Below are 72,089 nucleotides of genomic sequence, written 5' to 3' on the forward strand. Positions count from 1 at the left end.
CCCGGGGTCCAGCGATGTCGGCAGCAGATGATGAGCAATCGCTCGTCTCTTGGCCGCCCCCGCCGCCATCCTCTGTCAGGGAATCGGGAAGTGAAGCGTTGCATGTTCACTGCCTGGTTCTCTACTGCGCATGCACGAGTCGCGATGTGCATCTTTACTGGTCCCCGTTGTGTCCTGGGAACTGTGTGTTTCCCAGGACACAACGGGGAACGGGGAACTGTGTGTTTCCCAGAACACAATGGGGGGCAGGGCATCTGCTCAATCATGTCCTCAAGTACCCCCAACAGGCCATGTTTGCAGGTTTTCCTTTATTTTGCACAGGTGCTTTAAATCAGAGTCAATGGCTTGGTATTTTGGACAGCTATTTTGTCTTAGAGAAATTCCAAAAACCTGGCCTGTTGAGGGTACTTGAGGACAGGGTTGAGAACCCTGGGTTACAGAATGCCCCCTGAAAATGTAATTTCTAGGGATGAGCCGAAACACCCCCCGGTTCATTTCACACCAGAACCTTTGAATGGACCGAAAATTTGTACGAACTTTAGAACCCTATTAAAGTCTATGGGACTCGAACGTTCGAAATCAAACATGCTAATTTTAAAGGATAATATGCAAGACATGCAACAGACAACACCAGCAATAAGGGGTATCTTCAGGTGTATACTGTGCTAGAGGCACACAACACCCACTAACTCCTGCAGATGCCTGTATTAGAGAACACCAGCAATAAAGGGTAGATACAGGTGTGTACTGTGCTGTGCTGGAGGCACACAATACCCACTAACTCCTGCAGATGCCTGTATTAGAGAACACCAGCAAAAACGGGTAGATACAGGTGTATACTGTGCTGGAGGCACACAACACCCACTAACTCCTGCAGATGCCTGTATTAGAGAACACCAGCAAAAAAGGGTATATACAGGTGTATACTGTGCTGGAGGCACACAACACCCACTAACTCCTGCAGATACCTGTATTAGAGAACACCATCAAAAAAGGGTAGCTACAGGTGTATACTGTGCTGGAGGCACACAACACCCACTTTAACTCCTGCAGCACACTGTCCCTGCCTATCTTGCTCTTTCCCTGCACGCCGGAACACACTACACAAGGCCGCTGCTCTGGTGGCCTTATATAGTGTGGGGCGTGTACTAAACCCTCTGAGCTATAATTGGCCACAGGCATCCTGCCTGAACTTCTTCTCTTGAGATATATCTTTTGGAAGAGTCTGTGTGGCCGTTCAAAAAAAGCAAAGGAAGAGGCACCTCTGGGTTTAGAGATAACATACACATTAATTATAAAAATGTATTTAATACAGGCAACTCACATTTTGGATGTGATGTATGAGCATTCAGTCACTTTAAAAGCTGAGCATGGATGTGGTCATCTGATAGTCCGCCAAGCTGAGGTGCTGTGACGACCTCATCTCTATCTCCGCCTGTGCTCCAGACTTCGTTCTGCTTTGAACTGCACTCCATGGCCGCCGTCTGGTCCACTTCCTGGCCGCTATCAGCTACAGCGTCTCAGGTTAGCTGGCTATAAGATGACCACATCCATGCTCAGATTTTAAAGTGACTGAATGCTCATACATCCCATCCAAAATGTGAGTTGCCTGTATTAAATACGTTTTTATAATTAAAGTGTATGTTATCTCTACACCCAGAGGCGCCTCTTCCTTTGCTTTTTTTCACAGACTTTGGAACATGGTTTCTATCCTTCACTGATGGCAGCCCTGGATATAGAGCTCCTGGTTTTAAATGTTTTCTTTTGTTTTACTGGACGGCAGCTTTTATATTTATAATCATACGGATCTTAACATAGTATGGACTCTCATTCATATAATTGGATTCTTTTTTTTTTTTAATTGTAATTTTTATTGAAAAGAGAACATTGTTACATAAACAAAAATATGCATATAAACATTTAAGGTTTTGTATACAATACATAATGTATTTGGGGAAAGAGTATAAGAAAAATGAAAAATTGTTCAAAACAGTCACAGCGCTACCAAAACAGCAGAAACCTGAACCATTAGCTATATTTCACGACGAAAACATAGGCAAAAGTAGGGGAGTATTTAAAAAGAGGTCAATGAATCAAAGCAATAATAACAAGTAAAGGGTCATCAGGCACATAAATAAATAGCTTCAGGTATGTGATATTTCAGTGGATGGATGGAACTGATACCAGGATTAAGGTCTGAATGATCCCATAAATCCCAGATTTTAGAATATTGTGGTAAGATGTTCCATTCAACATATTTGTTCCAGCGCTTGTAGGACTTGAGACTTGAGAAAGAGAAGCTGGGGCAGGAGAGAGCCACCGTAAGGGAATAGCCATTTTTGCAGCAAATAGAATAAAGGTAGCCAATTTTTGGGTGTGCTTGGAGTCCAGGGATATAATTGGATTCTTGGTTTCAATTGGTGAGAGACTGGTGGACATTGGTAAAAATCTTTGACCCTGTTTTTGTGCATTTACTTGTGTATTGTGTGGCCGTTCATGCTAGGAGGAAGTCTAGCCGAACCTGCCATTTGATGAATCAGATCCTCTGTTTACCTGGGGCTTTTGGCAACGTGTTTTGACCACCTATAATGGGGGTCAATTTCACCTGGTAAGAGGCTGTGTGTGTCAGTGCAGGAGGTGGTGGATCTCTCTCTGGGTCACATTTTGATGTGACCCTCAGTACCCTATCAGTAGTTTGGGTGGTGTATGTGAACATTTAAAACTTAGACAGCATTCATGACTTTTACCTATATCCAAATCAATGAAGCAAATAAGTCTGTGCACATCTCATAGTTTTCTCGCCCGCTAATCTTTTTTTTTGTTTTTTCTTTTTTTTCTACTTTTAACATCACCAACCCTTTTCCCTATTAACAGTTTCATTTATAACCCCACTGACATAAGCTGAAAGGTCTGATACTCTTGAGAAATAATTTATGATGATGTTGAAATTGCTCTAACTTTAGGTCAAGCTCAAGAACAAACTGTTGATTGCCCCTGAATCACTTTATGGGTATTGTGACATATACAATAGTCACCAAACAGGTACAAATCACCTTAGTGTCATCTCATAATTGGTAGGTTTATTATCTAAGGAGTCTACCCTCAGACAAGATTTAAGGTGAATAGACATATAAATGTTTAGCTTTTTTTTGTTTTTTTCAATTCTTTATTTTTTTTTCACAAAGCAACAGAACAGAAAATGCAAGAATGTGCAAGAAAATGCAATAATATAACACTGCTCACAATTTTATAAATATGTAATTATATATTTTCATGTGACAACATTGAAGAAATGACACTTTGCTACAATGTAAAGTAGTGAGTGTACAGCTTGTATAACAGTGTAAATTTGCTGTCCCCTCAAAATAACTCAACACACAGCCATTAATGTCTAAACCGCTGGAAAGAAAAATGGATACACCCCTAACTGAAAATGCCTGAAGTGTCAATATTTTATGTGGCCACCATTATTTTCCAGCACTGTCTTAACCCTCTTGGGCATGAAGTTCACCAGAGCTTCACTGGTTGAGGCCTGGAGTCCTCTTCCACGCCTCCATGACGACATAATGGAGCTGGTGGATGTTAGCGACTTTGCGCTCCTCCAACTTCCATCTAAGGATACCTCACAGATGCTCATTGGAATGTGAGGGGTGTACTCACTCTGTATATATATATATATATATATATATATATATATATATATATATATATATATATATACTCCCTTACCTTATGCCTTATGTAGCTCCTACTTGGGGGGTGAACTATCAAGATGTGGTGTTACCTTGCCCTGTATTACTATTCCCCCCTCAGTTCACCATGAATGCTGCTGCCAGGCTCATCCCCTTTACCAACCACTTAATGTCTGCTACTCCTCTCTGCCAATCACTCGACTGGCTTACGCCCACCCAACAAATTAAATTCAAAATACTAACAGCAACTTACAAAGCCATCCACAACTCTGCCTCCAGGCACATCACTAACCTAATCTCAAAATACTAACCTACTGGTTCACTTCATTCCTCTCAAGACAATTTGCTTTCTAGTTCCCTCGTTACCTCCTCCCATACTCACCTCCAGCACTTTTCCCAAGCCTCTCCCATTCTGTGGAACTCCCTACCCAAATCTGTCCAATTATCTCCTACTCTGTTAGCTTTTAGACAATCCCTGAAAACCCCCCTCTTCAGAGAAGCCTATTCTACCCCCACCTAACCATTGTACATTTATTTTCTCCATCAGATCATTCCCCACAGCGATTACCTTTAGTATTACTTGACCCTCCCAATTAGATCGTAAGCTCTAATGAGCAGGACCCTCTGATTCCTCCTGTACCAATTTTTATTGTAATTAAACTGTTTGCCCTCATGTTGCAAAAGTGCTGTGCTAACTGCTGGTGGTGGTGTAATCAGCGTCTGTAATGCCAATTATTTTACAGATTTGCTATTCATTTTCTTTTATCATTGTAAGTGCCCATTTGGCCGTTCGTTTAATAAAATTTGTAGTGTGTTTTAAACATATCATGCTATGGGAATTTATCCTTTATTCCCCACATATGCCTGGTGTATATGAATATCGGAATCTCACTGACCCATTGAAAGCACACATTAGAGGCACAAGACTAAGAGGAATATCCCTAATGAACAGGGACCCTGGAAAACTCCACAACCATACTAAGTTTATTAAGCCGGTTATCATCTGAATAGAAGTAAGAGCATAGAGAGCATTAAGTGACACACACAAAGATTTCACACTGGAAAACACTATTGAAGACTCTGGGTGAAGCACAGCTGCACTTTTTACCCCATTCCAGTTTTATCAGCTACATTGTATGGACTATTGAGTCAATATAAGCAGTTCATCATTATTGTGTGGTGTGAATAGCGCATCATTAGAATTTATATAATCAATTATATTGGCCATCAAGTGACATATATATTTATATTGTTATATGAAATACCATTTGCTTTTTGCACACGATTATAGACATTTTGCACAGTGGTGCTCTCTAGCACAGGATTTCAGCATTGCTTTTTTGCACAGGACTATTGCAATCAGTTTTTTCAGTGGATTATAGAATCCAGCACAGAACTGCTATTTTTCACATTTGATTTGCTTTTTGCACAGGATTGATTGCACGGAATTGGATTTTTGTAGGCATTTTCTTTTTGTACAGGATTTATTTTTATTTTTGTTTGCTGAGTATTGTTATTGTATGTATATATATTTTACATATTAACATAAGTAGCTCCATTTTACTCATTGCACAAGTCGTTGTGACACCATCATAGTTCATAGAGGAACTTATACATATACTCCCTTTTTCACACTGTAGTCTATTTTAGTGGCATTCACTCACCTATTTTAAAATTAGCCCATCATAGCTGATCACTTTATATTTGTTATCACTTCAGTGCGTTGTATACATTATAGATTGAGCGGCAATTACCTATCCATATTCTATTTATACACGTAGATAGCGCTGTCCTATATAATAATAATCATAAAAAATAATAATTATATAAGTTGATGATAGTCTTAGATATGTATTTTTATCATAACAAAAAAAAAAAAAAAATATATATATATATGTATCTATCTTTCTATCTATCTATCTATCTATCTATATATATATATATTATTATTTTTTTTTATATTATTGAACAGCCCTGGCTTGTGAAAATCGATGTGACAGAATTTAAAAAAGTTATAGCGAATGTATAATTGTGAGAATGTTAATTTTCTGATCCCTGAAACCAATACAAAATCACTTTTAACTGTAAAAGATTTTCAGAACCACCTGATTTACTGATGTTATTGCCAAGGGATTTTTTGTAAGCTCTAAGACCAGTTACTCAATACGGACTTTGCTCCTTCCTACTGCATCTTACGTCTGTAGACTGCTATTGGAAAAACGTATCTGCTTGTTGCCGTTCATCATCATCTCAGGGCTGTATACGTCAGCTCATCCCTCATGAATTGCTCAGAGCAGATATATAACGCAGTACCAGCTTGCAGTCATTCAGTGGTACCCTGAGGTTCCATACAATACACAAAATACTCCTAGGAAGGGGAGAGCAAGACCACAGCACTCAAAAAACCTCAAACATGGGCACCCTATGGATATACAAAGCCCTGCTGTTATCTGCCTGTTGGGCAATGGGTGAGTGTTTTCTTATTAGATATTAGTGCTTTGGTATATTATTGTAATTAAGTTGATTTTTTATGCTATTATTATTATAACTATTACTAATAGTAACAATATAATGGTCATTTTATAAAGCGGTAAATGTGACACTCACCAAACATTCACTTCAGGTGGATCAATCTCTGTAATGTAATGCACAGGCACCAGGAAGATACACTGGCAGGGAATGTTTGGTGAATGTCATACAGTATTTACAGCTTTATAAATATACCCCTTAGTGTAGTAGCAGTAGCAAAGAAATCAAGGTGTTTCTAGTAGTAATATTGCTGGTGGTAGTAGCACTCATTTTAGTCATGGTCAGGGATTGACATTGACAAAACAGATTGTTTAGCAAAATTGACAATTTGCTAATTGTCAACATTTTGCCAAAGCAGAACATCTTAATTTGCTCATTGAACTGCTTAGGAGAAATTTACTTGGAAATATATATATATATATATATATATATATATATATATATATATATATATATATATATATATATATATATATATATATATATATATATATATATATTTTTTTGTTTTTTGTTTTTTGTTTTTTGTTTTTTTATGTATTTAGAAGATATGTTTTGGACGTATTTAGAGTAGCTGAGTTTATTTCATTTAGCGTTCTTTGTTACTTTTTTTCACAGATTGTCATCTGTATACTCTCTTTTTCATGTTTTTATTTTTAAATTTTTTCTATATTCTTTCTTTCTGTGAAAAAGTAAAATAATGTTGCTAATGACGGGCTTTATTTAGGCATTAGAACAGGTCCAGTATACTTGAAATGAGCTTATGTAAGACCATTGTTCCCTTAAAATCCATCCTAATTCCATCCTTGACTCCAATTAATTTTGGCAAAATGGCAAAATTTTGCAACAATCTCACAATTTTCTACAGAATTTCTGAGAAATGAAAACTTGAAATGTTGCTGATCCCCAGACATGTTAGAAACAGAACCAAAAATATTATCAAAAGTGCTTAACTTTTGTATCGGCTTTTATGGTGTAATGTTTTGGGCTTAATAAAATGTGTTATGCAAGTTGATTCACTGAAATGTGCAACACAGAACTGGAAGATTTGCCAACCTCAGAACCCAAGAATGATTGGGTGAGTCATTATTGAGTTGTAAAATGGTGCACTAAATATGCCTAACATTGACCAAAATGTTCACTATTCACTAAATAGTGACTGCTATCCTAAATAAGAACTTGCTTATATAAGTCCCATTATATTATATACAGTATATATATATATATATATATATATATATATATATATATATATAGATAGATAGATAGATAGATATTATAATTTGACTTATTTCTGTCCAAATAAACCACAAAATACATTTATGTCCTGTATTCCAAACTTTTTGTAATTTACTTTATGCAGTACTTGTGACTACTACTACTACTGTGTTACTGTCACGTGTCTGTAGTTAAAGGTTATCAATTATGCTATTGTTTGGAGTGTCAAATTTTGTTATTAGTTCATCATCCTCAGATATAATCAGAAATGTATATGTCTTTTATATATCTTTGTGGGTTGCATAATTTGCACGTGGCTTGGATGGTTCCTTGCTTTATTCCATGGTACTGTTTTGAGTATCCCTTAAAAAATGTTGAATTTGGAGCTGCTTTGAATGATTTTGTGTGTTAGATAATCTTACATGTATGGTTATCTTAAGTATTAGACAGCTATATATTTAGAGGTAATAAGCTGAAATATAGAAATATAGCATTAAAATTTAATAAATAAAGTACAGGTCCACTGATATAACTGATATCTCAGCTTTTTGACATGTGCCGATTTCTTGTATCTCTCAAGAATCTAGTTTGGAGATTTGTTTGCTTGTGTTTCCAGTTGCTGCACACATAAAACACATAGCAAAAATTTGATGGATGTATTAGTGTACAGAATGTCCAAGTATATATACACACACACACACACACACACACACACACACACACACACACACACACACACGCACACGCACACACACACACACACAATATCTCACAAAACTGAGTACACTGAGTATTTTATTATATATTTTCATGTGACAACACTGAAGAAATGACACTTTGCTACAATGTAAAGTAGTGAGTGTACAGCTTGTATAACAGTGTCAATTTTCTGTCCACTCTAAATAACTCAACACACAGCCATTAATGTCTAAACCGCTGGCAACAAAAGTGAGTACACCCCAAGTGAAAATGTCCAAATTGGGCCCAAAGTGTCAATATTTTGTGTGGCCACCATTATTTTCCAGCACTGCCTTAACCCTCTTGGGCATGGAGTTCACCAGATCTTCACAGGTTGCCACTGGGGTCCTCTTCCACTCCTCCATGACGACATCACAGAGCTGGTGGATGTTAGAGACCTTGTGATCCTCCACTTTCAGATTCTCTGCAGATGTTCAGTAGGGTTTAGGTCTGGAGACATGATTGGCGGTCCATCACCTTTACCCTCAGCTTCTTTAGCAAGGCAGTGGTCCTCTTGGAGGTATGTTTGGGGTCGTTATCATGTTGGAATACTGCCCTGTGGCCCAGTCTCTGAAGGGAGGGGATCATGCTCTGCTTCAGTATGTCACAGTACATGTTGGAATTCATGGTTCCCTCAATGATCTGTAGCTCCCCAGGGCCGGCAACACTCATGCAGCCCCAGACCATGACACTCCCACCACCATGCTTGAGTGTAGGCAAGACACACTTGTCTTTGTACTCCTCACCTGGTTGCTGCCACACATGCTTGACACCAACTGAACCAAATAAGTTTATCTTGGTCTCATGAGACCACAGGGCATGGTTCCAGTAATCCATGTCCTTACTATGCTTGTCTTCAGCAAAGGGTTTGAGGGCTTTCTTGTGCATCATCTTTAGAAGAGGCTTCCTTCTGGGACGACAACCATGCAGACCAATTTAATGCAGCGTGTGGCGTATGGTCTGAGCACTGATAGGCTGAACCCTCCACCCCTTTAACCTCTGGAGCAATGCTGGCAGTACTCATATGTCTATTTCCCAAAGACAACCTCTGGATATGACGCTGAGCACGTGTACTCAACTCCTTTGGTCTACTATGACGTGGCCTGTTCTGAGTGGAACCTGTCCTGTTAAACTGCTGTATGGTCTTGGCCACCGTGCTACAGCTCAGTTTCAGGATCTTGGCAATCTTATTATAGCCTAGGCCATCTTTATGTAGAGCAACAATTTTTTTTTTTTCAGATCCTTAGAAAGTTATTTACCATGAGATGCCATGCTGAACTTCCAGTGACCAGTATGAGAGAGTGAGAGCTATAACACCAAATTGAACACACCTGCTCCCCATTCACACCTGAGACCTTGTAAAATTAACAAGTCACATGACACTGGGGAGGGAAAATGGCTAATTGGGCCCAATTTGGACATTTTCACTTAGGGGTGTACCCACTTTTGTTGCCAGGGGTTTAGACATTAATGGCTGTGTGCTGAGTTATTTTGAGGGGGCAGCAAATGTACACTGTTATACAAGATGTACACTCAATACTTTACATTGTAGCAAAGTGTCATTTCTTCAGTGTTGTCACATCAAAGGATAGAATAAAATATTTACAAAAATGTGAGGGGTGTACTCATTTATGTGAGATACTGTGTATATATATATATATATATATATATATATATATATATATATAATATTTAAAATATTTAAGAAAAAAGGGCACCAGTGGGATTGCTAAACATGTCTTACTAAACTACTACATGATTTTAAGGGTAGTGATGGCTGCTTGCAACTGATTTCACTATCCTTGTTGTAGGTAAGCTAAAGGAACACAACAGAACCCCTTTAAGAGTAGTATGCAGGATTCTGTCTTTAAACTAATGTGTTGTCTTTTACAGTTATAGCTTTCACATCTACAACTAATTCAGAGAATTACACAGGACCAAGTGTATATAGTATTAGTACAACATCTGAAGTATATGAAAGTGACACACCAGAAGCAACAACTAATGATCCTGAAAGTGAAATCACATCAGAAGCACCAACTAATGATGATTATTCAAGTATGAGCTCATCACAGACAGTCACTGAAGTTTCCGCAAGTCTGAGCCCATCACATACAGCCACTGAAGTTTCTGAAAGTACGAGCCCTTCACAGACAGACACTGAAGTTTCCACAAGTCCGAGCCAATCACAGACAGTCACTAAAGTTTCTGAAAGTACAAGCCCATCACAGACAGACACTGAAGTTTCTGCAAGTCCGAGCCCATCACAGACAGTCACTGAGGTTTCTGAAAGTACGAGCCAGTCACAGACAGCCACCGAATCTTCTGAAAGTACGAGCCCATCACAAACAGACACTGAAGTTTCTGAAAGTACAAGCTCATCACAGACAGCCACTGAAGCTTCTGAAAGTACAAGCCCATCACAGACAGTCACTAAAGTTTCTGAAAGTACGAGCCCATCACATACAGCCACCGAAGCTTCTGAAAGTATGAGCCCATCACAGACAGACACTGAAGATTCTGCAAGTACGAGCCCATCACAGACAGTCACTAAAGCTTCTGAAAGTACAAGCCCATCACAGACATACACTGAAGATTCTGCAAGTACGAGCCCAACACAGACAGACACTGAAGCTTCTGAAAGTACAAGCCAGTCACAGACAGTCACTAAAGTTTCTGAAAGTATGAGCCCATCCCAGACATACACTGAAGATTCTGCAAGTACGAGCCCATTACAGACAGCCACTGAAGTTTCTGAAAGTACGAGCCCATCACAGACATACACTGAAGATTCTGCAAGTACGAGCCCATCACAGACATACACTGAAGATTCTGCAAGTACGAGCCCAACACAGACAGACACTGAAGCTTCTGAAAGTACAAGCCAGTCACAGACAGTCACTAAAGTTTCTGAAAGTATGAGCCCATCCCAGACATACACTGAAGATTCTGCAAGTACGAGCCCATCACAGACAGCCACTGAAGTTTCTGAAAGTACGAGCCCATCACAGACATACACTGAAGATTCTGCAAGTACGAGCCAATCACAGACAGTCACTGAAGTTTCTGAAAGAACGAGCCCATTACAGACAGTCACTAAAGTTTCTGAAAGTACGAGCCCATCCCAGACATACACTGAAGATTCTGCAAATACGAGCCCATTACAGACAGGCCCCGAAGTTTCTGAAAGTACGAGCCCATTACAGACAGGCACCGAAGTTTCTGAAAGTACGAGCCCATTACAGACAGGCACCGAAGTTTCTGAAAGTACGAGCCCATTACAGACAGGCACCGAAGTTTCTGAAAGTACGAGCCCATTACAGACAGGCACCGAAGTTTCTGAAAGTACGAGCCCATTACAGACAGACACTGACGTTTCTGCTAGTCCGAGCCAGTCACAGACAGTCACTGAAGTTTCTGCAAGTACAAGTCAATCACAAACAGGAACAGTAAGTACAGTTCAACCCAATACAGAAGACTTATATGGATCAACCCAATTGAATACTGATTGGTCAGCTACGCTATCTGTATCAGTCACTGAAGAATCATCAATTTCTACTGTATCAGCTATAGTTACTACAAGATCTTCTGGAACACATGAACCTACTTCTGCTCTGTCATCCAAACCAACCAATTCCCATACTGCAAAAACATCTGAAAAAACAGAGTCAGTTACTGTTGGGTCATCTATGCCAACATCAGTGGCCACAGAATCATCAAGTTCAAGTGACCTAATTACTGCTGTAACATCTAGTCCAACTGATCCAGCAAGCGCAGTGTCTTCCACTGATTCAACTAGCCCAGCAAATGGACTCACTGTTGTAACGACTAGGCCAACTGCACCAATAAGTGGTGATAGCTTGCTATCATCTACGCCTTTCACTGCAGAATCACCAGGACCAAGTAATACAGAATCATTCATTACTACAACACCACTTACCGCTGAATCACCAAGTTCCACAAAAACGAATACTGTTGACTTGCTAAGCTCAAATAGTCTGAGTACTGCTTTATCATCCAAAACAACTGGAATGGTTACAGATGAGTCATTTAGTTCTCCAAAACCAGTTACTACTGATTCCCAAACTGGGCATGTTACAGCTGAATCATTCACATCATATGAGACAATTCCAGCTGGATCTTCTAGACCTACCAATACAATTGCCCCTAGTGTAGGAGGTTTGACTGTAGGGGTTACTAATAGGTCATCCAAACCAACCAATTTCCTTACTGCAGATACATCTGAAAAAACAGAGTCAGTTACTGTTGGGTCATCTATGCCAACATCAATGACCACAGAATCATCAAGTTCAAGTTACCCTATTACTGCTTTAATATCTAGTTCAACTGATCCAGCAAGCGCAGTGTCTTCCACTAATTCAACTAGCCCAGCAAATGGACTCACTGTTGTAACGACTAGGCCAACTGCACCAATAAGTGGTGATAGCTTGCTATCATCTACGCCTTTCACTGCAGAATCACCAGGACCAAGTAATACAGAATCATTCATTACTACAACACCACTTACCGCTGAATCACCAAGTTCCACAAAAACGAATACTGTTGACTTGCTAAGCTCAAATAGTCTGAGTACTGCTTTATCATCCAAAACAACTGGAATGGTTACAGATGAGTCATTTAGTTCTCCAAAACCAGTTACTACTGATTCCCAAACTGGGCATGTTACAGCTGAATCATTCACATCATATGAGACAATTCCAGCTGGATCTTCTAGACCTACCAATACAATTGCCCCTAGTGTAGGAGGTTTGACTGTAGGGGTTACTAATAGGTCATCCAAACCAACCAATTTCCTTACTGCAGATACATCTGAAAAAACAGAGTCAGTTACTGTTGGGTCATCTATGCCAACATCAATGACCACAGAATCATCAAGTTCAAGTTACCCTATTACTGCTTTAATATCTAGTTCAACTGATCCAGCAAGCGCAGTGTCTTCCACTAATTCAACTAGCCCAGCAAATGGACTCACTGTTGTAACGACTAGGCCAACTGCACCAATAAGTGGTGATAGCTTGCTATCGTCTACGCCTTTCTCTGCAGAATCACCAGGACCAAGTAATACAGAATCATTCATTACTACAACATCACTTACCGCTGAATCACCAAGTTCCACGAAAGCGAATACAGTTGATTTGCCAAGCTTAGATAGTCAGAGTACTGCTTTATCAGCCATAACAACTGGAATGGTTACAGTTCAGTCATTTAGTTCTCCAAAACCAGTTACTATTGATTCCCAAACTTTAACTGGGCATATTACAGTTGAATCATCCACATCATATGAGACTTTCCCAGCTAGATCTTCAAGACCCACCAACACACTTGCCACTAGTGTAGGAGTTTCGACTGTAGGGGTTACTAATGGGTCATCCAAACCAACCAATTTCCTTACTACAGATACATCTGAAAAAACAGAGTCAGTTACTGTTGGGTCATCTATGCCAACAACAATGACCACAGAATCATTCATTACTATAACACCACATACCCCTGAATCACCAAGTTCCACGAAAGCGAATACAGTTGACTCGCCAAGCTCAAATAGTAAGAGTACTGCTTTATCAGCCAAAACAACTGGAATGGTTACAGATGAGTCATTCAGTTCTCCAAAACCAGTTACTACTGATTCCCAAACGATAACTGGGCACATTACAGCTGAATCATCCACATCATATGAGACTATCACAGCTGGATCTTCTAGACCCACCAACACACTTGCCACCATTGTAGGGGTTTCAACTGTAGGGGTTACTAACGGGTCTTTCAAACCAACTGATTCTGTTTCCTCAGACATACCTGCAACACCAAAACCATTTACCTTTACACAGTCAACATCTACATCAATTACTATGGCATCATTAAATCCAACAGCTGTCACTTCTACTCCATCTGAAGCATTATCTTCCGAAACTTCCAAAACATTTGCGTCTACCACGGCAGGATCCTCAGCAGCAACAGATCAAGTTACTGCTCAGTCTTACAGCCCAACAACCAAAGTTACAAATGTATCAGTAACATCAACAGAGCTAGTTACACTTGAATCGTCCAGGCCAACAGAGCTAAGTACTGCTGACTCTGCTAGCAATGTGCCTGTGCAGACAACTTTGAATGTGACACCAGAAAACTCCCAAGCAACAAGAGAAACTACCACTGGGTTATCAAGCGATACAAATTCTCCAACTACTGCAGTGATTCCAACAACTGATACCATTCTGGCAACAACGACACGCTCAAGTAAGTAGACCAAATTAAAGCAGTATTAAAAAAGTATGTTTTTTTTTTTTTTAATCATACTTACCTAGGGGGATGCAGCATTGATGTGATGCTGCATCTGTCCCCCGCTGTCTCTAAGGCTGAAAACTGAGTGATCTATCCCAGCTGATCTCTCAGTTCTCCCCTCCACTTTGAGCATTGATTTGAGACTGTCAGTCTTTGGTTCTCTGCTTTAAGGGAGAAGTACAGCCAAATGAGATTCGGCTGTACTTCTCCCTTAAACCCAAAAGCAAACATTTATTATATTGCAGCTTACCAACTCCGGCTTACCAACTCAACTTAGATATGACGAGTGCATTTGTTTTCTTTTTTTAGGCTTTCTTTTTTCTATTTTCATCCAGTGATCCAGCCAGTAAGTCTGTTATTTTTAAAAAGAATAAGCTCTCCTTCGGATGTAGCAGTTCACATTTAACACTGGCAGGGGTGCTTGCAAAAGCCAGTTGTTGTTTTTTTTAATTAACGTAAAACGTTTATCCCAAAAGGAAAAAAAAAATGATTGCTATAACTGATTATAAAGTGTGAGCTGGAATTTGGCTTCAGTTTATTAGTGTGTTTAAATCTGCTAGCACATCTAATGATAATGATTGGTAAGCTGAATTATATAAAATTTTTGTTTTTACGTTTAAAGTGGTTCTAAAGGTAGAAGGTTTTTTTTTTATCCTAATTCATTCTATGCATTAAGATATAAAAAAAAAACCTTTGGCGTGCAGCAGCCCCCCTAATACTTAACTGAGCCCCATCTCGATCCATCCCATTGCACAAGAGACTCAGCTGTCCGGGACTCTCCCTCCTGATTGGCTGAGACACAGCAGTGTGCGCCACTGGCTCCCACTGCTGTCAATCAAAGTCAGTGAGCCAATGAGGAGAGAAAGGGGGCAGGTCCGATCCATGGCTTCGTGTCTGAATGGACACACAGAGCAGCAGCTTGGCTCAGGTGTCCCCATAGCAAGCTGTTTGCTGTGGGGGCACTTGGCAGGAGAGAGGGGTCAGGAGCGCTGGCAAGGGACCCGAGAAGAGGAGAATTGGGGCTGTTCTGTGTAAAACCACTACACAGAGCAGGTAAGTATAACATGTTTGTTATTTTTAGAGAAAAAAAATGACTTTAGTATCACTTTAATACTGCTTTAAAGTGATTGTAAACCCTGGTTAAAAAAAAAAAAACAACAAAAAAAAGCCCTGCAAGACAAAGGCATAATGAGCTAGTATGCATAGTATCCTAGATCATTATGAATTACTTACCCGAGAACGAAGCCCTTGCAGCCATCCTCGTCTCCCCCTTCGGCCGACGACACCTCTCCCGGGGGTTACTTCTGGTTATTGCGGCTCTGTCACTGTGATTGGCTCGAGCTGCGATGACGTCACTGTTGCGGGTTTACAACCACTTTAATGCAACTGCAGTATTTTATTCTTCTCTCCTAACTTCTCACTAAAATAATTTGTTTTCGTATATCGTCTACTGTATGAACAATGCTACTACTGTTTCATTTTATTTATTATCCACATTTGACCCTATATTACTTTAATTTCTGTCACATGTAGGTGTTGCCCGGCCCTGTATGAATGGTGGCAGCGATGATGGCACAAAGTGTGTGTGTAAAGCAAACTTCTATGGAACTATTTGTGAATTCATCCTGAACGACATCAGACCAAGTACGTTTGCTTTTGTTTCATTTTGGAACATCCTTTCTAAAACATAGAAGTATGTATACAGTAATTAAAGAGGAACTGCAGTCTGCTAACATCATTTGTAAAAAAAAAAAAAAAATCTTTGCCATTCCGAATCTTCCTTCCAACCACTTTGCACATTATTTTATATATACTGTGACTCTGTACTTGCCAAATATGCTGCAGAAATCTCCCTCCACCGAGTCTGGCTGCAGCCATTTTAACTGTGGGCAGCTGAAGCTGCTGCCTGTTCACTTCCTGGATTTACACAGACACACAGAGGCACACCTCCAGCTCTGCAGCTCTCATTGGCCCTCTTATGACTCATCCCCCACCCTTCCTGGCAAACTCTCACGAGAGAGAGAGCAAGAGCTGTGCGTGATGTCATAAGCCTAGGCTAATGACCAGACAAGAAACAGGAAGTGGGCTGTATAAGGTATTTATTGGCAGAAAAAAAAAATGTTTTACTATCCAAAGTTAAAACAACAAGGGCAGAATATTTAATAGATGGAAAGATGAAAACAATTGACAAAAAGTCAGTTTTAAGCAATGTGCCACACTAGTTCTGATGTATTTATTTATTTTATATACATTTTTTTATAGCGTGGGAAAGAGTCAGAACCTTTGGGAAGTTTTTGTTGCAGTTTTTGTTCCCCTCACTTCCTGTCTTGGACTCAGCAATAAAAACCCAATCGATAATCTAACCCCACTCAATTAAACAAAATAAAAAGTAATTTGTTGCTGTCTATGTCCCCAACAGAAAGAAAAATCCCATCCCTTCCTCTATTTGATGTATTATTTAACTGGGACAGGAAACAAGAGTACATTTTCTGAATGGGGATAAGGCATAGAAAACCTAGCAGCTTTGTTAACGTGGAACGCGTGTACGGGAAGTGTGTACCCCACACTTTTCACATATTTATTTGTAAAAATATGTTGGAAACCATTTATCATTTTCCTTCCACTTTACAAAAACTTCTGTACAAAAAAATAATAATAATAATGTTTATATGACGTTTTATAACATCTCAGTGTTCTCCGTGTCTTTTCCTGTTCAGTTTGATTAGCTTAAATTTTACTATTCCTTTGCTTATGTCACCATAGCTGTTGAAGCCCTAGTAGATGCCTCGGTCACCGTGAGGAATGTGAATTTTTCTGAAGAACTTAAAAACTTTGAATCTAAAGAATATAAAGTTTTTGAACAGAGGTTTAAAGAACAGGTATGCTGGCCAATTGAATTTAATCTTTCTATAATTATTATTTTTTGAAATATATTTCTGTTGAAAACGAAAGCTTAATCTTTATTTCAATGACTATATACATTCTTCTTCCTTCCTGCAGATGTCCCTTTTGTTTGTAACAATCCAAAACTACCAAACTGTAAAGATCCTCAATATAACGTGAGTATTCTAGGTGGGAAACGCGGGCGGTACCCTTGCTAAGTGAAACGGGGGGGGGGGGGGGGGGACCCTTGCTAAGTGGAACACCTATTTGTCTTTAGTAAATCAACCACATTAATAGCATGCATGTGATTAAATGTAGAGTTTATATTTGATGACAGGCTCACTTTAACCACTTCAGCCCTTGAAGATTTACCCCCTAAATGACCAGGCCATTTTTTTGCGATACGGCACTGCATCGTTCTAAATAACAATTGCATAGTCGTGTGACGCTGTATCTAAAAAAAAAAAATTGACGACCTTTTTTTCCCCACAAATATAGCTTTCTTTTGGTAGTATTTGCTCACCTCTGCAGTTTTTATTTTTTGCACTATAAACGAGAAAAGGCAGACAATTTTGGAAAGAAAAAAAAAACTATATTTTTTACTTTTTCATATAAAAAAAACAAACAAAAAATAATTTCTTCATCAGTTTAGGCCAGTCTGTATTCTTCTACATAATTTTGGTAAAAAATTGCAATAAGCATATATTGATTGGTTTGCGCAAAAGTTATAGTGTCTACAAAATAGGGGATAGATTTATGGCATTTTTATTACTTCTTTTTTTTTTCACTAGTAATGGCAGTGATCAGATTTATAGTGGGATGGCCACATTGCAGTGGACAGATCAGACACTGTTGACACTTTTTTGGGACCAGTGATATTTATACAGTGATCAGTGCTATAAAAATGCACTGATTACTGTATAAATGGCACTGGCAGGGAAGGGGTTAACACTAGGGGGCAATCAAGGGGTTAAGTGTTCCCTAGGGAGGTGTTTCTAACTGTGGGGGGGGGGGGTTTACTGGGAGTAGAGAGAGATTGTTATTATTTATTATTATTATCGAGACAACCTGCCGCAGTATAATGAAGGCAGCTGGTTGGCAAGTGGTTAACATAACACAAGTATTCTTTTTTCACCCTGTCCAACATCCATTCAAACCTTAACTATAGATTAACCTTTTCTTTTGTCAGCCTTGGTCCTAACCAGTCCTAACGGCCAAAAGTCCAGGATTGGTGCTACCATAAAGCAAATTAAGCAGCCTCTTTAGGGTGTCAGGATAGGGGGAGGTGGTAAAATCCAAATCCCCAGCCACTTACAGTGCCTGTAAAAAGTATTCATACCCCTTGAGATGTAGATCAAAGCATATTCATGTGTTAGAATGGCCCAGTCAAAGTCCAGACCTAAATCCAATTGAGAATCTTTGGCAAGACTTAAAAATTGCTGTTCACAGATGTTCTCCATCCAATCTGACAGAGCTTGAGATATTTTGCAGAGAAGAATGGGCAAAAATGTCACTCTCTAGATGTGCAAAGCTGGTAGAGACATCCCCAAAAAGACTTGCAGCTCTAATTGCAGTGAAAGGAGGTTCTACAAATTATTAACTCAGGGGGGCTGAATACAAGTGTACCCCACACTTTTCACATATTTATTTGTAAAAATATGTTGGAAACCATTTATCATTTTCCTTCCACTTTACAATTATGTGCCACTTTGCGTTGGTCTATCACGTAAAATCCCAATAAAATACATTTACGTTTTTGTTTGTAAAGTGACAAAATATGAACCATTTAAAGGGGTATGAATACTTTTTCAAGGTACTGTATATGATAGTACATAAGGGGCTATTGGTCCCTTATGTGATAGCAATAAAAGTTATTTAAAAATAAATAAATACAATTTAAACCAAAAACTTTTTCAGTATATAAAGAGTTATACATTTTTTTTTTTTTTTATGTTTAGCGCCCCCAAACACACACACATGCAAAAAAATGCATGTGTTGGGTCACCTAAATATGAAAACAGTGATTGTCCTACACATTAGCGTGCACACAAGAATGATTTTTAACACCAGTGTTCCTGCGTACTTTACACTGATGACCTATAGAGACTTTTAGAGCACACAATTTTAAGGTTTGGCATGGGTATCTATTCCCTTGGCACAACCTCATCTTTTATATATGTTTTTGTCATTAAAGAGTTTATTGAAGCAAAAGACAATACAATATATTTTATATTTTATCAAAAAAAAAAATAGGTACCGTATATACTCGAGTATAGGCCGACCCGAATATAAGCCGAGGCCCCCAATTTACCCCCAAAAAAACTGGCAAACTTATTGACTCGTGTATAAGCCGAGGGTGAGACATGCCTGTCCATCCCTGTGTGTGTGTGTCCGTCCATCCCTGTGTGTCCGTCCATCCCTGTGTGTCCGTCCATCCCTGTGTGTCCGTCCATCCCTGTGTGTCCGTCCATCCATCCCTGTGTGTGTGTGTGTCCATCCATCCATCCATCCCTGTGTGTGTGTGTCTCCATCCATCCATCCATCCATCCCTGTGTGTGTGTGTCTCCATCCATCCATCCATCCATCCCTGTGTGTGTGTGTCTCCATCCATCCATCCATCCATCCCTGTGTGTGTCTCCATCCATGTGTGTGTGTGTGTGTGTGTGTGTGTGTGTGTGTGTGTGTGTCCAGCCTACCTTTGTCCCGAGCCTCCGTCCCGTGCCTTGCCTCCTTGCCTCCGTCCCGTGCCGTGCCTTGCCTCCTTGCATCCGTCCCATGTCGTGCCTTGCCTTGCCCCCGTCCCGTCCCGTCCCGTGCCGTGCCGTCCCGTGCCCTCTTCGTCGGCGGCCATTGTAAAGTTCAAAAGCTGCGCCGCCGCCTTCGCCTGTGATAGGCGGAACACTGAATTTCCCAGCAGCCTGTGTTCCGCCTATCACAGACGTCGTATCATCCTCGTCCGTAGTACGAGGATGATACGATGTCCGTGATAGGCGGAACACAGGCTGCTGGGAAATTCAGTGTTCCGCCTATCACAGGCGAAGGCGGAGCCGGAGGCGCGGCTTTTGAATAGAATGGCCGCTGTCTGTCTGCTCGACACGCTGATCGAGCGGGCAGACAGCGATGACTCGAGTATAAGCCGAGGGGGGCACTTTCAGCCTCAAAAAAGAGGCTGAAAATCTCGGCTTATACTCGAGTATATACGGTAATAAATATTTTCTTATTATTTTCTAGGGTGTCTGCTTTAAAAAAAAAAAGTTTTTTTTGTTTTTTAAGTAAGGTTTTAAATAATCTTCAGGTTTAACCCTTTAAAGTCCACATTTTTCAGTGAGTTAGTGTGACTCAAAATGTGCTCTACCAAACGGTGGAGCAGAACGTTAAAGGTTAAAATGATTTTTAAAGTGGAGTTTCACCCATTTAAAAGGCAGCAGCTACAAAAAGTGTAGCTACTGACTTTTAATAATCAGACACTCACCTGTCCCACGGTCCAGCGATGCGGGCACACGAAGCCCCGCTCCTCTCCCCCTCCTCTCCCCCTCCTCTCCCCCTCCTCTCCCCCTCTTCTCCATCTAATTTGACAAAAATCCCTGCACCGGCCCTGCTAAAGTCCTAACAACATTCCTTTTTTATTTCAGGCAAGGAAGTGTCGTGGTTGAATATTTGGTCTTGCTGAACGTTACCACCAGTGACTACGATAATGTTGCAAATTCTGTGGCCACAATACTATATGGTACAGATTGCACAACCGAATTCATAAATAATGGTGAGAAGATCAAACTAATGTAAGCCGATTTAGGCAGATTCTGAAGGCAACACATATACATAATGTGATTATAGACAAGACTGCAGAAAAATAACTTTAATTGTCCAAAAGGATAGAGTTTGGGAAAATATAGTGTTGGTTGATAGGGTGGTTCTAAACAGAAGTTTTGTTGATTGAAAGAGTGTTATAGAGTTTTACGTGAAAATATTTGGAAGGGCGGTATTTAGACAATACACTGCAATTCTATTCCACAACATTGCAGCTTGAGATACAACTTTCAAATCAGCAAACATTAAAAATTGCAATAGCAAAAATAAACAAAGGCATGGATGAATCAACACATACTGTATATAATATACAATGTAATGTCAGCATAACATCTTAAAGTATTATTTAAAAAAATATGTAAACATTGTTGTATTCTTTTCTTTCAGAAACTCTGTGTTTTGTGCAAAATAAGACAAGAGTTGAAAAGATTGAATTAAATCTGACAGGTAAATTAATGTTTGAATTGATAAAGATAATTTTTAGTTTTACTGTATGTATTTGAAAAAGTTGTCGTCTAATTTGAATCAAAAAACAAAAAACAACAGACCAAGCTATTCAGTAAAAAGCCTCTGTTAGAAAGTTGAGACTGTTTAACACCAACGGGAATGCTTAAGAGGGTCATATTTTATTAAACTTCATAAAACCTTTATTCCCCCCCCAAAAAAAAAATGTTAGCTGGAGTTCGCCTTTATTTATTAGTCAAGTCCATCTAAATCCTCTAATGCAGGGGTAGGCAACCTTGGCATTCCAGCTGTGGTGGGACTACAATTCCCATCATGCCTCTGCCTCTAGGAGTTATGACTGTGATTGTCAGGGTTTTGCAATGTCTTGTGGGACTTGTCGTTTCAAAACAGCTGGAGGGCCGATGTTGCCTACCCCTGCTCTAGTGCATATAATGCTGTATACACACAGCTGGACTTTTCGACAGCAAAGGTCTGACGCAACGAATCCATCAGACAATTCGACCATGTGTGGGCTTCATCGGACCTTTGCTGTCAAAAATCAGACGGACTTTAGATTTAGAACAGGTTTCAAATCTTTCCGATGGACTCGAGTCAGGTCGAAAAATAAGTTCGTCTGTGTGCTAGTCCGACGGATGAAAACCGACGCTAGGGCAGCTATTGACTACTGGCTATGAACTTCCTTATTGTAGTCTGGCCGTACGTCATCACAGTCTAATCCATTGGACTTTAGTGTGATCGTGTTTGTCCAAGTCCGTTCGTTTGAAAAGTCTATCGTAACTCTGCTGAAAGTCCGTCGGACCTATTCTGCAGGAAAGTCCAGTCGTGTGTACACGGCATAACACTACCATCCCCCCAAATTGACAATGCTGCTGTCCCCTTGTGTGTGTGTTACTGGCCAGATCATGAGTTAAAAAAAAATATATATATGTAAACTAAAACCTAAAAAAAGAAAAATAATGCAGCTAACTCAATAAAGTTTGGTAAGCTGCAATATATAACATTTTTGTTTTTTGGGTTCAGATCACCTTTAGACTGGCTGTACTCAATTAGATTTTCATTCAAATGTTCATACAGAAATTCAGAAAAATCATTCATCAGAACATGCTTTTTGGCCATCAATGGGGGAGATTTACAAAAACTGGAGCTGAATCTGGTGCAGCTTTGCATGGCAGCCAATCAGCTTAAAACTTCAGCTTGTTCAATAGGCTTTCACAATAAAACCTAGAAACTAATTGGTTTCTATGCAGAGCAGCATGGTCCAGTTTTAGTGAATCCACCCCAATGAGTCAACTAATTTTGTTTGAAGGCCCCTAACATTTCATCCAGACCGGCTTTTTGAATGGAACCCCAGGTGTATTAAAAGAGTTTCATTACATTGTCTATAGTTTTCCCAAATGAAAACCATGTTCAGGGTTAATATTTTATGTAATCCTGCTCCTTCATGTTTTTTTTATCTTTATGGTCAAAAATGAATGTAGATTTGACCCCACTAACCATTAGAAAATCAAACAAACATTCTGAAAAATTTACATTTTCAAATGAAATTTTACTGGTATATGGGCAGTTTTAGTTGTTACCACAAACAATGACATCTAGTGTTTCCAGATATAAACTAAAAAGGTCTAAATCCTGTGGTTATCACTGTTTACTCTTATGTTGTCTTCCAGATGTCTGCTCAAAAACAGTGGACATTCCATCGGAAATTCAGAAGTACTACATACCAAAAAATGTATCCGGTGTGATAACCTGTGTTTCTGAATGTAGTGACAATAGTGAGACTCAAATGAATTGCAACAAGGGGCAGTGCTCAGTGACACTAAAAGGACCCCACTGCTAGTGAGTACCAATCCATACTTACAACTATTGTTACTATAAAAATCAATGCAGAGTCAAAAATCATGTTGATTTAGCAGCTTTATCCTTATACAGAATACTTATGCAACTATTTCTATTATTAAAATCTTGAGGAATGAAATATGAGACCATAATAGAATACTATTTCTGACATTGGTAGACCATGGAACCCAAAGCACATGCCCCAATGTCTTCTTCTGGGAGCCCCAAGTCTCCTTTCAAGTCTTTGTTCCAAAAATGGTCTTCTAGACCTCTAGAATAGAAGTTTCCAAAATTTATAAACAAAGGGCCAGTTTACTGGCCTTCAGACTTTAGGGGGGAGGGGACTGGGGATAGTGGGAGTAGAAAGTATTTCAAGCTTGGTGGTCAGTGGGAGTAAACAAATCACATAACTCCTGTGGTCAGGGGGAGGGGTAATAATTCCCCATCATTGGTATTACTGGGGGAATAGTGCCCCATATTTGGTATTAATGGGGGGGGGGTAGTGCTCCCTTGTTGGAATTAATGCAAGGCATAGTGTCCCATCATTGGTATTAATGGAGGGAATAGAACTCCATCACTGGTATTGGTGGGAGGAATAGTGCCCAACTGTTGATGTCCGTGAAAGAAATTGTGCCTCATTGTTCGTGTATTAGCAGGAATAGTCTCATATCAGTGGGAACAACAGCACCCCATGGGCCAGATAAAGGCAAGAAGAGGGCCGCAGTTTGGAAACCACTGAGCTACATCAATATTTGCTAATCTCTGGTTTATACATTCTTATGTGACAGAGGTGGAAAAAGTGGCACATAGGACATCTGAGGAACTTTTTCCCAGTCTATCTTCTTTTTTAAGAGTTTCCTGTAAGCTGATTGTCAGAGAACCGTTTGGGAGAAAAGGGAAACAGGAAAAGGGAAAATAGACCAAAGGTAGAGAATCCAGAAAAGGCTTGAAAGGCCTCTTTCAGAATTCAATATTACATTTTTGTGCTTTTGGTGAAAATGTAAAGGTGGACAAGTAAATAATCAAAAGAAATTAAAATATGGTGAAAGATTGGAAAAGCTAGGTAGGTCTCAAAAGTTTAAACATGGCCAAGATCAGTATTAAGATTTGTCAGATGAACTTCAAATCAACCTGAATACATTTTGATCTACTATTCAATTTTCCTTCTTAGAACTAATAGTTTCCACAGTTATAATTATTAAAGGATAATGTGGACATATTTTGATCCATTATCCATGCTTCCTGGGGGGGTTTCCCATTGTTTGGCAAAATTAGCCAGTGTGACCTTTATTATTTTACTTTTTTCTTCCCAAGAAGTCAAGTTCCCAACATTTTCATGTTTCTATCCTTTGTCCTGTCTTTTAAAATGACTCTCATTTTTTATTTTATTTTTTATTATACTCAGCTGTGAGACTTCAGAACAGTTTTGGTACACTGGAGACAACTGCCAACGTGCTATCAGTAAACCCGGAGTCTATGCGGGAGTGTCAGTGGGAATTGCTGTGTTACTCATCACAATCGTGACACTGTCTGCGATCTCATACCGACGACGTTACATGTCAGATAAAGACAAGTGAGTAGTAGCTTTATGATTTACAAACAGCTGAACAGCAACATTTCATTAAACGTCATACTTTATTTCAAGCATAGGACCCTTTCTACATTCCATTAAAAAAGGGCATCTTAGGCTGAGATCCCATGATCCTGGTCTATAAGCATACACTGGGGATGTTTGGTGATGATAGCGAACCTTGGCACCCCAGATGTTTTGGAACAACATTTCCCATTATGCCTAACTACACTGCAGAGTGCATGAGCATCATGGGAAATGTAGTTCCAAAACATCTGGAGTGCCAAGGTTCACCAATACTGAACTAGAGGCTACAGGCAGTTTATTGTTTAAAATCATGTCTGGTAGTCTTGCAGGATGATGAGCAAGGTCCTAGCCACATGTAAGAAAATTATTTTGAATGCAGTGAAATACAAGAATATATATTTTAATGTAAATATATTTATATTAAAGTATAGCCCCTTTTCTTTTTTGTTCAAGAAGTTTTTATTGTGGGTATAAAAGACATAACGATTGAAAGCATAAATGCGGATGCAGCTGCTGTAATAAACATATGGACAGAAAAATGTGCCCGGTTGAAGTAGATTACATATGACATAACGTAAATAACATGACAGTAGGCAAATGGTTTCTTAGGTTGTTACTCTTGTTTTCCTAGATATAGTCATCTAGTGAAACCTATGTGTATCTCATCCTCCGGAAGCTACTGAGCTGCTTAGTCACTGTTCTCTCTGTTCTTTCAGTTACTGTCAGTCTGTACTATACCTAGTTGTTGTTTTAAGCGAGTATGTAGCTACGCTATGATGTGCAAATCAGAAACGTAGGGATAGTAAAGTATAAATGGGGGTCAAAAGGGGGGTGGATGGGGGTATATTAGGAAAGGTGGAAGAGGGTTATTTAGGTGTCTTATAGCGTTATATTGAGGAAAGGGAAGGGTCCAGAATTCTACCTACCATCCTCCCCTACCACAACTCTTGAGGTCATTTCAAGTCATAACTTGCGTGTACTCGTCCGTCGTAATGAAGTGTAACCAGCAAGACCAAATTTTCCTGAATTTAGAAGGGGTGTCTCTCGCTTGGTGTTCCTCCATTTTCTGTATACATTTAAACCATTTTGCTACAGATGGTGGTTCTCTGGAACACCATTTAGCGGGGATGCACATCTTTGCTGCATTTACCATGTGCATGGCAAGTGAGCGAACATAGGCATTTTTCGGAATCGAGGAGTGGTGCAACAAAAACTGCGCTGGGGAAAATTCAAGAGTGTATGTGGTTATCTGGTACGTAAGTCTGTGAACCTCTTTAAAGGAAGGTTGTAGTTTAGGACATGTCCACTAAATATGTAGAAGCAATTTCAGCTCCCCATCACATCTCCAACATTGTGAGCAAAGTGAAGGATAGATTTTATGTAATCTAAGGGGAGTTCTGTACCATCTTGAGAATATTTTAAATGCATTCTCTTGTGCATATACATTTACTATACCTTTGTTACATGTGTAGACATTTTCCCATTCTTGATCTGTTAGGTCAATGGAGAGTTCTTGTTCCCATTTTCAGCTGGCCAAGATAGATTTGGGGCGAATAGTAAAGCATAGTAAAGCATACGTGTAGGAAATTAGGTGATTTTGGGCTTCTGTTTTCAGGCATAAGGATTCGAAAGGGGTGGTCTGTCGTGATCAGTCAGGTTGGGGGTTAGGTTTTTCCAGGAAGTGCCTGATTTGTATGCATGTCCAAAAGGGGAATGTGCCATTTGTCATCCGGGTGGCCAGTTTAGATTGAGTGATGAGGTGATCTCTCTCAAAGAAATGCTCTGCTCAAATGGTAGGGTGTGGCCACGAGCCCGCGAGAAAGGATGCAGAGATTCCTAGTGAGAAGTCTGGGTTGTGTCGAAGTGAAGTCATGGGGCCTAAAATTGATGATATTTTGTGTTTACAGCAAGTTTAATGGAAGGAAAGTAGTGTTGGATGACTTAGTGGGTGATTTTTGCAAGTTGAAGGGGTATGTCTTGGGACTATCCAAGGGGTTTGGAATTGCAGGAGAGAGGACATAGAGTGTTCTAGCTGAACCCAAGCTTTCACCTTGGACTGGATGTTCCAATCAGTAATCCTGGCTAAATGGCAAGCTTTATGGTATTTCTGGATATCTGGGAGACCTATGCCTCCTTTTGAGTTTAGGAATGGTCAGTCTGGAGTAACTTAGTCTTGGACGAGAGGTGCCCCATATTAAGTCTGTACAGGCCTTCTGGTATGCTGAAAAGAAGGCGGTGGAAGTTTTATCAAAATGGTTTGTAGTAAGTATAATATTCTGTGTAGAATGTTAATTTTAATGATAGCAGCCCTGCCAAATCAAGAAAAGAGACCAGTGGACCAAGACTTCAGTTGCGTTATGTTTTGTATTAATGATAGGTCATTTTTACAGTATAGATCTGCAAGGGAGGATGGTAATTGAATGCCTAGTTATGTAATCATGTGTTTATTCCATTTAAACTGGAAATTGGATTGGCATTGCCGACATGTGTCTATGAACAGTATGACATTCAGGCATGGGACTTTGAAAAATAGATTTGTAAGTTAGTTAAAGACTTGAAGGTATTGAAGTCTTTGAGTAGGTTCAGGATTGTTGTACTCAGTTCAGTGAGGAAAAGAAGGATATTGTCCTCAAATGCGGCTAGTTTGTAGGTATGGTAAGCTATTTCAATTCCCTTTATATCAGGGTTTGCTCAGAGGCGTCAGAGTAGTGGTTCAAGGATAGGGACAATGATCAGGGGAAATAGAGGGCATCCCTTGCATGTTCCATTCGATATTGAGAAGGCATCCAATAGGTGGCCGTAGACACGGATTCTTGCTGTGGGATTAGAGTAGAGCGTAAGTCTAAGGTAAAGCATTCGGTGGGGAAGACCAATGGTCTTTAAGGCTTCTGTCATATTGTCCCAGGCCACTCTATCAAATGCCTTCTCTGCTTTGAGTGAGAGAAGAAATCTTTGGAGGTAGTTGGATGTAAGCCAATGATGAATATTGATTGCCTTGTGTTATCCCTTGCTTACCTGCCTGGCTTGAAACCAACTTGGTCAAGAGAGATAAGCTGGGGAAGCAAGGGGAAGTCGATTGGCTAACATTTTGGCAATCCATTTTAGGTCCACGTTCAATAACGAGATCAGTCTATAGTTGGTGACCAGGGAGGAATCCTTCCCTAGTTTTGGGATAATGTGAGCCATTAGTAAGTCACGAGGGGGCTCGGACTACGATGCAAAAGAGTTAAAATCTGAGAGAAAGAAGGGGGTAAGGAGCTCTGAGTAGATTTTGTAATATCCCAATGTTAGTCCATCAAGTCTCTTGCCTGGTTTCATCTGTTTAAATGCTAGTTTGGCTTCTTTTTCCGTTAATGAGCCATCCAAATCCCGTGCTATGGTGTTTGAAATTGAAGAAGGGCTATATTGTTTCAGGAAATCAGTAATTAACTGCTTCCTTGATGCAGTGGCCTTAGATGAGTTTATTGGGGATAGGTTGTATAGTTGTAAGTAATAATCGACAAATTGCTTAGCTATGCTGGTTGCATTTTGTTTGTGGCCTGATGAGTCTGTTAGGGAGTGTATTGTCCAGGCAGCTCTTTTAGCTTGTAGGGCCCTTGCTAGCAGTTTCCCGGATTTGTTGCTATATTCGTAGAACACTTTCTGAGATAGAATATATTTACGTCTTATTTATTTGCCTAGAACTTCTAAAAGTTCTGTTCTTGTCTGAAAAAGTTTTTGGAGAGTGTATAAAGCTTTCATTTGTTTATGTGCACACTCCAGCTTCTGAATTTGGGTGGTAAGTTCTGTGAGATTTCTCCATCTTTCCCACTTCCTTTTGGCAGGGGCTGCAATTAGAATGCCCCTTATCACACATTTGTGGGCTTCCCATGTAATGACTGGGGAGGTTTCTGTGGTTTTGTTTTACGTGAAGTATTGTTTAATGCAGAGCTTAACCTCATTTGCGACTGATAGATCTGTGAGTAGAGAGGGGTCTAACCTTCATGACAGGGAGTAATTGTGTACCTCCGGGAACGATATAGACATGGAGATGGGTGGTGGTCTGATAGGAACACGGGGTCAATGGCCGTGAGATGGAGGAAGGGTAAGTCTTTCTGAGAGATAAATAGATAGTCAATTCTTGAGTATCTTTTGTGTGGGATTGAAAAAAAGATGAAGTCTCTACTGTTTAGGCTTAGTGTACGCCAGGAGTCGTGAAGTAATAGATCCTGTAGTTGTGACTTAATGGATCATAGAGCGTTATAGGGGAGAGAGGTGTCTTAGAAAGGGTTCAGAGAGACATCAAAGTCGCCCCCTAGAATCAGGGTGCCTTCTTGGAATGGGGTAAGTGCTTTGGTTATATCGGGAAAGAAGGTAACTTGGTGGCTGTTTGGGACATATATGTTCGCTAGGGTGATTTGCTTGCCGTGGTAGGACCATTTCAGAAAGATGAATCTACCGTCCTAATCAGTAAACGTGTCAGTGAGTTGGAAAGGGCAGTGTTTTGCAATCTTTTAATTTGGATGTCCGGTTGATTGTGTGGTATATAGCAGGATAGTATCGATTCGTTGGTCTCAGTATAGCCTCAGTGCGAAAATGTGTTTCCTGCAAAAAAATGATGTCAGCTTTATTCTGTTGCACTGTAAGATGGAGCTGGGAGCTTTTCTCTGGTATATTGACTCTTCTTGCATTAAGCTAGATGATCTTAACAAGGAGTTTGTCACCAGTGTGGGGGGGAGGGATAGAAGCCATGTTTAGGGTGGTAGTATACAGTACCAAGGACTGTAAAATTAAACCCCAAATATTGTAATTAGCTAGACTGTAAGAGTTGTGGCAGGGAAGGAGGTAAGGTCTGAGTAAGGGGTCGGGCCTGGGAAGTTGCTGAAATGGGGGAGGGGGTGGGGTATAGAGGGAGCTAGTTTGAGTATGGGAAGGGGAAGTAAGGGAAATAATTGTAGAAGAGGTATTTCAGAAGGGGGCAGGTGAGAACTTGCTCACTTGTCCGGGTATGGAATATACCGTAGATACAGTATGGCCGGAAGAGTTCAGTGGTATTAGGATTAGGATATGGAATGGTTTTGGATGTCGTATCAAGAGGGGCTACCACCGCATGGGAGGTGGTCTGTTGAGGTGGTCTGTTGAGCGAGAAGAAGTAATCCAATTACCCCGTAGACAAAATTAGTTTTGTTTATAAACAGATGAGGAGGTCATGCTAAGGGGAATGTGTAGGCACTTTAGCGGGTTTGGAATTAAGCAAAATGAGAATCAGAATAGAGTGGGTGTGCTTCTAGAGAGGATATTGCATTGGGCAGTAATTGGTGGAACTGTCTGCGCTAGGTTATACAACCTATGTCTGTCATATAACATTTGTCTCTAAATTAAACATCTGGAGCCTATAACTATTTGAACAGACACGCGTGATAAGTTACTTGCGACCCGGTAAGATAAGACAAGAGTTCAAATATAAATAATAAACAAGGTAAACAGGAGAACAGATAAAAGATAAAGGATACCCTGATGAAGCCTTTGGCATATACATTTTGCATTATCAGAATATAGCTGAGTAAGGTTTCGAATGATGTGTTTCCGGCTTCTAGCAAGCTGGTATGTGGGGCATGCCGGATCAGCTAGTCGGGAAGGCAGTAATTGCATTTGTTAAGTTGTTGGTACTCGCTGGTGAGAGTCTCTAATTGTCATATATTTAGTAAGATGTTTGGTAAGATGTTGCAGTTTCATGTTCTCAAAGCCCCCTCAGGTTGGTTAAGTAGGGGTTCCATCTCTGGTATGCATGTCACATGTAACATGCAACAGGTAGCAGATCAGATGCATAGTGCTCGCCTTTAGCTGGCAGTCTCAGTGTTAGTATCATATATTGCGGTCACAAGAGAGAGTTTGAGAGGAAAACTATGTGTCAGTAGGTGGCGCCCCAGGACCAGTGTAAGTATAATTTAAGCAATCAACTAAACTACTATAAAAAGGTGAGCTTTTCTGTTGAAGCACTAATGCAGAGCTTTACATCCAATTTCTAGCATTACAAAGGAAGAGCAATATGCACTCTGAGATCGTAGATGTTTACATCTATACTACGTAACCATAGCGTGCATGCTAAATTGGGCAACACCTTTGTATACAATATAATCACTTACGGCAATTTGGCTGGTTCTCAGGGCTGTAGTAGCAGGTAACCTGAGGACTAGGGTAGCTTTAATATGGTTGCCACATTCTATAGACCTGGACCTTGGGCTGGAAAGACCCGCGAACCAGTCTGATAGTTACCAACCCATAAGCTGCTCTAAAGCCCCTTTTTTATTTTGACTATAGTATGACATTACTACAACCCCTAGTGTTGGTGTTCAGTGTTGCTAGTTTAAAGTGGCATCTTAAAAAGTCCTAAAAAGTTTTTAGGGTTGATTCACTAAAACTGGAAGGTGCAAAATCTGGCTCAGCTCAGCTTCTGGGATTTTTTGTCAAAGCCTAATCAAACAAGCTAATTGGCTACCATGCACAGTCACACCAGATTTTGTACTCTCAATTTTTTTAAAGAATCAGCCCCTTTATGTTTCATTACATGGTATAACCACTATCCCTTTTTATTGTTTTATTTTTTTATTTTTTTTTATTTCCCACTGGGAAGATTTTCTTTTGCTTCTTTTGCTTTTCTTTTGCTTCTCTTCCTAAAGCGGAACTTTACCCATAACAACAACAAAAAAAATAATGTTCTTGAGCCAGGAACATACATTCCACAATAATAATTATGCTACCAAAATTAGTGTGTGCTTTAAATTGCCTCCAGCATTGCTCTTGTTCCTTCTTGCTGAAGGCAGCCATTTTGCTGAAGCCCAGAGCCCATGAACAGCAGTAAATCATAAAGTAGAACTAAACTCATCGATTTAATGATTTAAAAAAAAACAATTACATTCCTGGAATTGCTAATTGTTACATTTGCTTGTGTCATCAACCAAACCGTCAAACCATCAAATGGCTGGTGTCATGAGTGATCACATGTGCAGCACATGTGCAGCAAGTGGCTAGCTATGGGGGCACTTGGAGAATGTCTACCTCCATAGCAAGCGACTTGCATGTCTGACCCTATAGCAAGCAGGTTGCTATGGGGGGCACTTGGAGAACACGAGGACCCCAAAGAGCAGGTTCATGTTCAATCTGTGCAATAACTGTGCACTCTCTGCATTAAGGTAAATCATCTTGCTTTTCTGCCCCCCTCCCCTTTTCTAATACTTACCTGTATCAATTCAGCCCTGTGGCTCCAGGTCTTCTCTCCCCTTTTCCTGGTCTCACTGGCTTCACTGAGAACAAGCGGAGCCATTGGCTCCTCCTGCTGTCAATCAAATCCAGTGAGGAGGAATTTGGGGATGGGCTGAGCCACACTGTGTGTCTATGGGCACATACAGCCCGGGTTTAGGAGCAAACCCGCAATATGCTTGCTATGGAGGCACATGGAGAAGAAAAGGGGCCAAGAACACCGGGGGGACCCCAAAATGGGAGGTTTATGAGTGCTCTGTGCAATAACATTGCACAGAGCAGGTGTGTATAAACCTGTTTATTATTTTAATTAAAACAAGACTTTACAATCACTTTAGATGTAGTTTAAGCCAATCTCTATCACTTGTATGGAAAAAAAAAAAAGAATATATGAATCCACTTTAAAACTATTTCAGACTGCATATGTCTTCTCTGAACTCCTTAGCCCTGTGTTAATTATCTCCTGTCTTCATTGATAACAATCTTTATTCTTATATGGCTGCTCCAACTACACCTATCAATGTCCGCCAATACTCGTCATTTTACCACCCTTTGTTACTCAGCCTACTTGCCTGCGTCATATAGTCATATGTAGCTGACAATACTTTTTGTTGTTGTACTTTCACTTACTGATTCATAATTTAGTCTACATGCAGTAAAAAGTACAGTGAATAAAAAGCGAGTTGTCACAAGTGATTTGTCATAATGGGACATTGGATAAGCACTGGGTTGCCTTCACAGAGACTGGTGGAAATAAAACTGGAGTGAAATTGGGACAAGCACTTAAAAAGAAACGAATTAGGTTCCTAACAGTATAAAAAAAAAAGCAATAAGCCTTTGATTAGATTATTAAGCATGGTAAATAAATTGACATACATAGGCTTAATAAATAAAACAAAAGCCACGTGCGCAGAGCATAAATCACTATCTACTGAAAAAAAAACAAAAAAAAACATTGTTCTACAGTAAATCCGTTTAACAGTTTAATTAAAATGTTTGGCATTTTAAAGTTTTAAAATGTAAAAATTCTAGATTTTAAGATTTTAAAAAGTTTGCATTTTAAAGTTGTCATTGTTATACTTTTAAATCTAAGCTTACTTTTTAGCCCTGCCAATTAAAATATCCCAGATATAAAAGGATATTAAAAAGTAAAAAAAAAAAAAAAAAATCAATAAGCCATTGATTACTTAGTATGGTAAATAAATTGACATAAAATAAAAAAAAAATCAGATACTGTCTAAACCATACATAGATTTAATAAATAAAACAAAAGCCATATGCACAGAGCATAAATCACTATCTAAAAAAACAAACAAAAACAAATATTGTTCTACAGTAAATTTATTTATTAGTTTCATTGAAATGGTTGTCATTTTGAAGTTTTAAAATGAAAAAAATAGAGATATTAAAGTTTTAAAAAGTTCTCATTTTAAAGTTGGCAGTTTTATACTTTTAAATCTAAGATTACTTTTTAGCAATGCCAATTAAAATATAGATATAAAAGGATATAAAAAAATCAATAAAAATCAATAAGCATTTGATTACTAAGTATGGTAAATAAATTGACATAAAATAAAATAAAAAAAACACATAATGTCTAAACCATACATAGGTTTAATAAATAAAACAAAAGCCTTGTGCACAGAGCATAAATCGCTACCTACTGAAAAAAAAAAAAACTAAAAAACATTGGTCTACAGTAGATTATTTTAACAGTTTAATTGAAATGGTTGGCATTTTAAAGTTTTTAAAAGTTGGCATTTTGAAGTAGGAATTGTTATTATAACTCTTTAAATCTAAGCCTACTCGTTAGCACTGCCAATTACAATACCCCAGATATAAAAGGATATTAAAAAGTCAATAAACCACCAACACACGCACACTCAGCTAGTAGGTCCTTTTATTAAACCCGCATGTCTTTCTTTAAGCATTATTTTGACTGTCAATGTTATTATTATTTTTTGAATTTTAGCTTTATTTTGTTTTTCTCATAAGGACTAGTCTTCTATTTTATCTAGGTTTTTACGAAAATTTAATTGATAGGAACATTGATCTGGTAAAAGAAATCTAATAAGAAAATTGTAAAATTGTATAGTGTATGGCCAGCGTAAGAGGCAAGAATTTTATTATCTCCAATATTACTCAGCATTGTCCTTTTCTTGTGTTTGCATAGGCTAATAGACAAAGAGAAAAGATGGTATGAGGACGGGTGGGAAGAAGATAATCAACAACAAGGCAAACTGCAAAGTTCCTCCAGCAGCGATCAAGGTGAGTCACCATCAGATCCCGGCTTTATTACAGCCATGGCTATAGTGAAGCTGCAACAAAAGGTTGCGTTGGCACACTCCACTCTTACACCTTGAAATCATTACAGCAGCAGGACTCAAGCACTGAGTTAATTTTATCAACAGTTAAAAAAAAAAAAAAAAAAAGCTAAAAGATTTTATTGGTCAGTCAGGTTCACTTTTAAAAACCTATTAAATGCTGACTTTACACCTTCCCCATTCTAAGATAAAATCATACGTTAAAAATGTGCATTTAGCCTGTAAAAATACCTTTAAAATATTTAAAGTATAACTATAGGCAAAACTTTTTTCTTTATTTTTAGTATAGAGTGGAGATAGATTAGAACATTTGTCAGGTTTTTATTGCTCTTTGTGTCCCTGTTACCCTCTCTATTTGTCATGTTTACCATGTCAAAGTTAAAGTGTTAAGCCCCCCAAAAAAAATTAATTCAGATCCTGGTCCCTTAAAGCAGATTAAACAACATTGCTTGTGATGTGTAATCTGCCCCCCTCTAAACTGTAAAAAACCCTCCCTGAACCTGCCACTTCCTGTATCGCCCTCTTTGCACTGACCACGAAAATCAGGGCTGCTAAGCCCTGACCACTGTGGTCGGAGTCCACCCCTCCTTCGTAAAACACCTCTGTCCTCTCTGCTCTCCTCTCTCCCCCTTCTCCCCCTCCCCCCTGCCTGTCAGCTCCCTCTCTGTGTCTCTGTCTCCGCCCCTCTATTAGAGCCTAGCATATCACACTATGTAAGTCATTTCTAAAAATGAATATTTCCTGTCTATTTCTTTTCAGGGGACAACCCAAATTGGGGACTTTCTTTCACTTTAAAGTGTTTGTTAAGTTAAAATGAATGGTCACTGCCATACCTTATATTAGAGCCTGGCATACCACACAATGTAATTCTTTTCTAAAAAAATGAGTGTTGTAAATACCTATTTAGAGCTGTCTTCAGGCTGGTCATGTGACTCACAGCCACTTTACAGCTCCGAGACAGGGCTTCTGCGGGAGGCCACGTGATCTCCCTGGCCAGGGCTGGACTGGGGCAGAAATTTGGCCCTGGACTTCATCCAGACCAGCCCACTTACATTTTGAGTGTCCCATCAGCACTCCTTTACGTCAGAGTGTCCCATCACCAGCCCCCTTACATCAGAGTGTCCCATCACCGGCCCCCTTACATCAGAGTGTCCCATCACCAGCCCCCTTACATCGGAGTGTCCCATCACCAGCCCCCTTACATCAGCGTATCCCATCATCAGCACCCCTTACATCAGAGTGTCCCATCACCAGCCCCCTTACATCAGAATGTCCCATCACCAGCCCCCTTACATCAGAGTGTCCCATCACCAGCCCCCTTACATCAGAGTGTCCCATCACCAGCCCCCTTACATCAGAGTGTCCCATTACCAGCCCCCTTACATCAGAGTGTCCCATTACCAGCCCCCTTACATCAGAGTGTCCCATTACCAGCCCCCTTACATCAGTGTCCCATTATCAGCCCCCTTACATCAGAGTGTCCCATTACCAGCCCCCTTACATCAGAGTGTCCCATCACCAGCCCCCTTACATCAGAGTGTCCCATCAGCACCCCTTACATCAGAGTGTCCCATTACCAACCCCCTTACATCAGAGTGTCCCATTACCAACCCCCTTACATCAGAGTGTCCCATCAGCAGCTCCCTTACATCAGAGTGTCCCATCAGCAGCCCCCTTACATCAGAGTGGCCCACTGAGCCATCGGCCCACCGGGAAACTCCCGGTAGTCCCAATGGCCAGGACATGCCTGTCCCTGGCTGATGTTAGAGGAAGATCTCTGTCCCTCCCACACAAGCCATGTATCGGAGCTGTAAAGTGGCCACAAGCTAAGTGATCGGCCTGAAGACAGCTCTAAATAGGTATCTACAATGCTTGTTTTTAGAAATGGCCTACATAGTGTGGTATGCCAGGCTCTAATAGAGGGGCTGGCAGTGACCATGAATTTTGACTTAATAGACACTTTAAAGTAAAAGAAAATCCCAAATTTTGGGTTGTCCCCAGAAAAGGAATATGCAGGAAATCTTCCAATGGGGACACTAGTTCTGGTGGCCTGGGGGTCCCCAAGAGATTCCCTTAATTTCCAGGGTTTTCCCTGACACTTTTGGGTTGATTTACTAAAGGCAAATAGACTGTACACTTTGTAAAGTGCAGTTGCTCTAGACCAGGGGTGTCAAACTTAAATTCATCGCAGGTCGCATCAGCATTATGGTTGCCGTCCAAGGGCCAGTTGTATCTGTAAGACTAGATGTCCAGAGGACCCCACTCCCCTTACATCTGATGTCAAGAGCCCTTCTACCATCAGAAGTCAAGAGTCTAATACTCTCCCTTACATCCCAGTGCAACCCCTTACCTTATGCTGCTTCCAGGAAGAAGCTGGGGACAGAGCTGAGAAGTAGAAAGTGCAGAGTCTGTAGGAGGGTTTGCTGAATGCTGAGACCAGGGGAGGTGGAGTGGAGGGGGTGCTGCAGGTGCACAGAGAGGCAAAGGATCTGTAGGACGAGTTCTGTCCTCCTCTCTGTTTCCGACTGCTGAAACAGGGAAGGAGGGGGGAGATACAAGACTCTCTGTGGCTGCATGGAAAAAGTGCAGGCTCTGGTGGAGGAGTTCTGTCCTTCTCTTTGCTGCTGACTGCTGAGACAAGGTGAGGGCAACAATGAGGGGGTTGCCGCAGCTGCAGGAGGGATGCAAGGGCCACATGAAATGGCCTAGAAGGCCATATTCGGCCCCCCAGCCATGTGTTTGATACCTGTGCTTTAGATCTTAGTAAATGAGGTAAAGCTTCACTTTGCAAAGAATACGCAATCACATGCAAACAGCATTTTTGCTTGCACATGATTGGGTGATGGAAGTCAGCAAAGCTTCCCCTCATTTACTAAGTTCTGGAGCAACTGCTCTTGCAGAGTAAAACTTTGGCTATGGGACAGGAAGTGATAGTTTATTGCCCCAATGGGAGACAGATGACAAAAATAAACCTTTCAGCGGTTAAAACCTTCCCTTTACTCTATCCAAAACGAGAAGAAAAAAAAAGTTTGGCCTATAGTTCTACTTTAACAATACACTTGGTAGACCAAATCATTTAACCATGAATATTTTTTTTTTTTTTTACAGGCTCTTATAGATCTGAATTTCAACCACACTTGGATAAAGTCAATACAGATTTGAAGGTAAGAGAATAAAAAAAATATATAAACTTTAATAAAAAAGGAAATGGTGAAATTATCTGATTGAAACAATGTTTGTGGTTATTGACTATGTATTGACATTGCATAATGGACCAATGAATGGGACCTTTCCATAGAATTGTTAGAAGACTTTTCTTTAGCTTGTGAAAAGAACAAAGTTACAAGTAGTTAGGCTACTATGGGCCAGTGTTAGCAATAAATCTGATTAACTTATTGCAGTATTGCTAGTGGTTATAGACCAGTGATGGTGACCCCACTTGACCCCACCCCACTTGTCACCCCAGATGTTTTGGAACTACATTTCCCATGATGCTCCACTACACTGCAGTGTAGTGGAGCATCATGGGAAACGTAGTTTTAAAACATCTGGAGTTCCAAGGTTCGCCACCACTGTTATAAACTATGAGTGAACATTGCCGCTGGCGGCAGTGCGAGTGGGGGGGCAGGATTGTTTGCTGCTCCCCCCCCCCAAAAAAAAATTTTGAGCACCAGCCGCCACTGAAATCAACCCCTATGTTTCACAAAAAATATCGGGAGTTTAAGCATTTGTCACCCTTGAACCCATCATAGAGGTTGATTTACTAAAGGCAAATAGACTGTGCACTTTACAAAGTGCAGTTGAACACTGCAAGAACGGTTGTTCCAGAGCTTAGTAAATGAGCAAAAGCTTTGCTGACTTCCATCATCCAATCAAGTGCAAGCAAAAATGCTGTTTTTTTCCTTGCATTTAATTGGTTACTTTTTGCAAAATTAAGTTTTATCTAATTTACTAAGCTCTGGAACAACTGCACTTGCAAAAGTGCACAGTCTATGTGCCTTTAGTAAATCAACCCTGTAGTGTGTTTAGAAAACACCCATGCTTTGATGATGTGTACCCGTGGCACAGTTTCCAGAGAAAAGAGGACAATTTCAATCTGCTTGCACAGAGAAAAGGTCTTTGTGTGACTGATAAAGAATGTCTGGCCAGGATTTGTATGGCCGCTGTGACAATCATCGGAGAACATATAACACAGCACTATAGACTTTGCATATGATTCAATGATAGGTGACAATAAGGAAACTACTGTACACTATAACCTAAAATGATAATGTGATTTATCTCAGAAATGTAAACTGTGCAATTATTAAGATAACAGATAATGCAGTACAAAAGATAAGCAGTGGCACACACAGATGTGTATTGGCATTTGAACTAATGTTAATATCATCCCTAGAAAACACCAAAAGGTACACTAGTTTTGTTTTCTTAATAAACATAACTAATAATAATACCTAAAAGCTTAACCTCACATAATTTACAACAACAGTCAAGTTAAATTGCTTATCAGTAATAAAAATGAATTGTTGGCTAGCATTTGCAGAATTTTTCTTTTGCCAACTTTTAAGCTCAGTTAAAGAACAACCAGCCTGTCAAAACTTTTACAGGCAATTTCCTGTCAGTGGCTATAGCTACTAGCAGTAATTGCATAGTTACATAGTTGGTAAGGTTGAATAAAGACAACAGTTCATCCAGTTGAACATGTGTGTGGGTGTGTGTGCAAATCCCATATCCCTGTAATTTGTGATCATTAAGATGCCCATCTAATAGTTTTTGAAACTATAGACACTCAATGCTGATACCACTACTTGTGGAAAGGTGTTCCACATCCTTACCACTCTGACAGTAAAGAACCCTCTATGCAGTTTAAGGTTAAAACGCTTCTCTTCCAGTTTCAGTGAATGGCCTCATGTCTTTTTAAACTCCCTGCCATTGAAAGATTTTTCCCTATGCTAGAATCACCATTGAGGTATTTGTATTTCATTATCACATCTACTCTCAAGCATCTCTTCTCCAGTGAGAATAAGTGCTTGAGGCTGTTCCTCATAATGGAGGTCTTTAAGTCCCTGGACTCTCTCTAGTTCCAGTAGCCAGGAAGGCTTCCCACGCCCCAGGCCCCAGTCACCCCACTCTCTCCAGTTCCAGCCAGCCAGCCAGAAAGGCTCCACCTACCTTGGCAGAACACAATAGCAATACAAGAGGCATTCCCTTATCAACGCTGACTATGTTGATGGGGGAATAGAGTGATTTTCTTTCCTTCCACCCATGGTGGAACGAAAAAAATAGACAATCTATGGGCTGTTTAAGTAGCAGTTGCATGTGCTGGGTCCTTCTCTCAGGATACCCACAAGACAAGTCTGCTGCTGTTGTCATCCATTTAAAATGTTTTATTAATATCTAAAAATTAAGTTTGTTCTTCTTTTATTCTTTTTTTTTACAGATGAAAGTTCCAAGAGCTGTAGTCATGCCAGATGCGATGAGGTGGGAATCAAGAAGTTGAAAACAAAGTTTAAGTTGAACAAGAGTTCCTTAAGCCAGTTTAGGATCTTTTAAAGATGTTCAGTATTCTCACTTTGACTTGCCATATAAAATGGCACAATGTCTTTACAGTGAAGGAGGCAACAACCAACTGTTCACTTGTGTGACTGGAAATGGAAAACAAAGCTGATCAGAAGTGATACTAAGAAGTCTTTGGTCCAGCCACGTTCAAGGCCAAAGGGTCTACGGATGAACAAGCTCTTCATATTGCTCTACTGAACATTCTAGGCACCTTCTTGGTCTCAACACAACCATTCTTCATGCCTACATCACAAATTCAGCACATTGGGATAACTTTTGTTACTTCCTAAAAATTTTAATTTGATAAACTTTGCATAAGAGATATAGTACTCACTGTTAGGCCTGAGGGAGTTCATAAGGTGGGCTTGGCATTGAACCAAACTCAATAGCACTTAATACATGGCAATCTGTTAAACTGTGAATTGTTAGGGGATAGCAGCATTTATAGAACAAATGTAAGAATACTGCATTCGTACCATAAAGGTTGAGACGCCAATATACAACCTCAATTTCTTGAATGGTATTACATTGTGTGGCTTCTGGTATTTTTTCTAAATTACAGACAGCCCCTTTAAACATTTGATAAGAAAAACAGTATGTGGAAGCATTTGACTTACCCATAAAACATTCAAAGGATAACTATCAGCAAGGGACCCCCTTCTCTGGCTCCTAGAGCTGCTGATTGGCTATTTGGGAGCAAAGACAGGAGCTAGTATGAACTTTATTTTATATGTTATTCTGGTAGAAGCCTTCCCAAGATACACTGTGGTGGAGCAGGAAGTGAAAAATTGCACGTGGAAACTCTGCTCAAGGTTTAAGGCTTCTCATTACCATTTTTTACACTTTTTAAAAAAATTTTTTAGTAAATTTGTAAAGTTTCTTTTCAAATGTATTACATTTATGCACATTGAACAAAATAAGTATTACACCACTTATAGCAACTCTGCATAATTTTGATTACATACTGTATAAGATATATTAAATAATATGGTGCGGCAGGCCGTACATTCTCAAAATTTAAAAAACAAAGCCACATTGTCCTAATCACTATAATTGTGGTAAAATTATTACTATAGCCATATGCTGAATTCCTATTAACACAAGATTTATTTATGAAATGTAATTGTCTTGTATCCATATATATTTAGAAAGGCATATAACTTATTTAAATTGTATATTTATATATTTATGTATCTTTTAAAATGAGCTGCATTTATTTTCTAAATGCCTATATTTTGTACGACTGGAAAATTATAAATGAAAATGAAAATAAATACTTTAATAGCCTTATTCTGTCTATGTTTCTTCTTTTGAAGGAAGAGGGGTTGAAGAATTTAATGGTTTAGAGGATATGAATTTACTTTTGTCAAATTGTTTAAATTGTATTATTCGTTAACAATGGTCTTCTCTCCTTCTCTTATTTGCTCCTTTTTTTTTTTGTCAAATTTGCCATTGAAAGCATTTCGTTATATACAGGCATACCCCACTTTTAAGTACACAATGGGGTTTATTTACTAAAGCTGAAAAGTGCAAAATCAGGCTCACTTTTGCATAGCATTCAATGAGCTTCTAACCCCAACTTGTTCAATTAAGCTTTTGTAATAAAACCTGGAATCTCAGTGGTCTCTATGCAGAAGTGAGCCTGATTTTGCACTTTTCAGCTTTAGTAAATAAACCCCATTGTGTGCTTAAAAGTGGGGTATGTCTGTATGTTTGATAAATGCAAAAAATGGAAATCCAGTCCTGTGCTGTGTTCTGTACAATCTGCAATTTTGTTTTAAAGCTTAAAGGAGAAGTATGGCAAAGCTTTTTTTTTGGCCATACTCCTCTTATGGATCACAGGAGCGCAGTTTGTTCTACACTCCTGTGACTCATTTTCAGCCAACAGTATGCTAAAGTCCGCTGTCGGCTGACATCACTCAGCTGGTCCAGGTTTTGGAAAGATCCCTACTTTATGGTCAGAGTTGACCCAGTTTCCTGTACCGACAGCTGGCTCAGCCTTTCTGTGAGCCACTAGGTGACTGGGCCAGTCGCTTCTTTCCCCTCCACAGCCCAGCACTCCAGTGAGCACTGGAGGGGCAGAGCAGAGAGCGCGTCACTAACAGTCACCCGCTCTCTGTTCATTGAAGACTGAGAACTGAGCGATCAGTGGTCTTTGATCGCTCAGTCCTCAGTCTTTGAAGCAGTGGGAGATAGCTGCAGCATCGGACTGATGCAGCATCCACCTAGCTGAGTATATTTTTTTTTAAAGAACCAAATTGGGTCACCCTTCCTATTGGAAGGGTTAACTGCTTGTTTTCCCTAGGGAATGATTTATAAGGTGATATATTTACCTTATTCCTTGTTCTGAAGACTTCCTCCTCTTGGTATGACCAGTTCCCTGAAGCCTCTTGTCACAGCACTCTGATATGATCCATACAATGCAGGACCAGCAGTTCTAGAAAGCCCAGCAGTGAGGGAGAGTGCTGGCTGCCAAGGAAGCCATGTATAAGGTAAGTATGTCCTGTTCTTCATCATCCCCTAGGAAAAACAACCAGTTAACCCTCGCACTGGAGAGCGGGAACCACTACAAGGGTACATTTTTTTTTTCCAAGAGTTCAGCTACTTTCAGATTAGGGCATTGTGGGCATCATTTTAGCAGGGCTATTCGGCCGCTAGTGGGGTGGTTTTAACACCCGCTAGTGGGTGAAAAAGGGTTAAAACCGCCGGCATACCGCCTACAGTGCTCAAGATGCGGCTTGCCGGACTTTTTGTACCCTCCTGCAAGCGAACCCGCTCCAGTGTGTACAGCACCTCGGTGTGAAAGTAGCCTTAAAGTTATTGTAAAATCTTGTTTTTTTTTAGTTAAAAATAACAAACATGTTATACTTACTTGTCCTGTGTAGTGGTTTTGCACAGAGCAGCCCTGATTCTCCTCAGATGGGGTTCCTCTTGAGTGCTCCTCGCCCCTCCCTCCTGTTAAGTGTCCCCACAGCAAGCAGCTTGCTATGGGGGCACCCAAGCCAAGCCACAGCTCCGGCCCCACCCCCTTTCTCTCCTCATTGGCTGACTGACTTTGATTGACAGCTGCTGGAGTCAATAGCACATTGCTGGGTCTAGAGGGACCTCAGGTAAGTATTGGGAGGGCTATGGGGGGCTTCTGCACACAGAAGGCTTTTTATCTTAATGCATAAAATGCAATATGATAAGCAAAAAAAACCTTCTGACTTTACAGCCACTTTAAGTCTTATTAACCTCACAGAAGTTTACCTCTGTTAACTACAGAACACCTACCCACTTTGTTATTTATCAAAATGGTTCTATCTTTTGCTAAAAACGATAAAACCTGCACTGAGAAATATAAAGGCAGCCATTAATAATCTTGTTAGAAAATGCTTGTTTCTTGCCTGTCTCTGGCTGCAATCCGAATTCAGGATGAGCATGCAGCAAAGAAAGTCAAGGGGAAGTCAAAACCCCTGATCTGTATAGGTGTTCTAGTACAAACACTCAGAACTGATACATTATATTACCAAATGTTTTGGGACGCCTGCCTTTACACATGCATTAAAGTGGTTGTAAACCCTTACAAACCACTTTGACCTACAGGTAAGCCTAGATTAAGGCTTACCTGTAGGTCCAAGAAATATCTCCTAAACCTATACGGTTTAGGAGATATTTGCCCGAAGACAGGCACCGCTGTCTACGGCGCATGCGCCGTAGACAGCGGCGCGCAGGCGCACTGAGCGCGGCATTTCCAACAACGGAGCTGCCACGCGTGTCGGCTCCCGTGCGCATGCGTGGGAGTGATGTCATCGCGGCTCCGCCGAATGACAGCGGCGGAGCTGCGAGACCCCACCGAAAAGATGGATGCGCCGAATTACAGGGGACAGCGGTGACATCGCTGGCTCCTGTGTCAGGTAAGTGACACATAATGGGCTACTATGCGATGCATAGTAGTCCATTATGCTTTGCCTTTGCAGGGAATGAAAGAGGAAGTAAACTCATCAGGGTTTACTTCCTCTTTAACTTTGATGTCATCCGATTCCATTCTTAGTCCATAGGGTTCAATATTGAGTTGGCCCGCCCTTTGCAGCTATAGCAGCTTCACCTCTTCTGGGAAGGCTGTCCGCAAGGTTTAGGAGTGTGTCTATGGGAATGTTTGACCATTCTTCCAGAAGTGCATTTGCGAGGTCAGGCACTGATGTGGATGAGAAGGCCTGGCTCTCAGTCTCTTCTCTAATTCATCCCAAAGGTGTTCTATTGGATTGAGGTCAGGACTTTGTGCAGGCCAATCAAGTTCCTCCACCCCAAACATACCCATCCATGTCTTTATGGACATTGCTTTGTTCACTGGTCCAACTCATTTGGTGGAGGGGGATTATGGTGTGGGGTTGTTTTTCAGGAGTTGGGCTTGGCCCCTTAGTTCCAGTGAAGGGAACCCTTAAAGTATCAGCATACCAAGACATTTTGAACAATTTCATGCTCCCAACTTTTTGGGAACAGTTTGGGGATGACATGACTGCACACCAGTGCACAAAGCAAGATCCGTAAAGACATGGATGAGTGAGTTTGGGGTGGAGAGACTTGACTGACCTGCATAGAGTCCTGACCTCAATCTGATAGAACACCTTTGGGATGAATTATAGCGGAGACTGCATCCACTGTTTTTTGCGCTTACACAAATAATGATTATTTTATCAAAAAATAATAAAGATTACAAAGAGCGTGTTAATCTTTCCTGGCTGAGTCAGTCTTCATGAACCTTAAGTCACTGCTCGGTAAATCACCAATCAAGAAAAAAATCTGCAGGATGAGTCTGGACGTCACTCGTTACATGCCTGTTCTAGAATGCAATAGCATTAAACCGAACCGTCACTTTACTTTTCTTCTTTACATAATATTGTTCCCTTTACTCCCTTCCTAACACACAAATTTTATTTTTAACAAAAAATTATTTTGTTGCATGAACAAGCCGGCACTTCTGCCTAAGTAAGAATGACATAGCCACAACTGCCCACCACCTCATCCATGCTTATCCTATCTAGGATAGATGTGTATGTACAAGGTACGTCATCAGGGGCTAGCTGCAAGAAACTTGAAGAGACAGCTGAACTCCGGATGACATACAAGAGGAAGATAGCGGCATGGGATAAGACCTGTAGGAGGAAAGTGGTGTAGGACAACGCTGGATCCGTTGGGCATGTAAGTATATTTCCAATGCATTCCATAAAATGCATTATGGTAAAAACCCTCTGCCCATACATGGATTGAAATTTGGTTGGTTCAGCAGGCGGCGCGCTCCCAACCTGGTCCTGTGCTCCATGACCATGGCTACGGGACCAGCGAACCCGATCGCCGCTGGTGTCCCACGATCGGTTCACAAAGATGAAGAATGAGGAGAGGCCTGTGTAAACAACCCTCTCCCCGTGCTTCCCTGTGTGGCTGTCACCGATCGTCTCTTCCCTTTTATAGGGAAGGACGATCAGTGACGTCACATGCCAGGCCACGCCCCCTACAATAAAAAAAAACACATGACGTCATACATAACACCTACACTGCCCCCTAGTGGTTAACTCCTTCACTGCCAGTGTCATTTACAAAGGAATCAGTGCATTTAAAGTGGTTGTAAACCCTTACAAACCACTTTGAGCTACAGGTAAGCCTAGATTAAGGCTTACCTGTAGGTCCAAGCAATATCTCCTAAACCTATATGGTTTAGGAGATATTTGCCTGAAAACGGGCACCGCTGTCTACGGCGCATGAGCGCAGCATTTCCAAGAATGGAGCTGCCACGCGTGTCGACTCCCGTGCGCATGCACGGGAGTGACGTCATCGCGGCTTCGCCGAATGACAGCGGCGGAGCTGCGAGACGCCACCAGCAAGATGGATGCGGCGGACTACAGGGGACAGCGGCGACTTCGCCGGCTCCTGTGTCAGGTAAGTGACACATAATGGGCTACTATGCGATGCATAGTAGTCCATTATGCTTTGCCTTTGCAGGGAATGAAAGAGGAAGTAAACCCATCAGGGTTTACTTCCTCTTTAAATAGCACTGATTGCTGTATAAATGAAAAAATGTCAGATGTGTACGCCATAATGTAGCAGTCACAATAAAAATCGCTGATCGCCGCCATTACTAGTAAAAAAAAAATATTAATAAAAATGCTATAAAACTATCCCCTATTTTGCAAACGCTATAACTTTTGCGCAAACCAATCAATAATCGCTAATAGCAATTTTTTTTAACAAAAATATATAGAAGAATACGTATCGGCCTAAACTGAGGAAGAACATTTTTTTTATATATATTTTTATATATTTTTGGGGGATATTTATTATAGCAAAAAGTAAATAATATTGAATTTTTTTCAAAATTGTCGCATTATTTTGTTTATAGCGCAAAAAATAAAAACCGCAGTGGTGATCAAATACCACCAAAAGAAAGCTCTATTTGTGGGAAAAAAAGGACATCAATTTTGTTTCGGAGCCACGACGCACGACCGCGCAATTGTCAGTTAAAGCGATGCAGTGCCGAATCGCAAAAAGGGGCTTGGTCATTTGGCTGCTAATTGGTCCGGGGCTTAATTGGTTAAACAGCCTCCACACCTCTATATTACATAGCCCCCTTACCTCTGGACCCCTTTATATTACACTGCATATTAAACAGCCTCCACTGCACATCACACAATCCCCCCACCCAGGCCCCCTGCATATTACACAGCCCCCCTGCATATTGCACAGCCCCCCTGCATATTTCACAGCCCCCCCAGCTGTGTAAGCACAGAGGGATGGGGCGCTTTACTTTTTTTTGTTTTACACTGTCCCTTTGAAAGAAAAAATTCTAATCACTTTTATTGCTGTCAAAAGAAATGGACACATCCCTTGTGACAGTAAAAGGCAGTGACAGGTACTCTTTATGGAGGGATCTGGGGTCTATAAGACCCCAAATCTCTCCTTTCAACTTAAAAACATTCAAATGCCAAGTTTGGCTGTTTTGAATGCTGTCATCTTTTTAAATTTGTCTCCTTTAAGTCTTCTGTAAACTGGAAGTGATGTCCTGACATCACTTCCGGGTTACTGGATCTGAGACCTGTTCAAAGCTGATTCCGACTTTGTCCGGGTCTCTGGTGAGCCAGCAAAAGGTACCAGCTGGTTGCTCAGGCCCCTTCCGGTGGGACAGCCTGGAACACCCACAGGAGGACAGCCAGGACATCAAAGCCCAACACCTACCCCATCTAAGAACTGGGCAGCAGTGTGTCTGGTGGCTTTTTTCCTCCTTCTCTGATGTGGATCATGGCGCTTTCCTCCATGCACCCCCCTCCTCATAGACATCCAATAGGATCCCCTGACTTTTCAGACAATAAGGGAACTGGTTTTAGACCCACACTTCCTGATTCAGTGTTAGAAAAGTGAATATTAATTTGCTGTTCTAAAACACCTGAGTGGGCTCATGGTGCAATGCTCTTCACTCCGAGTCCACCACATTTTGAAGCCTATAAGAGCCTATGGCTTTAATCAGGTGCTTCAAAAAAACACCCCGCCTTTGGAATTCATGCACCCAGCATCCTGAAAGGAGCCAAACGCATGAATAGAGGGGGATCACGGCAGTCATGGATAGATCCACACTATGCATGAATCTATCCATTAACAATATAGGCGGTGGTGTGGATAGAGGGGGGGGCGGCTCCCGTGCACCCTTAATGGATGGGCCGCCCCTGGGAGGAGCCACGGTACACCTAGGCATCTGACATCCCTCAAATGGCAAAGACAAACACAGAGGCTTCAGCGCTGGAACAAACAAAAGATTTACCAAAATCGGAGAGTGCAAAATCTGGTGCACCTGTGCATGGTAGACAATCAGCTTCTCACTTTGGCTTGTTCAGTTAACCACTTCAGCTCCAGAAGGATTTACCCCCTAATGGCCAAGCCATTTTTTGCTATACGGCACTGTGTCGCTTTAACTGACAATTGTGCGGTCATGCGACGACGTACACAAACAAAATGTATGTCCTTTTTTTCCCCAAAATAATGCTTTCTTTTGGTGGTATTTGATCACCTCTGTGGTTTATATTTTTTGTGCTATCAACAAAAAAAAAGACTGACAATTTTGAAAATAAAACAATATTTCATACTGTAAAACATATCTAATAAAAAAGTGAAAAAAAAATTGAATTTTTCATAAATTTAGGCCAATTTGTGTTCTGCTACATATTTTTGGTATATTGATTGGTTTGCGCAAAAGTTATCATGTCTACAAACTATGGGATAGATTTATGGCTTTTTTTTTATTTTTACTAGTAGTGGCGGCGAGCAGTGATTTTTAGTGGGACTGCAACATTACGGCAGACAAATTGGACACTGAATGACACTTTTTGGGGACCAGTGACACTAATAGAGTGATCGGTGCTAAAAAATGCACTATCACTGTATAAATGACACTGGCATGGAAGGAATTAACAGCAGGGACAATCAAAGGGTTAAGTGTGCTCCTAGAGAGAGATTTCTAACTGTGTGGGGGATGGACTGACTGGAGGAAGAGAGACATCTGTGTTCCTGATTAGCAGGATGCAGGAACACAAGATCTCTCTCTTCCTCTCTGACAGAACGACAGTCTGCCTTGTTTGCAAAGGCAGACCATCGTTCTGCCTCTTCAGTGAACGATCTGCGTATCCCGTTGCCCATCGCAGCTACCGGACCCACTGATTGGCTCCCGCTGTGTCCAATCACAGTTGGAACGGGTCGCGGGCAGTGCGTGCACATGCCCCAGAACCCAAGGCAGAAACAACGTATGGGTACATTGTTTTGCGCAACCAGACCGCCTTACCGCAGTAAATGTACGGCGGGTCGGTCCGGAAGCAGTTAAGCTCTGACATTAAAAATGTAGAAGCTGATTGGTTTCTTTGCAGAGCTACCCCAGATTTTACACTCTCCAGTTTTAGTAATCCAACCCAATTGACCACTGGACAGCTTGCTACCGTCACTGGTAGCTTGAGCGCACCTTGGAATGACGGTGCTGCAAACAAGATGGCGATGTTGATAACTTTTGACTTAGAGACAAGTAAAAAGGAAGTATCAGATATAAATTCAGATCCAAACCCTAAATTTATATCATTTAGTTTAACCTCTTGGCGTCCGCGCTATAGCTGAATGATGGCCACAGCACGGACCTGAATTTCCGGGAAGCCGTCATAAGAAGGCCTCCCCTTTGCACGCTCCCCCCTGCAGGTGTACGCGGCGCGCACTGTGATCACAGAGTCACTGAGACTGAGTCCCGGCCCCTTACCCCATGATCAGCTGTCAGCCAATGACAGCTGATTATATGATGTAAACAAAAGCTCGGTAAACAGTCTTTTTTCTCCACCAGTGGTGTCAATCAGTGCCATCTAGCAGTGCTGCCTATCAGTGTAACCAACCAGTGCTGACCAGTGCCCATTATTACCATCCATCAGTGCCCATCACTGTCACCTATCAGTGCCCATCAGTGCCATCTCATCAGCGTACATCAATGAAGGAGAAAAACAAAATATAAAAAAAATATAAAAAAAAATTTTGATAACAAAAAAAAAAACGCAGAGGTGATCAAATACCACCAAAATAAATCTCTGTTATTGGGGAAAAATTATAAAAATTTAATTTGGGTACAATGCTGTATGACCGCACAATTGTCATTCAAAGTGCATCAGCGCTGAAAGCTGAAAATTGGTCTGGACATGAAATGGGTTTAGGTGCCCAGTAAGTGGTTAATAAAGTGTGTTTTTATTTTTTTCCTTTTTAGCTTGCTTATCATTGCTCTGTGTCAGATTCCTGGCAGTGGTCCATATCTGCCAAATGAGGATAACTACAGCTGTGGGTAATCCTAACCATGAGGTTATGTGACAGGGTGACAACACCAGAGCATAACTGGAAAACAATTATCAACCTAGAACAAGAAGTATCAACAAGGATCTTCGTGGCAGAATCACCAGGTATTATTATAAGCTGCAACAATCAAATGAGAAAATAAAAATGATTTTAGACATTACATTAACATTTTAAAGTGGACCTGATCTCTAAATCTATTACAAATAGATTGATGGAGGATTCACCTCCCTGGTATTCTAAGGCATGATCTGCAGGGGTGTGCCACAGTCTGTGACTGGCAGTTATCTGCCCACACCATATTATCGCCATAATAATAAAGATCTGATTTCAAATATATATTTGTATGATAATGTAAAACAGTTTATTGATATTAATTATTTCTTTTTACTCTGTATTCCAAAGGCTGTTTTTTTTTTTTTTTTGAACATGTGACCAGCAGCAGAGGACCTGGCTGGAAGGGAGCTGGGTCATGTGACAGCTTTATATCGATTAGGAAAAAGGTACTTAGATTTTTTTTTTTATCAAAATAAATATATACACTTAGATTTATTTTTAAATCAAAATAAATAGAGTGCCATCATCCATATACAGATAGAGAAGGGCATTCATGGCTTGAAGGCTTTATACATGGGTGATCGGGCATCATCCCGTTATAGTTTTTAGAACAGTTGGTTGGCTCTTTAGTGATATCCGATGCGGCTAAAAGCTGTTCTTCCCAGGTTTCCCGTCCAACTGGGAGACCCAAGCCACCAGCCGCTGCATCCGCAGGTTAGGCTGAGACCTGTATGAAGCCTGATTTGGCTCCGATTGGGTCTCTGATGTAAAATCCAAGAAGCAACGTAACAAAGCCACTTTCGGTTTACTCGGCTGACAATAGCATCGATTAAAAAAAAAAAAATTACAGCATTCAGGATCGCCGTTTGTGATGATCTGAAAACTTTTAAGTGCAAAGGAGGGATTTGGGATCCCTCCATAAAGAGTACCTGTCACTACCTATTACTGTCACAAGGGATGTTTACATTCCTTTTGACACCAATAAAAGTGATCAGATTTTTTTTTTTTTTTGTTTAAAGGGACAATGTAAAAAATAAATACATAAACAAATAAATAAATAAATAAGAAAATAATAACATTTTACACATCTATGTACTCTGCGATACATGACCTTTCACATTATACAAAAAAATTGTGCTAACTTTACTGTTTAGTTTAGTTTTTAATTCATGAAAGTGTATTTTTTTTATATGTATGATGTTTGGGAGTTCTAAGTAATTTTATAGCAAAAAATATGGATTTTAACTTGTAAGCAACAAATGTCAGAAATAGGCTTAGGCGTGATGAAAGGGTTGAACTGTGTGTGTTTCGTATCACTTTAAATCATTTAACAGAAATAATTGTTAGAAATTTAGATATTAGCAATAAATATGAAAGAAATGAATCAAGAAGGAGAAGGTTTTATCAATGCCCATAAGAGTCCTTAATATGATGTTGCATGCTGGTGTGAAAAGAAGTGAGAATCTGAAAAAGGTTTCCTACAAAAAGCTGATAAAGGTATTTTCACATTTTTATGATCTGCAGTATTGTTCGTGGTTCGCAAAATACATGAACTACCAAAGTTTGGCCCGAACTTATGCTCGGGCCGAACCATTCACTCATCCCTAATTACAAATGTGCTTCTAGAAAGATGGTCAAACATTCCCATAGACACACTCCTAAACCTTGTGGACAGCCTTCCCAGAAGAGTTGAAGCTGTTATAGCTTCAAAGGGTGGGCCAAATCAATATTGAACCCTATGGACTAAGACTAGGATACCATTAAAGTTACCGTATTTATTGGCGTATAACACACACTTTTTCCCCCTTAAAATATGGGGCAAATCATGTGTGCATGTTATACGCAGATATAGGCTGCCACCGAGGGGAAGGAGGGGGAGAGCACCACTGAAATAGAGACGGATCTCCTGTGTGCTCTGCTCTGCTCGCAGTCACACTCAGTCCCGCCCCCTGGACAGCTCCTAGCATTGATGTCCCGACATTGGACTGGCGTTATGTCCATCATAGGGTCCGGGCCAAGGGAAGGGACTGGGCGTGATGCCGAGCTGAGTACACAGGAGATCCAGCTCTGTCTATTTTGGCAAGGCTGCAGATGGGCATTGATTAGGCTGCAGATGGGCACTAATCAGGCTGCAGTGAGGAGCAAGGCTGCAGATGGGCACATATCAGGCTGCAGATGGGCATAGATCAGGCTGCAGATTGGCACAAATCAGGCTGCACTGAAGTTGCAGATGGGCACAGATCAGGCTGCATTGAGGCTGCAGATGGGCATTAATCAGGCTGCATTGATGCTCACTGACCATCATTTTGCTTCAAAGTGGTTTATTTAAAAAAAAAAAAGTTTTTTTTCCTGAAACTTCCCTCTTAAATTGGGGTGGGTGTTATACACCGGCGCGTGTTATATGCTGATAAATATGGTAATTTACGTGTAAAGGCAGGCATCACAATATTATTGGTAATATAGCGCTAGGGATGAGCTTCGTGTTCGAGTCGAACATACGTTCGACTCGAACATCGGCTGTTCGCCCGTTCGGCGAATTCCGAACATTATGAGCCGTTCACGCCAAATTCGTGTGGCCCTCACGGCCCACAATGCACTGCGTCATCGCAGTGCATTGCTGGCTCATGTTTGGCCAAGCATGCACTGTGACCCCGCATGCTTGGCCAATCACAGCGCCAGCAGCGAGGAGAGCCATGATTGGCCACAGGCAGGATTTAGTGGGTGTTGTGTGCCTCCAGCACAATATACGCCTGTATCTACCCTTTATTGCTGTTCTCTAATAGAGCCATCTGCAGGGCTTAGTGGGTGTTGTGTGCCTCCAGTACAGTATACCCCTTTATCTCTGGTGTTCTATAATAAAGGCATCTGCAGGAGTTAGTGGGTGTTGTGTGCCTCCAGCACAATATACACTACCTAACTTCTGTTTTACCCAACTCCCTTCAGGCCATTACCATGTCTGGAAGGCCAGCAAGGAGAGGCAGACAGGCGCGAGCCGATAAAAGAGGGCAAGCAGGCTCTGTGGGGCAAGCAGGCTCTGTGTCTAGAGACAACAGTGCTGGTCTTGGACGCGGTGCATTGTCATCAGCACGTGGCCATGGGACACGCTTGTCCTTCTTTTCGGCAGCTGGACATGTTGAACCGCAACATGCCAATGACTTGGTAGAGTGGATGACCAAGCCCTCTTCATCCTCCTCATCCTCTCTTACCCAATCTCAGGGTACTAGCAAAGCAGCTGCCAACGCATCGTCTTCCCTCCTCTCAATGTCATCATCAGTGACTCCTTCCCTAGACCCACCACGTCCTCCTGAGGAGTCTCCTGAACTCTTTGAGCACAGTGTTGGGTACATGCTCCAGGAGGATGCCCAGTGTTTTGTAGGCTCTGATGATGACACTCAGCTAGAGGAAGGCAGTAGCGTGAATGCAGAGAGAGGGGATGCTCAAGAAGGACAGCAATCTGGCAGTCATGTTCCACAAGCTGCAGCATACTGCCAGGTTTGCTACAGCGATGAAGAGGGAGGGGATGATGAGGGCACTGACTCCACATGGGTGCCTGGTAGGAGAGAGGAGGAGGAGGAGGAGGCACATGTCCAACGAGGCAGGATGCCCTCCGGGGGCCAGCTTAGGGGCAGCACACCGACTGAATCACACCGCAGAGCTCCGCCTGTGCAGGGCGCTGCCTCTGCGCGTTATTCTAAAAGTTCTTTGGTGTGGGCCTTTTTTGAGACGAGTGTATCAGATCGCACCGTGCTATTTGCAACATATGTCTCAAGCGTATCTCGCGTGGCCAAAACATCAGCCGCTTGGGCACCACATGCTTGACCAGACATATGTTGACCTGCCATGCAGCTCGTTGGCAAGCGTACCTCAAAGACCCACACCAAAGAACAAAGCAGACCTCTCCTTGCTCCTCATCAGCTGGCATCTCCAACCCCACTAGACCTTCAGTCCTCTCTGAAACCTGCTCTGAGAGGAATGAAGGTGTAGAATTAGGTGTGTCACAGCCAAGTGCTTCCGGGCACTCTGCTAGCAGTACACCCACGTCCGATTATAGCAGGCAAATGTCCCTGCCCCAGCTGCTGGACCGGCGAAAGAAGTTCACTCCCAGCCATCCACATGCCCAGCGGTTGAATGCTAGCTTGGCTAAATTGCTAGCACTTCAACTGCTGCCTTTTCAGTTGGCAGACTCGGCCCCCTTCCGTGAGTTTGTACAATGTGCGGTTCCTCAGTGACAGGTCCCCAAATGCCACTTTTTCTCATGGAAGGTGATTCCGGCTCTCAACCGGCATGTGGAAGGCAATGTCCTTGCCTCGCTGGACAGGCCGGTCAGCGGTAAGGTGCATATTACCGCTGACTCATGGTCCAGCAGGCATGGATAGGGACGTTACCTGTCTTTCACGGCCCATTGGGTCACTCTTCTGGCAACTGGGAAGGATGCAGGACAAGGTGCAGTAGTGTTGGAGGTTGTTCCGCTACCACGCCTCCAAAATGCTACTATTGGTTGTGACACACCTCTCTCCTCCACCCCCTCCTCTTCTTATTCCTCCATGGCCTCTTCCAGTGCTCTGCCTCAGAACCAGCGGAGCTCCGTAGGCGTTCCAGGGGCTACGCAAGTACGCAGGCAAAACGATGCCATGCCGTGCTTGCGCTGGTTTGTTTGGGGGACAGGAGCCACACTGGGGCGGATGTTTTGTCAGCTCAGCAGGGGCAGGCCGAGAGGTGGTTGATGCCACGCCAGCTTAAGCCAGGAATGGTGGTTTGCGACAATGGCACCAACCTCCTCTCCGCCCTCCGACAGGGACAACTGACCCATGTGCCCTGTGTAGCTCACGTCCTTAACCTGGTGGTGCAGCGGTTCTTGGGCAGGTACCCGGGCCTACAGGATGTCCTGAAGCAGGCCAGGAAAGTCTGTGTGCATTTCCGCCGATCATTTAATGCCTGTGCCCGGCTGGCTAAGCTCCAAAAGGAGTTGAACCTGCCCAAGAACTGCCTTATATGTGACATGCCCACCAGGTGGAACTCAACGTTGGCCATGCTGCAGCGGCTGCACATGCAGCAGAGGGCCATCAATGAGTACCTGTGCGACTATGGCACCAGGACAGGGTCAGGGGAGCTCGGTTTTTTCTCACCACGCCAGTGGGGCATGATCAGGGATGCATGCACTGTCCTGTCACCGTTTGAGGAGGCCACAAGGATGGTGAGCAGTGACAGTGCATGCATCAGTGACACTGTACCTCTTGTCCACCTCTTGGAGCATACGCTGCGTGGAATAATGGACAGGGCACTTGAGGCAGAACAGAGGCAGGAAGAGGAGGACTTCCTTGCCTCTCAAGGCCCCCTTTATCCAGACAGTGTTCCTGCTGTGCCACCCATCACACAGGAAGAGGATGAGGAGGAGGAAGAGGAGGAGGAGGATGATTGTGTCAGCATGGAGGTGGAGGCTGGCACTCAGCATCAGCAGCAGCAGCAGTCTTGTAGGGATGATTTACAGTCCCAAGAAACCCGTGGACTTGTACGTGGCTGGGAGGAGGTAGCTGCAGATCATGTTGTCCTTAGTGACCCAGAGGACTCCGGACCGAATGCCTCAGCTAACTTACGCTGCATGGCCTCCCTGATCCTGCAAAGCCTGCGGAAGGATCCTCATATTCTTCGGATCAAGGAGAGGGACCATTACTGGCTGGCCACTCTCCTTGATCCATGGTACAAGGGTAAGGTTGCCGACCTTATCTTGCCATCGCAGAGGGAGCAAAGGATGAGACATCTCCGGGAGGCCTTGCAGAAAGGTCTGTGCAACGCGTTCCCAGAGACTGGGAGGTTACAAACTCCTGGTCCTGGACAACGTGTTGCTGAGGCATCGGTCAGAAAGAGCGGTGGAGAAGGTGGCCATCTGACTGATGCTTTCAGACAATTTTTTAGTCCGCAGCCCCAAGGTATGATCGGTTCCAGCAACCATCGTCAGCGTCTGATTTACATGGTGCAGAAATACCTAGGGGCAAGGTCAGACTTGGACACCTTTCCCACCGAAAATCCTCTGGCTTACTGGGTCTTGAGGATGGATCACTGGCCAGAGCTTGCACAGTATGCAATTGAGCTACTGGCCTGTCCTGCATCCAGCGTTCTTTCAGAACGCACCTTCAGTGCTGCTGGTGGCTTTGTTACCGATCACAGGGTGCGCCTGTCTACCGAATCAGTTGATCGACTGACCTTCATCAAGATGAATCAGTCTTGGATCACCCACAGCTACCAAGCACCTGAAGCTGATGTAACCGAATAATTGTTTTTGAAATATCACATCCCTTCAAGACTGCCTATGCTGATGCTGAGTGACTGTCCTGTTATGTTGATTGTCTATCCTCTTCCTCCTCCGCTGATATGTTGGAAGAACATTTCTGGTTCTGGGTGATGCCATCAGCCCAATTTTTCTGCCCCTGTTTAACAGGGGCGTTTAATTACAATTTTTGATGCAATGCTTTGCAGCAGGGCTAATTCCTGCAATAAAACTAGAGTATATGGGAGAGGTTGCAGTGTCGTGGCACCAGCACCAGTGCCTAAGGCCCAATTTTTCTGCCCCTGTTTAACAGGGACATGTAATTACAATTCTTGATATAATATTTCACAGGAGGGCCCGTTCCTTTGCCCACCCAGAGTAACTGTGAGGACTTATAGTGTTGTGGCACCAGCACCACAACCACCAAAGGTCAATTTTTCTACCACTGTTCAACAATGGCATGTAATTACAATTCTTGTTATAATCGTTCTCAGCAGGGCGCTCCAGCGCCCACCAAGAGTCACTTTGAGGGCTTACAATGTTGTGGCAAAACCAACACCTTGTTCCGCCATTTCTGCAGAGCATATAGGGCAGGCCCCTACTTTCAAACATCTAACTTACAAACATCTCCTACTTGCAAACGGAAGGAGACAACAGCAACTGAGATGAAAAAAGATGGACGACAAAACTAATTATACAGGGGTGATAACCCTTCCCTATGTTTTCCAAAAAGCTTAAAAATAGTTTTTTTGACTGGAGCTACACTTTAAAAATGTACCAGTTGAAAATTACAAACAGATTCAACTTAACACAGCAAACCTACACAGTCCCTGTCTTGTTTGCACCACCTGTATACTGCTGTTCTGAGTATATAGGGCCTGGGGGCCACACGCATTTCCTTTTTTTAATATGGGTACTTGTTTTCCCTTAATATGCGTACAAGACCCAAAGGGACTGGTAATGGGCAGGGAGGGCTACCCATGCCATTTTTCTCAATGATTTTCAACCATATTGCAGGAACCAGATATAACATTAAAACCGCAAGCAGTTTTAAATGATGTTATTTCCGTTTAATGTCATTTTGTGCAGGGACTGTTCTAAACACGGGAAACATGTGGCACTTCACAGGCATACTACAGACACCCCCCAGGCACCATATTTAAAGGAATATTTCATTTTTTTTTCACTTTAATCGTCATTAAAATCAGTGCTCCCGCCAAAGCGGGCATTTTTAAAAACATTTTTGGCATTGACCCATGTCCCCTGGGGCAGGAGCCAGGTCCCCAAACCCTTTTTAGGACAGTATCTTGCATATTAGCCGTTAAAATTAGCACTTTTCATTTCGAACATTCGAGTCCCATAGACTTCAATGGGGTTCTAAAGTTCGTACGAATTTGGGGTCCGTTCGAAAGTTCTGGTGCGAACCGAACCGGGGGGTGTTCGGCTCATCCCTATATAGCGCAGTTTGCAATCTTCCCTAAAAAGGGAAAGGAATTACGTTGTGAATGTAAACCAAAAAAACGCCTACTCAAAAACCCAATGTGTTTTGAGACTTGCTCTACTTCAGGGGCAGATGGACTCTAATATTCAAGGTAAAAATGAAAAATAAATAAAATATACCAAATATATATATTCTAACACAATACAGTAATAGAGTCTGCAGGCAGACTACTTACACTGTCTTATATTAAACCTATAAATTACATCAGATTTTCAAAAGAAGCATGGCCTGCAGATACATATTAAATCCAAGGAAATTCAATGCATTTCATTCAAACTCTAAAGGCAATGAGGAAAACCCAGTTCAGTAACAAGCGTAGAGATCCCTCTAGAACGCTGCAAAACATAAAAAGGTATTTTCGTGCCAAAAACAAATAAAAAAAATATACCTAATATATTAAACAAAATCAAAAATAATAATAATAATGAAAAATAAATTTAAAATGTGCTCTTCCAAAAAATTACATACCTTGTCATGCCACTGGAAAAGCTCTATGTGAAATATAAAAAGGGTAGGTTGTTTTTGGAACAGCACGTTTTGTATATATTTTTTGGGGGGGATTTTGGTTATTATATTTAATACGGTATATTTTTGATTTCTATACATTTTTGCCAAGACAATCCTTTTTTGTCCTAGAGGGATCTCTGCATTTGTTTCGGTGCTGGGTTTCCCCTACTGCCTCCAGTGGGGTTTGGGTGAAATGCATGAACTTTCTTTCAATTTAATATGTATCTACAGATCATGTTTCTTTGAAAAATCTGATCTAATTTATAATCTCAATACAACACAGTATAGGTAGTATGCTTTTAGAGTCTGTTTTTTACCCTGAAGAAGAATAAGTCTCGAAACTCACCAGGCATTTGGTGAGGAGTTTTGGTTTGTTATACACTCACAACGCAATTCCTTTCCGTTTGAGGGATGATTGCAAACAATATACTGTATATAGTATATATATAGCACTTTTTAATAACCTGTATACCATGTCTTTACAATTTGTGGGTTTTCAGCATGATAAAAATATTGTTTTGTAGCAATTTTAACTTTTTACTTTTCTTTATATTTGTGTGCCCTATAAAATCCCCACCAACCTCGTTTGTGGGACCTTTCTGCCAAAGCTGCTTTCGGAATTTCGTTGGTTGCAGGCTCTCCAGACCAGCATAATAGGGGAAATCAAGGCACAGCCTGTCAAGAGTGCAGGATAAGATAAGTATAATTTCTTTTTAGTGGTATCCTAGAAAAAAAAAATTCAATCCTTGCAGTGTGGGGGAACCCAACTGGCAAGGTCGCTTTCAAATTACCCCAGAGGTCAACATTTTTGTATACCGTGTGTGTTCTTTTCAAGAAAAGGACAAAGATCCTTTTCAGAAGTCAATGACTTCTGAACTTTATGTTTATATTTAAGTGCGCCATACTTTTCGCAGTCCATAATAATCCTGTTACTCTTTAACCACGAGTCACTTCTCTGGGATTTGATGAACCCCACAGTTAAGTACTTCAACGAAGTTGTTCGTCAAACTTCTGAACTTTGATCCATGTTAAGTGGTGATTGATAAAAGCATTTTATTGGTTTCTTCCATAAATAAGCACTTGTATTTTGTTTGTGATGCCTCTTTGTGCGTCACAAGGATTGCAGAGCATGGGGACTTATCATATTGGGGCTATAAACCAGATCACAGAGATCAAGGAGAAAGAAAGTGATGAAGGAGAAAGACGTGACTCAGGAAACTTTTTCAGTTAGTCCTGTTTACTTTAGAAGCTGGCTAATGAAATAATAATTATTTTACATTTTTAAGAGTCAGTCTAGGTTTCTGGTAGATGTTAGGGAGTTAAAACTGAATTCCGGACAAACAGCTGAATGCACAGTTTAAGTATATATGTGGAAACTATCATACCTCCCATAAGGTTTGTTTTTACGTCCAGCCAGCCCATGCATATTTTACCCAGTCCTACCTGACACAACAGTCAGAATTATGACCTGACTTTTTTCTAATGTAGTTATAGCAATTTAACTAGGTCACCACCTTGTCTACAGCCTGGGACTGGACAGGAAGAAATTGTGCAGCTCTTATTAGCAGGTTTCCTATCAGTCTACACACCTAATTGACCTGAATTTCTCCGGTCTCCCTCTCCCAGTTGATCCAGGACATCTTACAGAGTTCTACTGTAAATCAAATTGTATGATGACTCATATTAGGTAACATTCAGATGCTTATATGAGAAGTATTTAAAAATACATGTGATTTTTTTCTAAATTAACCACTTTAGCCCCGGGAGAATTTACCCCCTTCCTGACCAGAGCACTTTTTGCAATTCGGCACTGCAACGCTTTAACTGACAATTGCACGGTCATGCAAAGTTGTACCCAAACAAAATTGCCGTCCCTTTTTTCCCACAAATAGTGCTTTCTTTTAGTGGTATTTGATAGCCACTGCGGTTTTTATTTTTTGCTCTATAAACAAAAAAAAGCGACAATTTTGAAAAAAAACACATCATTTAGTACTTTTTGCTATAATAAATATTCCCATTTTTTTTTTAAAAAAAAGCTCTTTTTTTCTCAGTTTAGGCTGATATGCATTCTTCTACATATTTTTGGTGAAAAAAATCGCAATAAGCGTATATTGATTGGTTTGCGCAAAAGTTATAGCGTCTACAAAATAGGGGATAGATTTATAGCATTTTTATTATTATTTTTTATTTTTTTATTTTTTATTTGTACTAGTAATGGCGGCGAGATGCGATTTTTATTGTGACTGAGAAATTATAGTGGACACATCAGACAATTTTGACACATGTTTGGGACCATTGGTATTAATACAGCGATCAATACTATAAAAATGCATTGATTACTGTAAAAATGTCACTGGCAGTGAAGGGGTTAACACTAGGGGGCGATCTAGGGGTTAACTGTGTTCCCTGGTACCTGTGTTCCCTGATTATAACTGAAGGGAGAGGGGACTGACTAGAGGAAGTGACAGATCGTGGTTCCTAGCTAATAGGAACAAACAATCTGTCACTCCTGTCAGAACAGAACAGAGAAGTGTGTTCACACACACTCATCCCTATTCTGTGTCTCCTGGTCACGATCGCATGTGCGCCTGCTATCCTGATCCCGCAAGCTGACGTATAGCTATAATGGCTCGCGCAGAGGGGGGGGCCAACCGGCCACAGTATAACTGTGGCGGTTGGTTGGGAAGCAGTTAGTACCTGACTGAATAGATTGGTGTTATTTTATATTGGCTGTCAGTTAGGTTTTATATAGATGCTAACCCTTGGCTTATTCAGGAGGTAGTGGTATATGGGTGCTGGACCAAGTTGTTTACAGGTTTTGAAAAAGTGGGGAAACGTATTACTTGAACCCAATTCTCCAGAATTCAACAGCTCATCAAAAATATGGTGACAGTGTCTCCTGTTAGGTCTCCCCAGTATACTCATCGATCCACTGTCATCCACTACCTACCCTCATGCAGGAGAATTTTTTGAGCAAGCAGATAAGCACAAGAGGTCTGCTATGCTGAACCCTACCTTGAAACCTTTATTGCAAGGATCCATGGGGTGCCTGTAAGTTACCTGTTCACAGCATAGCTGCCCGGCTTGGGACCTGTAAGCTAGTGAAGATCACTGGAGGAGCAGTGCCCATTACCATGATTTTCAGCTTCTAAAGAGATCCCACAGGTAGAGTATATGCATAGTTACGTTGGTCCAAGCTGGATCAATGTAATTATGTAACCAATGCCTTACCTGCAATTTGTCTTTAAATATATTGTTTTTAAATGTAGGTAGTGTAAGTACCTGCATTGCACTTGCTGTTAGCCTTTTGTAGTCCTGTACAGCAGAGCTCAGACTCCATGCTGAAGGAGCGACACACAACGTTCAGAACAAGGTTGAACAATTGTATTAATGAGTTGCAGGTAGAGTCGAAAATGAGGTATACGGCAGTCTGCAATTACTAGTACTAGTAATATGGCTTTAGTAAATGTGGCAGAACACTTGAGTAACAGTTCCAAACATTTAGATTACAGCAAGCTCAGTAACACGGACTGTGCCAGTACAGCAGCACTGATAGTGACAGTTACAGAATCACAGTTGTGCACAGTATACAGTATACAGTATCTTCAACACCACAGATAACACACAGGTATGGCCTAGATTACCAGGTCAGCATATGCAATTGGGTGGCTGGGTGGCTGAATGGCAGGTGGTGGAAAAATATTCTCTTGAAGTAAGTATATTAGACTTATGAGGGTATTCCAGAGATTGGTCAGCAGCAAAGCATATACAGTAGTGATGTCCAAAATCTCTCCCTCATTGACCAGGTGTCTCTAATAAGCAGGTTCCTCTCTCTATTTTAGCCACTTGCAAATGCATGATAAAGGCAGCAAGGCACTGGTGTATATTACTACTGCCCATAGTAAAGATGGCCACCTAAGGTCTCTGAGTGTTGCAGTGTCCAATGTGGCCACTGCTTCCCTGGTGACCCCTACGGAGTCTTCAGAGCCCTCAGCAGATTTAAGTTTCTTAGAGGCTTCGGGTGTTTGGAGGCTATCATGGGTAGACCAACCCCCCTTACTTGGATCAGTGACAGTGCCCTCAAGGGTGTCCACAGAATATTCCACAGGAATGTCTACAGATTCTTCAGGACACTCGGGATCCTGATCAGCATAAGAAGAAGATGAGTTGAGTTTGCAGTGCAAGGAGCATTCTGAGAAATGAAAGCATCATTGTGCTGCTCCTTCCTTCCATGTTTGGTAAAGGCCAGAGGAGGGACAAGACCTACAAGTATTACTGAACAGCAAAAATCAAGTCTTCTGCCCTGCCAGACAATGTTGTAATGTGTGGCAGAGCTGTGTCATTTCCGGGGCTGGATGGACAGAAATACAACTGATGTGGCATATAAAACAGCTCCCGTATACCTACTGTATTTCATTTTGTACTTAGCTGTTTGCCTGAAATGGATGAGTTTTATAGCCCTTGTACAAGGAGAGTTTGTACAGTATATGTGTTTATAGCTGGTAACATATATTAGTGAACCCTGCACAGAAAAGCAAATGAAATTGCAAGAACAAAGGAAAAGTACGTACATTACTTGAACAAAGTACACCACTCTTATCAGCCTCATCAACAACTAAATTATCCAAAGAGGTTGACTTTGAATTGCTCTACAACATAAAGAAAACATCATATCAATCTTGTAATCTTTATGTTTTCCTGAACTTTAAATACCTTTGATCTTAGTAATCTCTAAGCCCTTGCACACACGGTCGGACATTCCGACAACCAAATCCGTCGGATTTTGTCCGACGGATTTTGTCCGACGGATTTTGTCCGAAACTGTTGCATACACACGGTCGGACAAAGTTGTCAGAAAATCCGATCGTACATAACGTGATGACGTTATTTCGTTAGGATGGGACTACGTTCAGGCTAGTAGCCAATAGCTTTGGTGTAGGAATTTGATCTTAGCATGCGTGGCACTTTGTCCGATCGGAATTCTCTATACATGATCGGACAAAGTCTGACTGGATCATGTTGTCAGAAAGTTTTATAGCCCAGCTGGAAAACTTGGTCCGTCGGATACTCAGACGGAAACAGTCCGATGGAGCCCACACACTGTCGGATTATCCGACAACATGGTCCTATCGGACATTGTCCATCGGAATGTCCGACCGTGTGTACAAGGGCTAAATCTATGTTTGCATTAAAAATATAGTAGCTATACCCCAAGAAAAACTTTCCCCAAAAGAACAATATTTAGTAAGAGAGCTTCAGGTCCATGTTTATATCACACCGTTCCGTGGCTATCGATTCCATTTTGTTAGTCAGAGGTTGGTATTTCGTGTAAATATTGCAATTTTTTAATTATTATTAGAATCATAAATGTATGTAATAAGCGCAGCTCAAAAACAGAAAACACTGCACTAATTCAGTAATGGTCTCAACAATAAAGGTGTCCCTGGTAACGGGACATGGTCTACTGGCACCCGAGGAGCAGATAGCAAAGTGCATCTCCCCATCCTTGAAACAGACTGCGCTTGTCTACAAGTGCAAGTGCCAGTGCAGTGATGTTAGCTGTCTGCTGCCCCTAGGGTTCCCATACCATATCATGAATGTACATGTTTTTCCTGTGTATTGCTGGTATAGCCTGATTGTCACCTATATATTGTTACAATAGCTGATTTGTTGCCCATGTACCTTCACCCCAGTCCATTTGTTGCCCATACATTTCTATCAAAGACCATTTGTTTCCAAAGTATTACCCCAGTAGCCTGTTTTTCATTTGTGTATTGTCACAATTGTGCTTTTCTTACCCATGTATTATGACCATAGCCTATTTGTTGCTCACGTATATCCACACAAGATCATTTCTTGTTTGTGGCTCTTGTATTATCATCGTTGCCCATTTGTTGACCATGTATTGACACCATTGTCTATCTGTGTCCCATTGGGGACATTTTCTGAGACTTCCTGCCCCATAGCCAAAACAAGAAGTGAGAGGAAAGCCACCCAAAGTCAAGGAAGATGTATCCTCTATTTCTCTTCTGGTGGCAACCCAAAATTTGGGAGTTTTTATTACTTTCACTCTTGGTGATAGTGGTAAACAGGAGTAAAGTAAAGAGGGTGAATCTCCCTAATGGGGCACAAAAACAACAGTAAAAACTTGGAAGATTTTCTAATCCCTCTTCACTCTATCTAAAAGGAAAAAAAGTTTTGACTTTAGTTATATATCAAAGAGCATCTGCACCTTTGGTACAATTGACATTTAATCAATTCTCCAATAGTGAGGATCTGGAAAAAAATCCTTCTAGGCATAGTATTTCAAATCTAAATTTTTGGATCACTCCACTAATATAAAGTCCAGCTGAGCCTTGATACATATCACCAAAAGAAAGCTCTATTTGTGTGAAAAAATGATAACACTGATAATACTGCTGTGTTGTTTTTATATTTTTTACTAAAAACGTTTTTCTTAGTTTCTGTCAGTAAATGTTGTAAATAAGTAATTTTTCTCCTTCACTGATGTGCACTGATGAGGCAGCACTGATGGGCACTGATAGGCTGCACTGATGAGCACTGATGAGGTGGCACTTATGGGAACTGATTAGATGGCACTGATGAGGAGGCAATAATATGTCGCACTTATGGGCACTGTTAGGTGGCACTAATAGGTAGCACTCATGGGTGGCAATGGTGGGCACTGATATGTGGCACTGGTTGACACTGATAGGTGGCACTGATAGGTGGCACAGATAGGCACTGATAGGCAGTAATGGGCATTAATGGGTGGCACTGATGGGCATTGATGGGCAGCACTGATATGCAGCACTGATGGGCACTGAAAGCCAGCACTGACTGACATCACTAATGGGCAATGATTGGTGGCACTGGTGGGCACTGATTGCTGGCACTGGTTAACACTGATTGCTAGCACTGCTGGTGCTTTATTGTAATAAGGGCACTGATGATCATTGTCATGATTACCTGTCTTGCTGTCCCCTGCGAGAAGATGCCGTTGATCAGCTTTCCTCGCCACACACTCTGACAGTGTGAGGTGATGAGAGACAATTATGACACTTCCTTGTTTACATGTAACCGGCTGTGATTGGAAACGGCCAATCACATGGTTAAAGAGCCACATTAGCGGCTCTTTACAGATATTGGGGTTGCACCGCATCCTAGCAACAGGACACAGCCGCGATCGCCACGTTGTGCACCCCTGTGGGTGTGTAGGATCGACCATTTGGATGTGCACCAAGAATAAAAGCCGCACCATTCCTCTGTCATTTGATGGTGAGGAGGCAGCAAGTGGTTAAAGTAATTTTTCATTTTTATTGTTGCACTTTAAGCATAATTAAAATCATTGCTCCTGAAAAAACTATTGTTTTAAAAAAAAAAAATTGCATTGATTCATGTCCCCCAGGCCAGTACCTGGACCCCCCATACTACTTTTAGGCCAATTACTTGCATATAAGCTTTCAAAATGGCCACTTTTGATTTTTCTCTGTTTGCCTCCCATAGACTTCAGTGGGTTTTGCTGTTCAGTTTAGAACTTTTCCCCTGCTCGGGAGTACAGCTGCGAACCAAACAGGGGGTTGTTCGGCCCATGTCTACTTAGATACAGTTTAGTTCCGCTTTTGGATATCATATTATAAGGTAATTATAGTTTTATCAGATGCCCTTGATAAAGTCAAAATCTGCTTCTTTATAAACAGCAGTTTCTTTTTCTTCCATGAATTACAGCTGTATGTTATTTAGAGCCATAATAGCTTGCAGTTAAGCTGTTCATGTTTATTGCTTGATTATTTTAATACCCTTTGTAAAGAGCTGAACTGAAGTACAAATGTGATACGCCCAGGGCCGGACTGGGAATAAAAACCAGCCCTGGAAAAAAATTCATACCAGCCCCACAGCATTATTATACCAGCCCAACAGCATAATGTCATTATTTTCTTGTTCACGAAAGGGAAAACCATACATTTTAAAGCACATTTGATGAAGAGTATTATAAATAGATATGAAATCACATAGGGCTTTATATATATATATATATATATATATATATATATATATATATATTCAAATTCCAGACTCCCTCAGACTGCAGACATGATACAGGAAATGGTCAGAGACTGCAGACATGATTCAAGAGCTTAATGCAGCCTCAGCAGTGCCCATCAAATACAGCCTCACTGTGCCCATCAATGCGGCCTCACTGTGCCCACCAATGCGGCCTCACTGTGCCCACCAAAGCAGCCCCTCCTGTGCCCCATGTCCCACTCTGCAGTCCCTGTCTGTGGGAAGGTGTGTTGTTGATGCACGGTACAGTACCTTGTATGCCAACAGGATATACATTACGGTCAGCAGCAGGCAGGGTCTGTTCTCGTTTTGGATGGGGATGGTGCTCCTTCCAGAGGATCTGTTTGCTGTGAGATGGAGTGGTCCCTGGCCACCTGCACCTTCAGCCGTCCTCAAAGAGCAGGGGGGAGTGGAGATCAGAGGGGTGGGGAGCGGAGAGCGCTGGAGGGGAACTTGAGAGCACGGGCCAAAAAGAACAGGGGTGGAGAGCATGGTAGGCTGAGAGCACTGGGGGGGCTAAGAGTGTGGGGTGGTGAAGAGCACTGGGGGGGCAGAAAAGCAGGGGTGGAGAGCACGGGGGCTGGAGAGTACTGAGGGGGTACAAAGAGAAGAGGGGGTGGAGAGCAATGGGGGGAGCTTGAGAGCACCAGTGGGGGCCAGAAAGAACAGAGGTGGAAAGCACAGGGGACTGGAGAGCACGATGGGGGGTGGAGAGCACTGGTAGGGTTGGAGAGCACATGGGTGGGGGCAAAATTCAGGGGGGAGTGGAGAGTACAGGGGTGGGGAGTGGAGAGTGCTGGAGGGAGCCAAAAAGAACAGGGGTGGAGAGCACGGGGGGTAGAGAGCACGGGGGGGGGCTGGAGTGCACCAGGGGGCCAGAAAGAACAGGGTTGGGGAGAATGGGGGGGCTGAAGAGCACTGGGGTGGGGGCTGGAGATGGGGAGAGCTGGAGAGCAATGGGGGCACTGGGGGGAGTGGAGAGCACGGGGGGAAAAACAGGGGGAGAGCACTGGGGGGAGTGGAGAGCACTGGGGGGAGAGGAGAGCACTGGGGGGGAGAGGAGAGCACTAGGGGGGGAGTGGAGAGCACTGGGGGGAGTGGAGAGCACTGGGGGGGAGAACGGGAGGAGAGCACTGGGGGAGTGGAGAGCACTGGGGGGGAGAACGGGGGGGAAGAGCACTGGGGCGAGTGAAGAGCACTGGGGGGGAAAGAACAGGGGGAGACAACTGGGGGAGGGGAGAACAGGGGGAAGTGTGCAGAGCGCTGGGGGGGCAGGGGGGGCACTGGGGGAAAGAACAGGGGGAGAGCACTGGGGGGAGTGAAGAGCACTGGGGGAGAGGAGAGCACTAGGGGGGAGAGAGCTAGGGGGGAGTGGAGAGCACTGGGGGGGAAGAACAGGGGGGGAGCATTGGGGGGGAGAGGAGAGCACTGGGGTAGAACAGAAGGAGAGCACTGGGGGGAAAGAACAGGGGGAGAGCACTGGGGGAGTGGAGAGCACTGGGGGGGGGTCGGGGGGGAGAATAGGAGGGGAGAGCACTGGGGCCAGTGGAGAGCACGGGGGAAAGAACAGGAGGAGACAACTGGGGGGGAGAACAGGGGGGAGAGTGCAGAGCGCTGGGGGGGAACGGGGTGGGCACTGGGAGTAGAACAGGGGAGAGCACTGATGGGAGTGGAGCACTTGGGGGGAGAGCACTGGGGGGAAGAACAGGGGGGAGCACTGGGGGGAGTGGGGAGCACTGGGGGGAGGGCACTGGGAGGTAGAACAGGGGGGAGAGCACTGGGGGGAGAATAGGGGGAGATTACTGGGGGGGAAGAACAGGGGGAGAGCACTGTGGGGAGGGGAGAGGACTGGGGGAAGTACACTGGGGGAAGTGGAGAGCACTGGGGGGAGTGGAGAGCACTAGGGGGGAGAACAGAGGGGAGAGCACTGGGGGGGAGAGCACTGGGAGGAGTGGAGAGCAATGGGGGAGAGCACTGGGAGGGAACAGGGGGGAGAGGACTGGGGGGTGAAGAACAGGGGGAGAGCACTGGGGGGAGAGCATTGGGGGAAAGGGGAGCACTGGGGGGAACAGAGGGAGAGCACTGGGGGGGAGAACAGGGGGGGAGAACAGGGGGGGAAGAACAGGAGGAGACAACTGGGGGAAGAACAGGGGGCAGAGTGCAGAGCGCTGGGGGGAACAGGGGGGGGACTGGGGGGTAGAACAGGGGGAGAGCACTGGCGGGAGTGGAGCACTTGGGGGGAGATCACTGGCAGGGAGAGCACGGGGGGAGGAGAGCAGGGGAGCACTGGGGGGAGTGGGGAGCACTGGGGGGGGGGAAAGAACAGGGGGATAGCACTTGAGGGGGAAGAACAACAGGGAGGAGAGCACTGGGGGAGGAGAACAGGGAGGGAAGAGCACTGGGGGGAGTGCAGAGGGCTGGGGTGGAGAACAGGGGGGAGGCACTGGGAGGTAGAACAGGGGGGAGAGCACTGGGGGGAGAATAAGGGGAGATCACTGGGGGGAAGAACGGGGGGAGAGCACTGTGGGGAGAGCATTGGGGGGAGGTGAGAACACTGGGGGGGGCAAGGGGGAAGTACACTGGGGGAATTGGAGAGCACTGGGGGGAGTGGAGAGCACTGGAGGGGAGAACAGGAGGGAGAGAACTGGGGGCGAGTACTGGGAGGAGTGGAGAGCAACGGGGGGAGCACTGGGGGGGGGGCAGGGGGGAGAGCACTGGGGGGGCGAAGAACAGGGGGATAGAACTGGGGGGAGCATTGGGGGAGGGGAGAGCACTGGGGGGGGAATAGAGGGAGAGCACTGGGGGGAGTGGAGAGCACTGGGATGGTGGCTATACCTGCAGCATCTCCTCCGATGAATCACAGAGCTGGCTGGCAGTGGCTCTATGTTCAGCGGCCGCTCTGTAACATGGCCCCGCCCCCTCAGACCGGCTCATGTGATAGGCGGAAAGTTGATTCTATCTACTATCACACGAGCCGGAACACAGAGCCACTGCCAGCCAACGCTGTGATCCGCAGTAGAGAGGAGAGAAATGCAGCCGCAACTAAAAACGGCCCCAGGGCAGGCGGCCTACCAGGAAATCTTACGGTATCCCGGTAGGCCAGTCCGGCCCTGAATACGCCCGCCAAATATTGCCATGTAGTAGTTTTCAGCTTCCCATTTTCTATAGCTAATAAAGTTGAACTTTAATCAGATCTAAAAAAAATATCAAATCTATTTTTATATTTAACTTGTATCACCCTCTTGCTTTACACTGTACAGCAAACTGGGAGAGAAAGGGTAATACACCACGGTAACACATGCTGACAAAGGATGAGTAAATCAGTTTGCTGATGGATTTGGTGAATCCTGTTTGAAATTCAATGATAGGTGGCACTGATGGGCACTGATAGGTGGCACTGGTAGGCACTGATAGGTGGCACAGATAGGCACTGATAGGAACTAATGGGCATTAATGGGTGGCACTGATGGGCATTGATGGGCAGCACTGATATGCGACACTGATGGGCACTGAAAGCCAGCACTGACTGACATCACTAATGGGCAATGATTGGTGGCACTGGTGGGCACTGATTGCTGGCACTGGTTAACACTGATTGCTAGCACTGCTGGTGCTTTATTGTAATAAGGGCACTGACATCTTAAATCATTGATCAGTGTGATGGGCACATTTTATGTTAAGGGCCTCTCTGATGGCCACAACAAAATATGCTCATTAGCGTATCCCTTAACAAAATATGCAATCCCCCTAACAAAAAATGTGGCCCACATACCTTGAGGGCACATGTGGCAAGCTGCGAGGGGCAGAAGCTGCAAGATAGAATTCCTTGCAAGGAGTGAGAGCCAGGAGCCGGGAGCAACGGGGGGGGGGGGGGGGCATGCATGTGAAGTTATGCCTCACAAGGCCCCACAAGGAGTAGAAGCCAAAAACCGCGAGCAGCAGGAGGGCGGGGCAGGCACATGGTCTGATGCCTCAACTCGCCACCCGGCCGGGAGTGAGAGCCGAGAGGGAGAGCTGCAGTCAGCAGCAGAGGGTGGGGCACACACAATACTTCATTGGTTGCTGGGGCAAAATCCATTAGTTTTGAACGAGATGACATACGACGGGACTAGAAAAGGAAATTCAATAGCCAGTAGCCAATAGCTGCCCTTATATAGACGGACGGTTTTCCCAATAGAAATTGATTCCATTGGACAGATTTGAAACATGTTCTACTTCTAGGTCCATCTGAATTTTGAAGAAAAAAGTCAGATGAAGCCCACACATGATCGTAATATCTGACGGAATGATTCTGTTGGACCTTTTCTGCTGGAAAATACGGTCGTGTGTACACGGCATATGAGTTGCAAAGAAATGATGTAAAGTGGCTGCACATAATTGGCTTTTTTTTTTTTTTACAATTAGCTTGGCTTACCTACAGCAGCAGCACCCAATATGATTCATTCCAGTCTGAAGAACTAGTCTCATTCAAGTAATTTTAGCAGGGGCACATGCTTTTTCATCAAATGGTAATAGCCCCCCCCCCCCCCTTCAAATAGCATGCAGGAATTGGGAAGTAGTTCACTGACATCTGCTCTCATTGATGCAAAACTGTCCCGCTAGCCAATTAATATTAAAGTGGTTGTAAACCCTAGGACAAAAAAAAATTAAAATTGCATAGCATGCTAGCTCATTATGAATTACTTACCTGAGAACGAAGCCCCTAGAGCCGTTCTCGTACACCGCTCCAGTGGCCGGCATCGCTCCAGGGATTACATCCGGGTATCGCGGGCAGCAGCACTGCGATTGACCGGAGCTGCGATGATGTCACTCCCGAGCATGAACGCGGGAGCTGCCGATAACGGGACACACTCACTGAAGTAACGCTACGTACGCGCCGTCGCTTCAGTTTGCTTCCGTGCGCATGTGCTGATGGATGACGTTGGCACATGCAAATACAGGGGATATCTCCTAAACTGTTCAGCCTTATTATAGGCTTACCTGTAGTAAAAAGTGTGTTACAACCACTTTAAACTCTAATTAAGAATTTGAAACCAAATATGATACAGCAGTGTAAAGTTGGCCATCAGCAGGACTTTTTTAATGAGATAGAATTGGCTAAAATGTACTACCGCACATGTGTCAAACACAAGGCTCGCGGGCCCGAATGTGGCCCTCTAGGCCATTTCATGTGGCCCTCTAGGCCATTTCATGTGGCCCTTGCACCCAGGACATTTTTTCAGCCAGAGCATGGTGGAACTCTCCCTCTATTCCCCGCTCACCACTGTCACTTGTAGATACAGAAGCCTTCTATATTTACAAAGATAGCTTTCCTCTCTGTGGTTCTCAGAGATCCCTATCTACCCTGCACTGTATGGATAAAGGAAATGCAGGTACAGATGCAGTGTAGTCATAAATGGGATGGGGCATCATGTGGTAGGCTGCACTGTGATCCCCATCTGTGCCAGGGTGAACAGATGCCAACCAATGATCTCGCTGTAAGAGAGAAGGAGATTGGTGGAGCCACCTACACTGTGAGACGGTACCAGGGCCAGGTGGTTTTGATAAGGTGAGATGCCAGGAAGCTTTGGGGGGGAGGGGAGAGTGAAGGGCTGTGGAATGAGGTATGTGCAGATGGGGGAGAGTGGTGCAGAGGTCAGAGTTGAGGAGGGGTGGAATGGAGATGTGGATC

The 72,089-nt window shown here is 42.4% G+C and overlaps 1 protein-coding gene across 1 annotated transcript; it reads left to right on the forward strand.

Annotated features, from left to right (window-relative positions):
* Positions 1–6,035: 6,035 nt before the first annotated feature.
* On the forward strand, positions 6,036–41,429 carry LOC143973778 (uncharacterized). Its single transcript, XM_077474630.1, has 12 exons — positions 6,036–6,160; positions 10,071–14,432; positions 16,011–16,121; positions 17,241–17,356; positions 17,478–17,536; positions 20,993–21,120; positions 21,555–21,614; positions 23,300–23,468; positions 24,874–25,041; positions 34,478–34,572; positions 37,737–37,792; positions 40,069–41,429. The coding sequence occupies exons 1-12, from the start codon at positions 6,106–6,108 to the stop codon at positions 40,126–40,128; spliced, it is 5,439 nt and encodes a 1,812-aa protein (XP_077330756.1). The 5' UTR covers positions 6,036–6,105; the 3' UTR covers positions 40,129–41,429.
* The last annotated feature ends 30,660 nt before the right edge of the window (positions 41,430–72,089 follow it).

The sequence above is a fragment of the Lithobates pipiens genome, unplaced genomic scaffold, assembly GCF_037356315.1.
Source record: "Lithobates pipiens isolate NorthernLeopardFrog02 unplaced genomic scaffold, aLitPip1_a1.2 Scaffold_98, whole genome shotgun sequence".
Lineage (NCBI taxonomy): Eukaryota > Metazoa > Chordata > Amphibia > Anura > Ranidae > Lithobates > Lithobates pipiens.

Coding starts and splice junctions, on each gene's coding strand:
- LOC143973778 (XM_077474630.1), top strand. CDS start 6,106: ATGGGCACCCTATGGATATACAAAGCCCTGCTGTTATCTGCCTGTTGG. Junction 6,161..10,070: donor ATCTGCCTGTTGGGCAATGG/GTGAGTGTTTTC, acceptor TGTCTTTTACAG/TTATAGCTTTCACATCTACA. Junction 23,469..24,873: donor CTAAAAGGACCCCACTGCTA/GTGAGTACCAAT, acceptor TATTATACTCAG/CTGTGAGACTTCAGAACAGT.